Source organism: Pezoporus flaviventris, unplaced genomic scaffold (assembly GCF_033815535.1).
Source record: "Pezoporus flaviventris isolate CSIRO_AGI_PZ_B2104156 unplaced genomic scaffold, CSIRO_AGI_Pfla_v1 ptg000377l, whole genome shotgun sequence".
In the NCBI taxonomy this organism is placed as follows: Eukaryota; Metazoa; Chordata; class Aves; order Psittaciformes; family Psittacidae; genus Pezoporus; species Pezoporus flaviventris.
Window position 1 is genome coordinate 23,884 of NW_026892924.1, and position 71,333 is coordinate 95,216.

Genomic DNA, 71,333 nt, shown 5'->3' on the forward strand with positions numbered 1-71,333 from the left:
CTTGTCCTGCTTCACCTGTGGGATGCATGGTCAGAGCCCTGAAACAGACCCAAAACAGGCCAACTACAACCCAAATCACCCCAAAACCTGCTCAAGAACCCCCAAACCAACCCAAAACCACCTTGTCCTCCTTCCCCTATGGAACACAGGTTCAGAGCCCAAAAACAGGCCAAAACCAGGACAAACCACCCCAAAACCAACTTGTCCTGCTTCTCCTATGGCATACAGGGTCAGAGCCTCAAAAAAGACAAAAAAACATGACAAAACTAAGACAAAACCACCCCAAAACTACCTTGTCCTGCTTCTCCTATGGCATACTGAGTCAGAGTCCCAAAAATGACCCAAAAAACCCCAAAGCAGGACAAAACCACCCCAAGGCCACCTTGTCCGGCTTCTCCTGTGAGATACATGGTCAGAGGCCTGAAACAAACCCAAAACAAGCCAAGTACAACCCAAATCACCCCAAAACCAGCTCCAAAGCCCCAAAACCACCCCAAACCCACCTTGTCCTGCTTCTCCTACGGAACACAGGGTCATAACCCCCAAAAAAGACACAAAACATGACAAAAATAGGACAAAACCAGCCCAAAATCTCCTTGTCCTTCTTCTCCTGTGGGATACAGGGTCAGAGCCCTAAAACAGACCCCAAACAAGGCAAAACTACTCCAAAAACCCCAAAACCAGCTCCAAAACCCCCAAACCAACCCAAAACCACCTTGTCCTGCTTCTTCTATAGGACACGGGGTCAGAGCCTCAAAACAGACCCAAAACAGGCCAAAAACACCCGAAAACACCCCAAAAAGCAGGACAAAACCTCCTTGTCCTCCTTCTGCTATGAGATACAGTGTCAGGGCCCCAAAACAGACCTAAAACAGAACAAAAAAGCCCCAAAACCATCTTCTCCTGCTTCTCCTATGAGATACAGGGTCAGAGCCTCACAAAAGACAAAAAACATGACAAAAATAGGACAAAACCAGCTCCTAAACCACCTTGTCCTTCTTCTCCTGTGGGATACAGGGTCAGAGGCCTGAAACAGACCCAAAACTGCCCAAGTACAACCCAAATCACCCCAAAAACACCTCCAAAACCCCAAAACCACCCCAAAACCACCTTGTCCTGCTTCTTCTATAGGACACAGGGTCAGAGCCGCAAAACAGACCCAAAACAGGCCAAAAACACCCCAAAAATACCCCCCAAAAAGCAGGACAAAACCTCCTTGTCCTCCTTCTGCTATGAGATACAGTGTCAGGGCCCCAAAACAGACTAAAACAGAGCAAAAAAGCCCCAAAACCATCTTCTCCTGCTTCTCCTATGGCATACAGGGTCAGAGTCCCAAAACTGACCCAAAAAGACACCAAAGCAGGACAAAACCACCCCAAGGCCACCTTGTCCTGCTTCTCCTGTGGCATACAGTGTCAGAGCCCCAAAACAGACCCCCAAGAAAACCAAAACAGGACAAAACCACCCCAAGGCCACCTTGTCCTGCTTCTCCTGTGAGATACTTGGTCAGAGGCCTGAAACAGACCGAAAACAGGCCAAGTACAACCCAAATCACCCCAAAACCACCTCCAAAACCTCCAAACCAACCCAAAACCTCCTTGTCCTGCTTCTCCTATGGAACACAGGGTCAGAGCCCCCAAAAAGACACAAAACATGACAAAAATAGGACAAAACCAGCCCAAAACATCCTTGTCCTACTTCTCCTGTGGGATACAGGGTGAGAGGCCTGAAACAGACCCAAAACAGGACAAAAACACTCCAAAAACCCCAAAACCAGCTCCAAAAGCCCCAAACCAACCCAAAAACACCTTGTCCTGCTTCTTCTAGAGGACACAGGTTCAGAGCCTCAAAACAGACCCAAAACAGGCCAAAAACACCCCAAAACACCCCAAAAAGCAGGACAAAACCTCCTTGTCCTCCTTGTGCTATGAGATACAGTGTCAGGGCCCCAAAACAGACCTAAAACAGAACAAAAAAGCCCCAAAACCATCTTCTCCTGCTTCTCCTATGGGATACAGGGTCAGAGCCTCAAAAAAGACAAAAAACATGACAAAAATAGGACAAAACCACCCCAAAACTACCTTGTCCTGCTTCTCCGGTGGGATGCATGGTCAGAGCCCCAAAACAGACCCCCAAAAAAACCAAAACAGGACAAAACCACGTCAAGGCCACCTTGTCCTGCTTCACCTGTGGGATGCATGGTCAGAGCCCTGAAACAGACCCAAAACAGGCCAACTACAACCCAAATCACCCCAAAACCTGCTCAAGAACCCCCAAACCAACCCAAAACCACCTTGTCCTCCTTCCCCTATGGAACACAGGTTCAGAGCCCAAAAACAGGCCAAAACCAGGACAAACCACCCCAAAACCAACTTGTCCTGCTTCTCCTATGGCATACAGGGTCAGAGCCTCAAAAAAGACAAAAAAACATGACAAAACTAAGACAAAACCACCCCAAAACTACCTTGTCCTGCTTCTCCTATGGCATACTGAGTCAGAGTCCCAAAAATGACCCAAAAAACCCCAAAGCAGGACAAAACCACCCCAAGGCCACCTTGTCCGGCTTCTCCTGTGAGATACATGGTCAGAGGCCTGAAACAAACCCAAAACAAGCCAAGTACAACCCAAATCACCCCAAAACCAGCTCCAAAGCCCCAAAACCACCCCAAACCCACCTTGTCCTGCTTCTCCTACGGAACACAGGGTCATAACCCCCAAAAAAGACACAAAACATGACAAAAATAGGACAAAACCAGCCCAAAATCTCCTTGTCCTTCTTCTCCTGTGGGATACAGGGTCAGAGCCCCAAAACAGACCCAAAACGGGCCAAGTACTGTTGCCTTCGCAAGGCCTGGCGACCTGGTTCAGGACCGGCACAGCGACCAACCCCAGGCCGCTCGGGCCATCAGTTCACAGACACCAGTGTGGTGGACGGCAAATGGCGTTTATTACTTCGCAACGCAGCGTTATATACTCTAGGTTTACAGCGTCACTTCCGTCTGCTTACATCACAAGCTACATACTATTGGCTATTAAACAGGGGGCTCTATCTTGGGGGCTCTATCTTTCCGTACAGCGCGATATCTTCCGTCCACCAGGCCCTAACTACCTACATTTCTTCCCTTCCCTATGCTTAATAAAACTAACTGGGTATAACAACAGTATATGGTTGATGCTTTCACACAACACTGAAAACAGTTTCTGCAAACACAATATATGCTTGAAATAGGGATGCAGAGCGCATCGGGCAAGGCACCTGAAACAAGTGATAGCAGAGAATGACAAGGTATAACTGGGGATAGACCAAAAATTCTGAAAAAGAACATTCCTAAAGCAACTGTTGGCATTCTATGAGCATGATGTTAACCTTTCCCAAACGGCTTTTGACAAATGACGTCAGCTTATTCAATATACAGGGTCCAAAAATCAATGCATCAGGATTGTTATAACCGGCCCTATCAGGGTAGATATTAAGGGGGTAAGCTACAGTGAATTGGTGAACCAGGATGTGAACCAATTCTGTTCCGCCTCCCGTTCCCTTTTTCGTTTTTCTAGTCTCTCCCGTAGTTTGGCCATAGTATCTCTCACTATGCCAGTGTGATCGGCATACAGACAACATTCTTCCTTCAGAGCTGTGCATACTCCCCCTTTATGTTTTATATATGGTTTGGGTGACCCTACTTGAGCAGGGGATCTGGGCTAGATTATATCCCCAACATATGCCAACTAGAGGCTGCCTGGGCCTGCCCCTTTTTTCTGCTGTATGGCTCTCTGATAACAGGCTGTATAGCTCTCTGATCCTTCACATCAAGGTCTGGCATGGCATGTGTCCCCACCGCTCCACGCCTGCTGGGTTGCAGCCAACAGCGGAGCTAAAGGTTCTTCTTGGTGGCAAACACAGAAGCCAACCCAGTTGATTGTGGTAGCAGGCATTTGGTCAGCCTCAGTCCTTGCACCTTGTTGTCAATGCAGAGTTTCACCTGCTTCATCCAGTAACAAGTCGCTACTACAGCAAGGCACACACAAATTCACATTAGCAGAGTAACTATTACAGGGTGCAGCAGCATGTTGAAGATGCTGATGGCAGTGAAGGACTAGCCAAAGAAATTTCTTACCACTGGAATTCTCCCACCCTCTTAAACTTGTTCCATCACCTGCTTTATAACACTACCATTGTATTAAAATCTTTCTAGCTTTTGCTTTAGCATTTTCTAGCAGCTACTGCAAATTTCCATACTCTAACATCTCTTTTACAAGTGACAAATCTATACAATACAAGGTGCAGTTTCTTATTAACAACTAGCTAGTAAATACAGGTGGTTTTATACACAAAATCACAACCTCTAATAATAGCTACTTTACAAGCACACATATTCAGGATGTTACTTTTCAGTTGCCCCCAAGTGATGTTTTGCAGTTATTTGTTCTTCCTCTATCTCATTCTGCTTGGGGTAATCACGGTCAGCTCCTGTAGCTGAGGCATCAGGTTTTTCCATTCGTCTGTCCAGCTCATGGCAAGGCTTGACAAACTTTGCAGGCAGTCACCATGGACCTGTAGGCAGGAGGACACAAATATACCCCCTCCCCCAGGTTATCAGTTCTTGAGAAGCAGACAGGTTAAACTGCACATTGTTAACCGGCAAGGAGTTTGCTGCGTCATTGCTCTTCCCCCCCACCTTGTGTTTCTTTTTTTTTTTTTTTTTTTTTTTTAATCCCTGCAAAAGCCAGCCTGCTCGGCAGCAGCTACAGCCGCCTGCCCGCTTCAGCAGCAACCATAAATACCTGCCGGCAGCCACACTTTTACATTAACTCTTTCATGCCCAAAATGTTAAACAGCTACCCATTAAAAACTTTTACAATAAACCCAACCATACACAAAACACCGATTGCCCTCAACACACACACACACACACACGTGTGGGATCCCACAAGCACACTCCACACAAGTTCAATATTTGAAACACAAAAAGACAATTATTATTCCCACTACACAGTCCCACGTACAGAAAGTGGCACAAGGACCCTGTGGAGACTAACAGCAAACCAGCTCCGAGAAGCATCATTGCAGTGAGAGGTGGCAGGCTCAACCTTAGTGGGCGTCCCCGCAGAGGCTCTGCCTCCCCCACATCGTATGAGGCTTGGGCTTTTAGACTGACCAAAATGCACACTCATTCCGACACAGGTGGCCAGCCTGTGCTGGAAGAAATGGCCAGCAGTATCTACACTGTAAAAAGTTCAGGGCTCAGTTCCCCACTTTTATAAAAAGCACTGTAATAAGTCCAGGGCTACCTCTCGGTCCATTTTCATGGCCAGCCTTTTCCGGATCGTCTTCTTCTGAGTTGTCCTGTAACCTCGGTCTCCGGATCGGCCTCCCGACGCAGCAGTGTCTGGTTCGCCCCAGCAGCGGACTCCTTTCGGTTAGTCCAAGCACCCGGGTCCGTCACGCCACCGCAGCAGCATTGACCGCGCTTCCCGGCCGCTGCCGCCAGCGCCGCTCACTCGCCGTTCCGGGTCCCCGTCGACCGGGGCCCTGTATCCCGGGTCCCCGATAGTCGGGGCCCTGTATCCGGTCCCCATCGACCTGGGCCCTGTATCCGCGTCCCCGCTAGTCGGGGCCCTGTATTCGGGTCCCCGTCGACCGGGGCCCTGTATCCCGGGTCCCCGCTAGTCGGGGCCCTGTATTCCGGGTCCCCGCTAGTCGGGGCCCTGTATTCGGGTCCCCATCGACCGTGGCCCTGTATCCTGGGTCCCCGCTAGTCGGGGCCCTGTATCCTGGGTCCCTGATAGTCGGGGCCCTGTAATCCGGGTCCCCAGCGACCAGGGCCCTGTAGTCCACATCCCTGTTCAGGCACCATTTGTAAGTGGCGAGGAGAAGCAGACAGGCCAACCCAATATGGGTGATAAGCAACTTCTAGTTTATTTGTGACGCTTGCACAGTCCTCCAGAACTCTATGGTTCTGCTCTTAGAGTCATTCTGCAACAGGGTTGTTGGAACTGGATGATCTTAAGGTCCTTTCCAACCCGAACCATTGTATGATTCTATGATTTTTCTATCACTATCACTCCTTATTGACTCCTCTATGACTCCACTATGATACTTCTATGACTCTATGACTTTATGACTCCTCTCCTGTATGAATCCTCTTAGACTCCTGTATGACTCCTCTATGACTCCTCTAAGACTCTATGACTCCTCTATGACAGTATGACTCCTCTCTGACTCCTCTATGTACCCTCTATGACCCCTCAGTGACCCCTCTTTGAATCCTCTATGACCCCTCTATGACTTCTCTATGAGTTCTCTATGACTCCCCTAAGACTCTTTTTGGACTCCTCTCTGACACATCTCAGACTCCTCTATGACTCCTCTATGACCCCTAATTGACTGCTCTTTAATCCTCTATGACTTCTCTATGATGCTATAACACCTCTATGACTCCTCTATGACTCTTCTTTGACTCCTCCATGACTCCTCGATGACTCCTCTATGACTACTCTATGACTCTTCTATGACTCCTCTATGACTCCTCTATGACTGCTCTGACTGATGTATGACTCCTCTATGACTCCTCTATGAGTTCTCTATGACTGCTGTTACTGCTCTATGACTCTGCTATGACTCCTCTGATGGCTCTGACTGCTCTGTGACTTCACCATGACTCCTCTATGACTCTGACTCCAATATGACTCGCCTATGACTCCTCTGTAACTCCTCTATGACACCTCTATGAGTTCTGTATGACTCCTCTTTGTCTCCACTATGTCTCCTCTGACTGCTCTATGACTTCTCTGACTCCTCTCTGACTCCTCTTTGACTCCTCTTTGACTCTTCTATGATGCCTCTAAGACTCCTCTATGATGCCTCTATGAAACCTCTATGATGCCTCTAAGACTCCTCTATGAGCCCTCTAGGATCCCTCTATGACTCCTCTATGACTCCTCCATGACTCCACTATGATACCTCTATGACGCATCTATGACGCTTCTATGATGACTCTATGCCCCGTCTATGACTCCAGTATGACTGCTGTATGTCCCCACTATGACTCATCTATGACTCCTCTATGACCTCACTATGAACCCTCTATGACTCCTCTAAGACTTTTCTATGACTCCTCTATGACACCTCTATGACTCCTCCATGACTCCTCTATGACTCCTCCATGACTCTTCTATGACTTCTCTATGACTCCTCTAGACTTTATGAAACAATTGCTCCTCTATGACTCCCCTATGACTTGCCTAGGACTCCTCTATGACTCCTCTATTACTCCTCTATGACTCAGCTATGACTCTTTTATGAATCCCCTATGACTGCTCCATGACTCCTCCATGACTCCTCTATGACCACTCTATGACCCCTCTATGACTGGTCTATGAACTCTATATGATTCCTCTATGACTTCTCTATGACTCCTCTAGGTCTCCACTATGATTCCTTTGACTACTCTATGACACCTTTGACTCCTCTAGGACTCCTCTAGGACTCCTCTATGACACCTCTATGAATCTATGACTCCTCTATGACTTTTCTATGACTCCTCTATGACTCCTCTAGGTCTCCACTATGATTCCTCTGACTACTCTATGACACCTTTGACTCCTCTATGACTCCTCTATGACTCCTCTATGATTCCTCTATGACTGTATGACACCACAGTAACTCGATGACTTCTATATGACTCCTCCATGACTCCACCATGACAGCTATACCACTCCTCTATGACTCCACTACGACTCCTCCATGAGTCCTCAATGAATCCTCCAGGACTCCTCCATGACTCCTGCATGACTCTTGTATGACACATCTATGACTCTCTGACTCCTTTCTGAGTCCACACTGACTCCACTATGACTCATCTCTGACTCCTCTCTGACTCCTTTATGATTCTTTTATGATTCCTCTATGACTCGTCTTTCAATATTCTATGACACCTCTATGACTCCAATATGACTCCTCTATGTCTCCACTATGACTCCAGTATGACTCCACTATGAATCCTCTATGACTCCTCTAAGAGGACTGATCATTTACTGCTCTGAGTCCTCTATGACACCTCTAAGTCTCTATGACATTATGACTGCTCTACAACTCTTCTAAGAGTTGTAGAGCCTAACCCTAACCCACTATGACTCCTCTATGACTCCTGTATCAATCCTCTATGACGTTATGAAACAATGACTCCTGTATGAATCCTCTATGACACATCTATGAATCTATGACTCCCCTATGACTCCTCTATGACTCTTCTCGCTCCACTCTGACTCCTCTAAGACTCCTCTGTGACTGCTCTATATGACTCCTCTCTGAGTTCTCTATGACTAAGATTCCTCTGTGACTGCTCTATGACTCCTCTCTGAGTTCTCAATGACTTCTCTAGGACTCCTCTAAGTCTCCACTATGACACCTCTGACTACTCTATGACTCCTCTGTCTCCACTATGACTCCTCCAAATACTCTATGACTGCTCTGACTCCTCTATAACTCCTCTGTCACTCTTCTATGACTCTCTTATGACTCCCCTATGACTCCCCTATGACTCCTCCATGACTCCTCTATGACACTTCTATGATGCCTTTGACCCCTCTTTGACACCCCTATGACGCCACTGTGACTTTTGTGACTTTTCTATGAGGCGTCTATGAGCCCTCTGGCACCTCTATGACCCCTCCATGACCCCTGTATGACTCTTCCATGACTCTTTTAAGACTCCCCTATGACTCCTCTGTGACTGCTCTCTGACTCTTCTATGACCCATCTATGATGTCTCTATGACACCTCTATTACCCCTCTATGACACCTCTATGACTCCACTATGTCTCCTGTGACTCATCTATGAGCCACCTATGAGCCCTCTGAATACTCTATGACCCCTCTATAACACTATGACTTCTCTATCACTCCTCTACAACTCCTCTATGAGTCTTCTATGACTACTCTATGACTCCTCAATGACTCCTCCATGAGTCTTCCTTAACTCCTCCATGAATCCTCTATGACTCTTCTATGACTCCTCTATGACTTCTCTATGACTCCACTTTGACTCCTCTATGACTTTTCTATGACTCTTTTTTGACTCCCCTACGTTTCCTTTATGACTCCTCTATGACTCCTCTATGACTCCTCTATGACACCTCTATGATTTCTCTATGATGCCTCTTTGACCTCTCTTTCACACCTCTGTGACTCCACTATGACCCCTATGAGTTTTCTATGAGGTGTCTATGATCCCTCTGACACCTCTATGACCCCTCTATAACACCTCTATGATGCCACCATGATGCCTCTATAACCCCTCCATGACCCCTCTATGACTAATCTATGACTCCTCTATTACTTGTCTGACTCCTCTGTGACTCCTCTATTACTTGTCTATGACTGACTCCTCTATGACTCCTCTGTGACTCCTCTATGACTACACTATGACTCCTCTATCTCTCCACTATGACTCCTTTGACTACTCTATGACTCCTCTGACTCCTCTATGACACCTCTATGAATCTATGACTCCTCTATGACTTCTCTATGACTCCTTTATGAGTCCTCCATGACTCCTCCATTACCCCACTATGACTCCTCTATGACCACTAAATGAAACTTCTATGCTTCCTCTAAAACCCCTCTATGACTCCTGTATGACTCCACTATGACTTTATGACACAATGGCTTCTCTATGACTTCTCTTTGACACATCTATGATGCTAAGAATTCTCTATGACTCCTCTATAACTCCTCCGTGACTCCTCTGTGACTCCTCTATGACTCCTCTATGACCCCTCTATGACCCCTCTATGACCCCTCTATGACTCCTCTATGACTCTATGACTTCTCTATGTCTCTATGACTCCTCTACAACTCCTGTATGACACTAGGACTCCTCTATCACTCGTCCATGACTCCTCTGTGATTACACTATAACTGCTCTATGACTCCTCTATGACACCTCTATGACTCTATGAAAGTAAGACTCCTCTCAGACTCCTGTATGACTCCTCCATGACTCCTATATGACTGCTGTATGACTTTACTATGACTCCACTATGACTCCTCAATGACTCCTCCATGACTTCTCTATGACACTCTGATTCCTCTCTGAGTCTTCTCTGATGCCTCTCTGACTCCTCTATGACTCCTGTCCGAAAACTCTAAGACTCCTCTAAGACTCCTCTATGAATCCTCTATGACCCCTCTAAGACCCCTCAGTGACCCTCTATGACTTCTCTATGACTCCTCTATGTCATGGTCCTGCTGGGACCTGAGTTTCTCCCCCCAGGAACCCTGTGGGCAGGGACTGGGGCTTTGTCACTCTCCTGGGTTCAGCAGTAGCCGGCATTTTTCTCCTTCTTAGTAGCTGGTGCAGTGCTGTGCTTTTTGACTTTCAGCCTGGGAACAACGCTGGTAACACCGGTGTTTTCAGTTGTTGCTCAGTAATGTTTACTCTGACCAAGGACTTTGTGAGTCTCACGCTTGGCAGGGAGGAGGGGAAGCCAGGGGGAAGAAGAGATGGGATACCTGACCCAAACTAGCCAAAGAGGTATTCCATAGCACAGCACGACATATGCACTATATAAACTGGGGTCAGTTACACGGAAGGGGTAGTTCACTGCTCGGTCAGGCTGGGTATCTATCGGCAGGCGGTAAGCGGTTGTATTCTGTTCCCTTGTTATTTCCTTTATCATTATTATTACTGGTGCTAGCAGCAGTGATTTGTGTTACACCTTAGTTCCTGGAGTGTTTTTATCTCAACCCGTGGGCGTTACGTTCTTTCCATTTTCCTCCCCATCCCTCCGGAAGCGGGAGGACGGGGTGGGGGGATTGAGCCAGTGGCTGCATGGTTCTGAGTTGCCGGCTTGGCTTAAACCACAAAAGTCACTGCTGTCATTGCACAGCAGGGCATCCCCTACCCAAGGAGGTTGTGTTGGTCTCTGCTTCCTTGCCATTTCTGCCTAGGACAGGCTTGAGCTGCAGCCCAGCAGCCCTGCTCTGCCTCCCTTTGGATGCATGGCCTCAGTCCAATGTTTCCTATATTCCAGACTGGGAAATGCTCTGGGTGCTCTGGGAAAGCCTGAGAGTCCCCTTTCAATACTCCCTTCAAGGGCATCCTCTCCTCAACATGCTATTGATTCCTGAATCCTGGAATTCCAGACTGGATTGGGCTGGAAGGGACATTAAAGCTCATCCAGTTCCAACCCCCAGCAACGGGCAAGGACACCTTCCATTAGAGCAGGTTGCTTCAAGCCCCTGTGTCCAACCTGGCCTTGCACACTGCCAGAGATGGTACCCTGTGCCAGTGTCCTACCACCACCACCCTCACACAGAAGAGCTTTGTCCTGAGATCTCATCTCACTCTCCCCTCTGTCAGCTTAAAGCCGTTCCTCCTTGTCCTGTCCCTACAGGCCCTTGCAAATAACCCCCTCCAGATTTCTTGTAGGCCCTGTTTAGGAATGGTTTTAGTAAGGTCTCCCTGGAGCCTTCTCCAGGCTGAACACCCCCAGCGCTCTCAGCTGTCATTACTGGAGACGTACTCCAGCCCTCAGAGCATCTTTGTGATAATTCATAAGCCCATCATTGTAGGATCAGAAGTGAACAGAGGTTGGAAGGGACCCCAGCAGGTCTCAAGTCGAAACTGTCAGGAGCAGAGTCAGAGCAAGTGGTTCAAGGCTTGATTTAAGCTGAGTTGGAAATCCTCAAGGCCAGAGACTGCACAGCCTCTCTGGGTGACCTGATGCAGCACTTGCCTGAGCCGATGGGAACAAGGTTTCCTTCTGTCCTGCCTGAACCTCTCCTCTGTCACTATCCCCCACTGCCTTTTGTCCTCCCAACAGGCACCACGGTGAGGAGCCTGGCTCTGTATTCTCCATGTCCTCCTTGCTGCTACAGGCAGCCAGTCCCCATCAGCCTTCCCTTCCCAAAATCTCAGGTCCCCATCAGCCTTCCCTTCTCCAGGCTGGAGAAGCCCAGCTCCCCCAGAGTCTCCCCACAGGCATCTTGCTCCAGTATCTCCTGACCTGAGGGCCCATTATTAAACCCACACCTGAACTGCAGATCTGAAGCCTGTATGGAGTATTCCAGATCATCCCTTCCCTTGTTCTCCTGCCGTGCTCCTGCTCATACAGCCCATGATGCTGCTCTCCTCCCTTGCTGCCAGGGCACATGCTGCCTGCTGTCCAGCTCCTGCCCACCCAGACCTTTCCCATGGGCTGTTCTCAGCCAGGCAGCCCCAGCCTGTGCCATTGCAGGGCAGTCCCCTGCAGGGACCTCTGTGTCCCCTGCTCTCCTGCCCAGGACACCCCCCCATGCCATCCCATCTCCCCACATCAGCACAACAGCCCTGGCCCTTGGGCACCCCGAGAGCTCTTCCTGCTGCAGGCACAGAGCAGCCATCCCAGAGCTGGAGCAGCCAGAAAGCTGCTTTCATTCCCCTTCATTCCTGCCATGTGAGGACATATCACAGAGAAGAACTTGCTGCAGGATCATTTATTTCCCTTAAATAAAGTGAGACACCTCCATTGACGCAAAGCCTGTGTGCCAGACAACACGAGTGGCTACTTAAGGAGGAGGAGATGAAAACTGACATTCCTATGAAGACATCACCACAAATCGAAACAGGAAAACAAATGTAAAGCAGGAAAGACAGACATGGCCTGTCATGACCTACACTGGAAGCCCTTTGCAGGGTAAAACAAGCAGCGTAGATTTGCTGAAACACATCTGGTCACCAGCTTCCTCACAGCATCCTTCAGCTCCTGGTTCCTCAGGCTGTAGATGAGGGGGTTCACTGCTGGAGGCACCACCGAGTACAGCACTGACACCACCAGATCCAGGGATGGGGAGGAGATGGAGGGGGATTTCAGGTAGGCAAATGCGCCGGTGCTGAGAAGCAGGGAAAGCACAGCCAGGTGAGGGAGGCACGTGGAAAAGGCTTTGTGGCGTCCCTGCTCAGAGGGCATCCTCAGCACAGCCCTGAAGATCTGCACATAGGACCCCACAATGAACAGAAAAGACCCACATGATAAACACACACCAACCACAAGAAGCCCAACTTCCCTGAGGTAGGAGTGTGAGCAGGAGAGCTTGAGGATCTGGGGGATTTCACAGAAGAACTGCTCCACAGCATTGCCTCGGCACAGGGGCAGTGAAAATGTATTGGCTGTGTGCAGCAGAGCAGTGAGAAAGCCACTGCCCCAGGCAGCTGCTGCCATGTGGACACAAGCTCTGCTGCCCAGGAGGGTCCCATAGTGCAGGGGCTTGCAGATGGCCACGTAGCGGTCGTAGGACATGGCAGTGAGGAGAAAATACTCTGCTGAAATGAAAAAGACAAAGAAAAAGAGCTGTGCAGCACAGCCTGTGTAGGAGATGGCCCTGGTGTCCCAGAAGGAATTGGCCATGGATTTGGGGACAGTGGTGGAGATGCAGCCCAGGTCCAGCAGGGAGAGGTTGAGGAGGAAGAAGTACATGGGGGTGTGGAGGCGCTGGTCACAGGCTGTGCTGGTGATGATGAAGCCATTGCCCAGGAGTGCAGCCAGGGAGATGCCCAGGAAGAGCCAGAAGTGGCAGAGCTGCAGCTCCCGCGTGTGTGCGAATGGCAGGAGGAGGAACTGGGTGATGGAGCTGCCGTTGGACATCTGCTGCCTCTGGGCATGGGGCACCGTCAGAGGAGAAAAAGGCGGTGACAGGTTAGGACAGGAGGGATGTCAGATACAGAAGTTCAGTTTACACATTCACAACTGAGCACATTTTAGAAGCAGAGGAGAGGTTCAGCGTCATCACCAGTCATGTCATTACACTGCTGAGGCGTCTTCCTAGGTACAATCAGAAGAGCATTGCTCAGAGCAAAAAGTCTCAGTTCCTTGCAGAACCAAGAGAGCTGCAGTTTCCATCAGTCGTCTCCCACTTGCCCTGTGCTCAAACTTGCACTGCCTGTAAGGTGCCTTCACACACAAATTGATCTTAAGAACTCCCACAAACACCTGTCCGGTGCTGAGACCAGGGGAGAACAGTTTTAAGGGACAGTCCACAGAGCTCTCACGCTGAGAAGCAAAGGGCTGTGGGCAGCAGAGCACAGCCAGCAGTCACCTCCAGTGGCAGACCCCAAGAGAGCTGCCTGAATGCACCCTCCCCAGGGCTGGGCTGCACTTTTCCCCCACTCCCTGCCCATCCATATCTCTGCTGCCAGGAGCTGTCCCTGCCAGGAGCTGCTGCTCTGTGCCCAGCTCTGCTCCCTCTCAGTGCTCCCAGAGCCCATGCCATGGGCTGTGTGCTCAGCTCTGCCCTGCCCACCCCCTCCAGCAGCAGGGCTCTGCCCAGGGGCATCTCTGCTTGTGCAGGGGCTCAGGAGCAGCTCACACAAGCCCTCTCAAGGCTCTCGGTGCCTCCCCCAAAGCAGAGAAGTAAATTCCCAGCTCCCACTGCCCAACCTGCCCACCAAGAGGGAAAACCATCAAAGCTCAGGATCCTTCCCTATCAGGTAAATGATGCCTCAGTGTCTTTCAGAAGGACCCTCTGAAGAAGTGCTCAGAGTGACGGCAGATTGGAGCAGCATCACCCACACAGCACTTCCCTTCCCCGTCAGGGGTTTCTCCTTTCCCCACAGCTCCCCCCGAGCTCCATGGGGAGCTCCCGGGCAGGCCGAGTGCTGACCCTGGCAGGCCGCAGTGTCCCTGCACCTGCACACAGCCTTTGGGCTGCAGGGACCCTGCTGCAAGGGCAGCGCTGGGCACCCCTGCCTGCACACCCACATTCACACCCTGCAGCCAGCCCTGGGACAAGGGACCTGCCTTGTCCTGTCCCTCCCATGGTGCAGGGGGAAGCCCTGCTCTGCAGCACATCCTCCTCCTTATCTACACAGAGAGAAACTGCAGCCGCATTGCCCTGCACCCAGTGCCTTACCACAAACAGGACTGGGAAGGTTTCTCCTTCAGAAGGTTCCTCCTCCTCCTCCTCAGCAACCTCCACTGCCAAGTGCCTTTAAGCTCCCTGTGTCTCACAGGTCTCCCCTCGGTCCCAGCTTAGCAGCAGAGGCCCAGCCCAAGGTGGCTCTGCCTCTGCCCCCTGGGCTCCTTCCAGGGCTCCCTGGGGCTCAAGGAAAATACCATGGGAAACAGCCTGATGATACAAAGATTTAAGGCTAAAAATCTTTGTTTCCTACAATCAATCAATTAATTTGAAAATGGCCCTTTGAGAACATCAAGTCCAACCATTAACCTATCTCTGGGAAGTCCACACACTGAGCATGAGAGCCTCTCTGACAGGATACCCTGGTGTGATGGTCAGCAACAGCAACGGGGGCTTTAAAGTTGAATTTTACATCCTACCTTAATTTCACTAATTTATATCCTATTCTGTTTGTTGTTAAACATTCTGCTATCCATTAGAGCATAGAAATCAGCTGAACAAGTTATGCTGATGCAGAAACCTGTCCATATATATAATTGTAATTAAACGACTCTCTGACGTCTCTATGATACCTCTATGAGTAAAGCAACACCTCTATGGGTAAAGCAACCAAACATCGCCCTCGATTTATAACTGGAATTCAGCACTACTCTGTTTGTTGGCACAGCGGCAAGAGGTGAGCACAGCACTCTGAGAATGATGGACTGACTTTAGTTACGGGGTGGAATGTGCTGATGCACTTCCCCCCCATTTCCTGGAGCCCTCTGCTTCCCCAGGAGTTCCTGTTAGGCCCCAGCCTTTGCACAGTGCAAGTAGTTGGATGCTGGCTGCTCCCTGGCTGCATCAGGAGCTCTGGTTGCCTGGCAAAGGTGGAAGCAGCACACAGAGATCAGGAAAGTTGGATACTCCCTGCTCATACAAGGAGCTCTTTCAGGTTGATCAGTCATTCCCTAAATCCTGAACAGTTTCACAAGAGGCATGGGGGACTTCTCTGGGAAACACATTCCAGTGTCTCACCACCCTCACCGGAAAGAATTTCTTCAGAGAATACAGTTTCTGTTTCACTGCAGACAAAGGAGGCAGGAGAGAAGGAGTGGGGAGCACGCACCCCAGCCCCGACTCCGCACAGGGCAGCGAGGGGTGCTGCTCTTCACTACAGCACAGCTGGGCTGAACTGAGTCAGTGCTTACACAGAAACCTGTCCTTGTCCCTGATGAAGCTCTGCATTCCACAGGCTTCTCCACAAGTACCAGCCCATCTGTTTTTCTTGTCACGTCTTGCACAGTGTCACAAGCTGTGGCACAAGGGGAGGCCCTTGTTGCTGTTTCTCCTGGAACACAGGGAAGTAGAAAATGAAATACTTTTTTAATAATGAAACCCCTTCCAGTGACCTTGGAAAATATGGAACAAGATGCTAGAGCCCTACAGGTTTTACCAGGAAGAGCAATAATTAACTAAAACTTCCCTCCTGTGCTGTTTCCTTTCCCAGCCCATGGATACTTTCCTCAGTAACTTTCAAGTGAACCTGGCACAGCAAGAGATCTGTGTGTCTGCTGCACATGAAGATGAACAGTTCCTTTTGGTGTTAGAGCTGTAGAGTCAGGTTTATCTCCAAAGCAACTCAATCATGGGCCAAGGAAAGAGTCAGGGAATTTTCAGCTGTACCTGCAGTGCCCTGCAAAGGCAAGGCAAGTCAGGGCCAGGATGCGCAAGGCAACGCAGGGCAAGGCGAGGCGAGGCAAGGCAGGGCAAAAGAAGTTATGGCAAGGCAAGGCAAGGTAAGGCAAGGCCAGGAAGGGCAGGGCAGGGTAAGGCAGGGCACGGATAGGTAGGGCAAGGCAGAGCAAGGAAGGGCAAGGCAGATCAATGCAAGGTAAGGCAAGGAAATGCCAGGAAAGGCAAGGCAAGGCAATGAAAGGCAAGTCAAGTCAAGGCACGGCAAGGCAAGGTAAGTTTAAGGCAGATCAAGGCAAGGCAAGGTAAGGCAAGGCAATGCCAGGCAAGGCAAGGCAAGGCAATGAAAGGCAAGGCAAGTCAAGGCATGCCAAAGCAGGGTAAGGCAGGGCAAGGAAGTTCAAGGCAGATCAAGACAAGGCAAGGCAAGGCAAGGCAAGGCAATGCAAGGGAGGCAAGGCCAGGCCAGGCTAGGGCAGGCCAGGCAAGGCCAGGCAAGGCAAGGCGATGCAAGACAAAGGAAGGCAAGGCAAGGGAAGGCAATGCAAGGCTAGGGAAGGCAAGGCAAGGCAAGGCAAGGCAAGGCAAGAAATGGCAAGGCAAGAAAAGGCAAGGAAAGGCCAGGCCAGGCAAGCCTATGACAGGCCAGGCCAGGCCAGGCAAGTCAAGGAAATGCAAGGAAAGGAAAGGCAATGCAAGGCCAGGCAAAGCAATGCTAGGCAAGGCAAGGCATATCCAGACCAGGCTAGGCCAGGAAAGGGCTGTCAAGTCAAGGCAAGGCAAGGCAAGGCAAGGCAAGGCAAGGGAAGGCAAGGCAAGGCCAGGAAAGGCAAGGCCAGGAAAGGCCAGGTCAGTCAAGGCCAGGCAAGGCAATGCAAGAAAAAGCAAGGGAAGGAAACCCAAGGCAAGGCAAAGCATGGCAAGGGAAGGAAAGGCATAGCAAGGCATGGCAAGGCAAGGGAAGACAGGGCAAGACAAGTCAAGGCATGGCAAAGGAAGGAATGGCATGGCGAGGCGAGGCAATGCGAGGCAATGGAAGGCAAGGCATGGTGACTCATGGTGAGTCGAGGTGAGGCAAGGCAGGGCAACAGAAATAAAGACATAGTGAGGCGAGGGAAGGGAAGGGAAGGGAAGGGAAGGGAAGGGAAGGGAAGGGAAGGGAAGGGAAGGGAAGGGAAGGGAAGGGAAGGGAAGGGAAGGGACGACGAGGCAAGGCAAGCAAAGGGAATTGAAGGCATGGCAAGGCGAGGGGAGGCAAGGCAAGGCAAAGTGAGGTGAGGCGAGGTGAGGCAACGCAATACAAGGCAAGGCAAGATAAGGCAAGGCAAAGCCATTAAAGGCCATGGCAAGGCAAGGTGATGCGAGGCGAGGCAAAGCAAGGGAAGGAAAGAGAAGGCAAGGCAAGGCATGGCAATGGAAGGCAAGGCAAGGGAAGGGAAGGCAAGGTGAGGCAAGGAAACCTGCAGATGAAGCACTCTATAGGCAGATAGGAAAAGCCTCACGCTCGCAGACCCTTGTTCTCATGGGGGACTTCAACCACCCTGACATCTGTTGGAAGGACGGTACGGCCCGGCACAAGCATTCCAGGAGGTTCCTCGATTGTGTAGAAGACAACTTCCTTCTGCAAGTAATAGAGGAGCCGACAAGGAGAGGTGCCATGCTTGACCTCGTGCTCACCAACAGGGAAGGGCTCATTGGAAATGTGACGCTCCAGGGCAGCCTTGGATGCAGCGATCATGAGATGGTCAAATTTGAGATCCTCAGGACAGTGAGAAGAGCGTGCAGCAAGCTCACTGCCCTGGACTTCAAAAGAGCAGGCTTTGGCCTCTTCAGGAACCTGCTTCGGAAGGTTCCATGGGATATAGCCCTAGAGGGCAGAGGGGCCCAAGACCGTTGGTTGATATTCAAGGATCACCTGCTACAAGCTCAGGAGTGTTGCATCCCAACCAGAAGGAAGTGCAGCCCGAGGGCCAGGAGACCTCTTTGGATCGAAAAGGAGCTGCTGAGGAAACACTGAAGGAAAAAAAAAGAGGCTTCTAAAACGTGGAAGCAAGGACAGGCGGCCTGGGAAGAGTACAGGGATGTTGTCTGAGAAGCTAGGGGCCAGGTTAGGAAAGCTAAGGCTCAGTTAGAATTAAACTTAGCTAGAGGTATTAAAGATAACAGGAAGGGATTCTACAGGTACATAGCAAATAAAAAACAGAGTAGGGATAATGTAGGCGCCCTCAGGAAGCTCTCAGGAGAACTGGCTACACAGGATTTGGAGAAGGCTGAGGTTCTGAATGACTTCTTTGCTTCAGGCTTCACTGTCCAAGGCTCTGACTGCACCACCCAAGTCTTGGAAGGCAGATACAGGGACTGTGAGAATGAAGACCTTGTGCCCACTGTAGGAGAGGAACTGGTTCGAGACCATCTTAAAAATCTGAACGTGCACAATTCCGTGGGTCCTGATGAGATCTATCCGCGGGTCCTGAAGGAGCTGGCAAATGAAGTTGCGAAGCCGCTGGCCATCATATTTGAAGAATTGTGGCATCAGGTGAAGTTCCCGATGACTGGAAAAAGGGAAATATAACCCCCATTTTCAAGAAGGGGAAAATGGATGACCCAGGGAATTACAGAGCAGTCAGTCTCACCTCTGTGCCCGGCAACATCTTGGAGCAGATTCTCCTGGAAGTCATGCTAAGGCACATGAAAATCAACAAGGTGCTTGGTGACAGCCAGCATGGCTTCACTGAGGGGAAATCCTGCCTGACCAATGTGGTGGCCTTCTATGATGGGGATACAGAACTGATGGACAGGGGTAGAGCAGTTGATGTCATCTACCTGAACTTGTGCAAAGCGTTCGACACTGTCCCACATGACATCCTTGTCTCTAAATTGGAGAGACATCAATTTGATGGATGGACCACTCGGTGGATAAAGAACTGGCTGGATGGCCACACGCAAAGAGTTGTGGTCAATGGCTCAATGTCCGGCTGGAGACCAGTAATGAGTGGTGTCCCTCAGGGATCGGTGTTGGGACCGGTCTTGTTTAATTTCTTTGTCACTGACATGGACTGTGGGATTGAGTGCGCCCTCAGCAAGTTTGCCGATGACACCAAGCTGTGTGGTTTGGTTGATATGCTGGAGGGAAGGAATGCCATCCAGGGGGACCTTGACACGCTTGTGAGGTGGGCTGATGCCAACCTCATGGAGTTTAACCATGCCAAGTGCAAGCTTCTACACCTGGGTCGGAGCAATCCCAGGCACAGCTACAGGTTGGGCAGAGAAGAGATTCAGAGCAGCCCAAGGAGAAGGACTTGGGGGTGCTGGTGGATCAGAAAATGAACATGAGCCAGTTTCAGTGTGCACTTGCAGCCCAGAAAGCAACCGTATCCTGGGCTGCATCAAAAGGAGCGTGACCAGCAGGTCGAAGGAGGTGATCCTGCCCCTCTACTCTGCTCTTGTGAGACCTCACCTGGAGTATTGTGTGCAGTTCTGGTGTCCTCAACATAAAAAGGACATGGAACTGTTGGAACAAGTCCAGAGGAGGGCCACGAGGATGATCAGGAGACTGGAGCACCTCCCGTATGAAGACAGGCGGAGGAAGTTGGGGCTGTTCAGCCTGGAGAAGAGAAGGCTGCGTGGAGACCTCATAGCAGCCTTCCAGTATCTGAAGGGGGCCTATAGGGATGCTGGGGAGGGACACTCCATTAGGGACTGTAGTGATAGGACAAGGGGTAATGGGTTAAAACTTAAACAGGGGAAGTTTAGGTTGGATGTAAGAAGGAAGTTCTTTCCTGTTAGGGTGGTGAGGCACTGGAATAGGTTGCCCAGGGAGGTTGTTAATGCTCCATCCCTGGCAGTGTTCAAGGCCAGGTTGGATGAGGCCTTGGGTGATATGATTTAGTGTAAGGTGTCCCTGCCCACGGCAGGGGGTTTGGAACTGGATGATCTTAAGGTCGTTTCAAACCCTAACGATTCTATGATTCTATGATTCTATGATTCTATGAAATGTAAGGCGAGGCTAGGCAAGGCAAGGCAAGGCAATGCAAGACATGGCAGTGCTAGGAATGGCAAAGCAAAGGAAGGAAGGTAATGGCGAGGTGAGGTGAGGCAAGGCAAGGCAAGGCCATTAAAGGCCAGGCAAGGCGAGGAGAGGTGAAGAGAGGCAAGGCAAGGCAAGGAATGGCAAAGGAAGGAAAGTAATGGCGAGGCGAGGCAAGACGAGGCGAGGTGAGGCAAGGCAATGCAAGGCAAGGAAAGGAAAGGAAAGGCAAGGCATGGCAAGGGAAGGAAAGACATGGCGAGGTGAGGCAACGCGAGGCGAGGCAAAGCAAGGAAAGGCAAAGCGAGGCAACGCAAGGCAATGCAAGGGAAGGTGAGGCAAGGCGAGGCAAGGCGAGGCGAAGCGAGGTAACGGGAGGCGAGGCAAGGAAAGGCCATTCCAGACCAGGCAGGGCAAGGCTAGACGAGGCAAGGTGAGGCAATGTGAGGCAATTCCAGGCAAAGCAAGGCAAGGCAAGGCGAGGCAAGGCAAGACAAGGGAAGGGAAAGAATGGCATGGCAAGGCACGGCAAGGCAAGGAAAAGCAAGGCAAGGCAAGGGAAGGGAAAACAAGGCAAGGCAAAGGAAGGCGAAGCAAGGCAAGGCAAGGGAAGGGAAAGCAAGGCAAGGCAAAGGAAGGCGAAGCGAGGCGAGGCAAAGCCAGGCAAGGCAAGGGAAGGAAAGACCTGGCGAGGCAAAGCGAGGCAACGCAAGGCAAGGTCAAGCAAGAAAAAGCAAGGCAAGGCCATTTAAGGCCAGGCAAGGCGAGGTGAGATGAGGTGAGGCAAGGCAAGGCGACGCAAGTCGAGGCAAGGCAAGGAAAGGCAAGGCAAGTCAAGAAAAAGCAAGGGAAGGAAAGGCATGGCAAGGCTAAGCAAGGCGAGGCAATGTGAAGGCAAGGCTAAGCAAGGCGAGGCAATATGAAGGCAAGGCAAGGCGAGACAAGGCATGGCAATGGAAGGAAAGTCCTGGCGAAGCCAGGCAAGGTGAGGCAAGGCAAGGGAAGGCAAGGCATGGCATGGCAAGGGAAGGAAAGTCATTGCAAGACATATCAAGGTGAGGGAAGGCAAGGCGAGGAAAGGCAAGGCAAGGGAAGGCCATGCAAGGCAAGGGAAGGGAAGGCCAGGCATGGCATGGCAATGGAATTAAAGGCATGGCAAGGCATGGTAAGGCAAGGGAAGGTAAGGCAAGGGAAGTCAATTCAAGGGAAGGCAAGACAAGGCAAGGCAAGGCAAGGCAAAGCAAGACAAGGAATGGCAAGGGAAGGAAAATCATAGAAAGGCATGGTAAGACAAGGGAAGGTAAGGCAAGGGAAGTCAATTCAAGGGAAGGCAAGGCAAGGCAAGGGAAGGAAATGCATGGCGAGGAGACGCAAGGCAAGGTAAGGCGAGGCAAGACAAGGCGAGGCAAGGCAAGGCATGGCAAGGGAAGGAAATGCATGGTGAGGAGACGAAAGGCTAGGTAAGGCGAGGCAAGACAAGGCGAGGCAAGGCAAGGCATGGCAAGGGAAGGAAATGCATGGTGAGGAGATGCAAGGCAAGGTAAGGCGAGGCAAGACAAGGTGAGGCAAGGCTAGGCATGGCAAGGGAAAGAAAGGCATGGCAAGGGAAAGAAAAGCATGGCAAGGCAGGCGAATGCAAGGCAAGGCAAGGCAAGGGCAAGGAAAGGCAAGGCCATTCCAGGCCAGGCAAGTCAATGAGAGGCGATGCAAGGCGATGCGAGGCAAGGCAAGGGAACGCAAGGCAATGCAAGGCAAGAACAGGTAGGCAAGGCAATTCTAGGCAAAGCCAGACCAGGGCAGGCAACACCAGGCCAGGCATGGTAAGGCAATGTAAGGCAAGGGAAGGCAAGGCAAGGCAAGGCCAAGCAAGGTAAGGCAAAGAAAATCCAGGCAAGGCATGGCAAGGCAGGGCAAGGCAAGGCAGGGCTAGGCAAGGCAAGGCAAGGCAGGGCAAGGCAGGGCAAGGCAAGGCAATGCAAGGCAAGGCAAGGCAGGGCAAGGCAGGGCAAGGCAGGGCAAGGCAAGGCAAAGCAATGCAAGGATGGGCAATGCAATGCAAGGCAAGGCAAGGCAAGCCCTGCATGGCCAGGACAGGCCATGTCAAGCAGGGCAAGACCAGGCTAGGCCAGGACATTCAAGGCAATGTAAGGTACGGCAAGGCAATTCAATGCAAGGCAAGTCAAGGGCAGGCCAAGCCATGCCAGGAAAAAACAGGCAAGGTAAGTCAATGCAAGGTAAGACCAGGATATGGAAGGCAAGGAAAGACAAGGCAAGGACAGGTAAGGCCAGGCAAGGCCAGGCTAGGGGAGTCCAGGCCAGGCAAGGCAAGGAAATGCAAGGCAAGGCAAAGCAAGGCAAGGGCAGGCAAGGCAAGGGCAGGCAAGGCAAGGCAAGGCAGTGCCAGGCAATGCAAGGCAAGGCAAGACAAGGCCAGGAAAGGCAAGGAAAGGCCAGGGAAGGGAAGACAAGGCCAGGCAAGACAAGGCAAGGCAAGGCCAAGCCAGGCAAGGCCAGGCAAGTCAACTCAATGAGCGGCAAGGCAATACAAGGCAAGTCATTACAAGGCAAGGCAATGGAAGGAAGGCACGTCAAGGCAAGGCCAGGCCAGGCCAAGTCAGGCAAGGCTAGGCAAGGCAAGTGTCGTGGTTTAAAACTAGTCAGGCAGCTCAATCACTCACTGCCCCCTTCTTGCCCCGCCCCACTCCCAGAGGGACGGAGAGGACAATCGAAAAGGATTCAACTCCCACGGGTTGCGATAAGAACAGTTTAGTAACTCAGCTATAACACAAATCACTACTGCTACCACCAAGAATAATAATGATAAAGGAAGTAACAAGGGAAGAGAATACAACACCTCAGCACCAGCTGACTGATAACTTGCCCCGCAGCCTGACCAAGCAGCGACCAATACCTCCTTTAACCTGGAGACCTAGCCCTTCCAGGTAACTCTCAGTTACATCCTGGGATTGATGTGTGGTGGTATGGAATACCTCTTTGGTCAGTTTGGGTCAGGTATCCTGTCTCTGCTACCTCCCGGCTTCCTCTCCTCCCTGGCAGAGCATGAGGCTCACAAAGTCCTTCGTTAGGCCAAAACATTTGAGCAGAAACTAAAAATATTGGTGTTACCAGCTCTGTTCCCAGGCCGAAAGTCAAAACCAGAGCACTGCACCAGCTACTAAGAAGGAGAAAAATGACTGCTACTGCTAAACCCAGGACACTCGCCAATGACCTTTCTAAGAGTCCCCTAAGACCCCCCTAAGACCCCTCAAGGAGTCCTCTATGACTCCTCTAAGACTCCTCAATGATGCCCCTATGACTCCTCTATGATGCCCCTATGACGCCTCTATGATTCCTCTATGACTCCACTATGACTCTAAGACACCTCTATGACTGTAAGACTCTTCTATGTCTAACTTCTCCATGACTCACTCCCCTAGGATTCCTCTAAGACTCCCCTATGACTCCTAGATGACTCTACTATGACTCCTTTATGACTCCTCTACAACTCCTCTATGACTCCTCTATGAATCAATGACACTATTACTCTCGAAGACTCCTCTAAGACTCCTCTATGACTCCTCTATGACTCCTCTATGTCTCCTCTATGACAACTCTATGACCCCTCTATGACCCCTCTTAGATTCTTCTATGAGCCCCTATGACTCCACTATGACCCCATTACAACCCCTCTATGACCTCTCTATGACTCTACTATGAATCCTCTATGAACCCTCCATGACACTTCTATGACTCCACTATGACCCCTCTATGACCCATCTGTGACTCTTCTATGAATCCTCTATGACTCCACTATGACTCATCTATGACTCCTCTATGACTCTTCCATGTCTCCTCTACGACACCTCTACGACCCCTCTACAACTCCTCTACAATTCTTCTATGACTTCTCTATGACACTATGACTCCTCTTTGACACCACTATGATTCCACTATAACTCCTTTATGTCTTCTGTATGAGTCCTTGATGACTCCTCTATGGCTTCTCTATCAATCTATGACACTGTGACTCCTCTATGACACCTCTATTAATCCTCTATGACTCCTCTCTCATTCCTCTATGACACCTCTATCACTCCTCTATGACTCCTATATGACTCCTGTATGACTCCTCTATGACTCTATGACTCCTCAAGGACTCCACTATGACTCTTCTGTGACTCCAACATGACTACTCTACGTCTCTTCTGTGAATCCTCTATGACTCCTCTATGACTGCTGCATGACTCTTCTATGACTCCTCTATGACTCCTCCATGACTCCACTATGACTGATCTATGATTCCACTATGACTCCTCTATGACACCTCTAAGAATATATGACACTATGTCTCCTATATGACTTCACTATGACTCCTCTATGACTCCACTATGACGTCTGTATGACTCCTCTGTGACTCCTCTATGACTCCTCTGTGACTCCTCTATGATTCCACTATGACTCCTCTTTTACTCCACTATGACTTGTCTAAGACTCCACTATGACTCCTCTATGACACCACTATGACACCTCTAAGAATATATGACACTATGTCTCCTATATGACTCCACTATGACTCTTCTATGACTTCTCTATTACTCCACTATGACACCTCTTTGGCTCTATGAAACTATGACTCCTCTATGACCCCTACATGACTTCACTATGACTTCTATATGACTCCTCTATGACTCCTACATGACTTCACTGTGACTTCTCTATGACTCCTCTATGCCTCCTCTATGACTCCACTATGACTCCTGCATGACTCCTCAATGACACCTCTGTGACTCCACTATGACTCCTCTATGACTCCATTATGATTCCACTGACTCCTCTATGACTCTTCTATGAATCTGACACTATGTCTCCTCTATGACTCCTCTATGACTCCACTGTGACTCTATTATGACTTCTCTATTACTCCTCTATGACTTCACTATGACTCCTCTATGACTGTTTTTGACTCTTCTATGACTCCTCTATGATTCCTGCATGATTCCTCTATGACTCTATGACTCCACTGTGACTCTATTATCACTTCTCTATGACTCCTCTATGATCCCTCAAAGGCAGCCAGAAGCGATGAAGATTGTTGGAAGAAGTAAACGACCCTCAGACATCACAATTCTGTACGCAGGCGGGGAACTTTCTGGAAAATGATGTAGTCCATATGTAGCCTAATGAATATGTATGTATGCCCAGGGACTATGAAAGGACGGCTTGTGTGGCAATTGAGAGACACACGTTAGGAGGAGCCATCCCCCGTGTCTGCCGGCGCCGCAAGAAAGAAAACTTTGTCAGCTTGAAAACTTTGGTGGTGAGTTTGTTCCTGGAGTTTTCTCTGAGATCACCTTGCACACGCAGAGCCGTGCACTGCAGCAGCAGCGTCTCTCTGGCCTCCTGCTGCCACTGTCAGAGGCTAGAGGCACCTCAGCCCTGCGGTGTTGTCGACCTGGTCTGCCCTCACGTGAGGGCCCAGCGCCCAACATTCCTGACTCATGGTGGCACTGCTGGCTCTGTGGGTACTGGTGCAGGAGAAGGGCCCTGGCTGGTGCTGCTCCTTGTGGTGTCGTGGTGGCTGCGGAGGTGACAGCCCAGGAACAGGCACCTGCATCTCCTGGTGCCTGGGATGTCCCTGGTGGCTCCTCAACTGTTGGAGCTGGCTCTGCTGACACAAGCGCTTCACCCTCCTCTTTGTCCACCCACCCAGGCTGCAATGGCTTCCTTTGGGTAGAGCAGCCTTGAGGGAGACCATGCCAAGAGCTGTGCTGGAGCTGAGGGAAACCACATCCACTCTTTGTCTCATGCACAACTGCAGGCTCTCAGCTTGGCCAGGCAGCAGTTACCCTTCGGACGGCGTTTAGGTGCCCAGAGGTGTCACCCAAGAGGACTCTGATGCTGGCACATGCCTCACCAAAGGCTCCCCTGGGTTGCCCTTGGCACCTTTATCAAAGGTAACTGCAACATGGCCTTGTCCTCCCTCCCAAAAGACCTCTGCCAATCCAATGGCCAATCCAATGCTGATCTTCCCCTGTAACTGCACTGCCACTGCCCTGCCTGTTACACCACATCCTTCATTCCTCACATCTTTCATAGATTTTCCTTTCAAATAACCCTTTCAAATAACTTCTATCAGATGCCCTTTGTAATCTTCCTGCACTCCGAAACCTCCCCAGTTCCCTGGAAGACAACTGGGAGGCCTTGACAAAAACTACACTGTGAGATATGGCTCATCAGGGTTTAATGATTCCCACGGTGTATTTGGGCTGAGTCCTTGAACATCAGGTGCTGACAGGAGACAGAGGAAACCTCTCAAGAAGTCCAAGTCAGAAACAAAGCCCCAAGTCCCTTCAGCATGAATGGGCCCCACTAAGGGCTCTTACTGACAAAGCCTCCCCAGGGACTCGTTAAAGCAAGTAACTGGAGGCTGTGATTACAGGGAGACAAAGGCGAAGTGCAGTTGTCTGATGGTGCGAAAGCCCTTCGTTTGTTTGATGATGCAGAAAGGCCAAGCCCTGACCACAGCCCTTGGAGAAGCAGAGCCTGAAATCCTGAGAATGAAAGTTCTCCTCATAGGCCTTGATGAAAAAGGCAACTGCCATAGCCCAGGGCACAGAGGCCTTTTGTTCTTTTGGGCCTTTCAGCCATGCCAGAACCCTGCCATCTCTGCTGCAGGCTGTCCTACACTGGCCCATGCCTGCACCTCTTTCCCTTCAGGCTGTTGACCCCCATCTTGCTTTCCCACCCAGCTGTCACCTGGCATTTCTGTACCTTCAGTCCCATCTCTGCAACCATCGCTGTCTGTTCCTTGAAACACAAAGCCATGGGCTGAGCCAGACTTCCTGAGTGACCTCTTGCACCACAAGTCCACCTTTTGAGAGACATTTCTCTTTCCTAACTTTGAGTCTGAACCTTCCAAGCTGCACTTTGCAGAGGTTTCCTTCTCTTCCTGCTAGCGAGAAAAACTACATCATCTCTGAAGTCACATTTCACCTAGTTGTAGGCTGCTACTATAGTGTCAATTCAGCAGGTGGAGTGAATATCCCTCAGCAAGCTGATGTAAAGGAGGTTTCTAGAGGAATGGGTGATGCCATCAGTATAGAGAACTAAGCACCATGGGAGATCAGTGGGAAAAGGCAATGGTCTGGATTGAGAACTTCTTAGCAAGAGCCAAAAAGAAAGGTGGTGTCCTTGGGTGCAAGGTACCCCATGCTCTGGGGACAGGGCACCTCATATGGGACAGCTTCCTGCCTGCAGCACCCTCTCCGCTGCACAAACCCCACACTCTGCCCACACTCACAAGTGTCTCACAGAAGCTTTGCACACCTCACTGCAGCAGGTTCCTGCATTCCCCAGGCTCAGGGATGGATCCTGCATTCCAGTCAAGTTTGGGTAGGGCAGGAGAGGGAGACAGGAAGGTGGGCTCATGGGGCATGATGAGCAGCATTCAGGCACCCCCAGCAGTGGGCATTCCCCATGTGCCATGTGGAGGCATGTTCCCATGAGGGAAAGTTCTCAGATAGCCTGGGCAGGGAGTGGGGGGAAAGTGCAGCCCAGCCCTGGAGAGGGTGCGTTCAGGCAGCTCTCTTGGGGTCTGGCACTGGAGGTGGCTGCTGGCCATGCTCTGCTGCCTACAGCCCTTTGCTTCTCCCCGTGAGAGCTCTCTGATCTGCCCTTTGAAACCATGCTCCCCTGCTTTCAGCACAGGACAGGTGTTTGTGGGGGTTCTTAAGATCACTTTGTGTGTGAAGGCATCATACACAAGTGTTGTAAGCACAGGGCAAATGGGATAGGACTGATGGACACTGCAGCCCTCCTTGCTCTGCACTAAGCTACAAGGAGCTGAGAACTTCTCCCTGTTTCAATATTGTTCTGACTTTCTGTCATACAAAGAATGTTTTATAGCACCCCCCTCCCAAAAAAAAATCAAACAAAAACCACCTCAGCAGTGTTATGCCAGTAAATAAATAACACAGTCCAAATGACTCTAAGGCCGTGCTGATCCTCTCTTGTGCAGCCCAGACTCACTTGAGTCATGAGTACAAGTAGTGAAATTTACAATGAAGTTGGATTTCATCTGAAATCCCTTGTGAACATCACAGGTGGACAAAGCACTGCTTCAGAGCAAAGCTGACTCCCATCCAACCTGGCCTTGAACACTGCCAGGGATGGGGCAGACACAGCTTCTCTGGGTACCCTGTGCCAGTGTCCCACCACTCTCAAAAGGAACAACATCATCTGAATGTCCAAGCTGAATCTCCTTTTTTTCAGCTTAAAGCCATTCCCCCTTGTCCTGTCACTGCACAGCCTCATAAAAAGCCCCTCTCCAGATTTTTTGTAGGCCCTGCTTAGACACGGGAAGATTGCTAAGATGTCTCCCTGGAGCCTTCTCTTCTCCAGGCTGAACACCCCCAGCTCTCAGCCTGTTTCCATTGGAGACGTGCTCCAGCCCTTAGAGCATCTTTGTGACCCTTCATAAGCCCATCAGTGTAGGATCAGAGTTGGAAGGGACCCCAGGATGTCTCAAGTCAAACCCACCAGGAACAGGGTCAGAGCAAGTGGTTCAGGGCTTGATTCAGTGTAAGCTGAAATCCCCAAGGCCAGAGAGTGCACAGCCTCTCTGGGTGACCTGATGCAGCACTTGCTTGAGCCGATGGGAACATGGTTTCCTTCTCTCCTGGCTGAACCTCTCCTCTGTCACTATCCCCCACTGCCTTTTGTCCTCCCACCAGGCACCATGGTGAGGAGCCTGGCTCTGTATTCTCCATGACCTCCTTGCTGCTACAGGCAGCCAGTCCCCAACAGCCTTCCCTTCCCAAGATCTCAGGTCCCCATCAGCTTTCCCTTCTCCAGGCTGGACAAGCCCAGCTTCCTCAGCCTCTCCCCACAGGCACCCTGATCCAGTCCCTGCTTGTCCTGAGGGCCCATTGATAAACCCACACCTGCTTGCCAATAGCATTCCTGAGCTGGGGATGTGAAACCTGGATGGAGGATTCCAGATCATCCCTTCCCTTGTTCTCCTGCCGTGCTCCTGCTCATACAGCCCACGATGCTGCTGTCCTCCCTTGCTGCCAGGGCACACGCTGCCTCCTGTCCAGCTCCTGCCCACCCAGACCTTTCCCATGGGCTGTTCTCAGCCAGGCAGCCCCAGCCTGTGCCATTGCAGGGCAGTCCCCTGCAGGGATGCCTGTGTCCCCTGCTCCCCTTCCCAAAACATCCTGAGAGCTCTGCAGCCCCCCCATGCCTTCCCATCGCCCCACACCAGCACAACAGCCCCATTCAATGGGCTCCCCAAGAGCTCTTCCTGCTGCAGGCACAGAGCAGCCATCCCAGAGCTGGAGCAGCCAGAAAGATTCTTTCATTCCCCTTCATTCCTGCCATGTGAGGACATATCACAGAGAAGAACTTGCTGCAGGATCATTTATTTCCCTTAAATACAATCAGAGACCAGAGTGACACAAAGTCTGTGGGTCACACAACACGAGTGGCAACTTATTTAGGAGATGAAAACTGGCATTTCTATGAAGACAACATCATCACAAATTGAAATAGGAAAACAAATACAAAGCAGGAAAGACAGACATGGCCTGTCATGACCTACACTGGAAGCCCTTTGCAGGGTAAAGCAAGCAGCGTATATCTGCTGAAACACATCTGGTCACCAGCTTCCTCACAGCATCCTTCAGCTCCTGGTTCCTCAGGCTGTAGATGAGGGGGTTCACTGCTGGAGGCACCACCGAGTACAGCACTGACACCACCAGATCCAGGGATGGGGAGGAGATGGAGGGGGGTTTCAGGTAGGCAAATGTGCCACTGCTGAGAAGCAGGGAAAGCACAGCCAGGTGAGGGAGGCACGTGGAAAAGGCTTTGTGGCGTCCCTGCTCAGAGGGCATCCTCAGCACAGCCCTGAAGATCTGCACATAGGACCCCACAATGAAAACAAAACAGCCAACAGCAATCAGGATGCCAACCACAAGAAGCCCAACTTCCCTGAGGTAGGAGTGTGAGCAGGAGAGCTTGAGGATCTGGGGGATTTCACAGAAGAACTGCTCCACAGCATTGCCTCGGCAGAGGGGCAGTGAAAATGTATTGGCTGTGTGCAGCAGAGCAGTGAGAAAGCCACTGCCCCAGGCAGCTGCTGCCATGTGGACACAAGCTCTGCTGCCCAGGAGGGTCCCATAGTGCAGGGGCTTGCAGATGGCCACGTAGCGGTCATAGGACATGGCAGTGAGGAGAGAATACTCTGCTGAAAGGAATAAGAGAAAGAAAAAGAGCTGTGCAGCACAACCTGTGTAGGAGATGGTCCTGCTGTCCCAAAGGGAATTGGCCATGGATTTGGGGACAGTGGTGGTGATGCAGCCCAGGTCCAGCAGGGAGAGGTTGAGGAGGAAGAAGTACATGGGGGTGTGGAGGCGCTGGTCACAGGCTGTGCTGGTGATGATGAGGCCGTTGCCCAGGAGTGCAGCCAGGGAGATGCCCAGGAAGAGCCAGAAGTGGCAGAGCTGCAGCTCCCGCGTGTGTGCGAATGGCAGGAGGAGGAACTGGGTGATGGAGCTGCCGTTGGACATCTGCTGCCTCTGGGCATGGGGCACCGTCAGAGGAGAAAAAGGCAGTGACAGGTTAGGACAGGAGGGATGTCAGATACAGAAGTTCAGTTTACACATTCACAACTGAGCACATTTTAGAAGCAGAGGAGAGGTTCTGTGTCATCACCAGTCATGTCATTACACTGCTGAGGCTTCTTCCTAGGTTCAATCAGAAGAGCATTGCTCAGAGCAAAAAGTCTCAGTTCTTTGCAGAACCAAGAGAGCTGCAGTGTCCACCAGTCCTCTCCCACTTGCCCTGTGCTCAAACTTGCACTGCCTGTAAGGTGCCTTCACACACAAATTGATCTTAAGAACTCCAACAAACATCTGTCCTGAGCTGAGACCAGGGGAGAACGGTTTCAAAGGACAGTCCACAGAGCTCTCACGCTGAGAAGCAAAGGGCTGTTGGGGGGCAGAGCACGGGCAGCAGCCACCTCCAGTGCCAGACCCCAAGAGAGCTGCCTGAACGCACCCTCCCCAGGGCTGGGCTGCACTTTCCCCCCACTCCCTGCCCTTCCATATCTCTGCTGCCTGGAGCTGTTCCTGCCAGGAGCTGCTGCTCTGTGCCCAGCTCTGCTCCCTCTCAGTGCTCCCAGAGCCCATGCCATGGGCTGTGTGCTCAGCTCTGCCCTGCACACCCCTGCCTGTGCAGGGGCTCAGGAGCAGCTCACACAAGCCCTCTCAAGGCTCTCGGTGCCTCCCCCAAAGCAGAGAAGTAAATTCCCAGCTCCCACTGCCCACCCTGCCCATCAAGAGGAAAAACCATCAAAGCTCAGGATCCTTCCCTATCAGGTAAATGATGCCTCAGTGTCTTTCAGAGGGACCCTCTGAAGAAGTGCTCAGAGTGACGGCAGATTGGAGCAGCATCACCCACCCAGCACTTCCCTTCCCTGACAGGGGCTGTTCCCTTCCCCTCAGCTCCCCCCAAGCTCTATGGGGAGCTCCAGGGCAGGCCGGGTGCTGACCCTGGCAGGCAGCAGAGTCCCTGCCCCTGCACAAAGCCTTTGGGCTGCAGGGACCCTGCTGCAAGGGCAGCGCTGGGCACCCCTGGCTGCACACCCACATTCACACCCTGCAGCCAGCCCCGGCACAAGGTACCTGCCTTGTCCTGTCCCTGCATGGTGCAGAGGGAAGCCCTGCTCTGCAGCACATCCTCCTCCTTATCTACACAGAGAGAAACTGCAGCTGCATTGCCCTGCACCCAGTGCCTTACCACAAACAGGGCTGGGAAGGTTTCTCCTTCAGAAGGTTCCTCCTCCTCCTCAGCATCCTCCACTGCCAAGTGCCTTTAAGCGCCCTGTGTCTCGCAGGTCTCCAATCAGTCCCAGCTTAGCAGCAGAGGCCCAGCCCAAGGTGGCTCTGCCTCTGCCCCCTGGGCTCCTTCCAGGCCTCCCTGGGGCTCCAGGGAAACACCATGGGAAACAGCTTGAAGCAAGCAATGATCTTCCCTCCCTCAGCTGGGAGGCACACTGCCTTCCTGCAGTGCCATTTCTCTGATGATACAAAGATTTACGGATAAAAATCTTCGTTTCTTACAATCAATCAATTATTTTCAAAAATGGCCCTTTGAGAACATCAAGTCCAACCATTAACCTATCTCTGGGAAGTCCACACACTGAGCATGAGAACATCTCTGGTGGGATACCCTGTTTGGATGGTCAGCAACAGCAACTGGGGCTTTAAAGTTGAATTTTACATCCTACCTTAATTTCACTAATTTATATCCTATTCTGTTTGTTGTTAAACATTCTTCTATACATTAGAGCATAGAAATCAGTTATGTTCATGCAGAAACCTGTCCATATATATAATTGTATTTAAACCCATTTAAGAAATTCTTAACGACTAAGCAACCAAGTGTCAGGTTGGATATTTAATTGCAAGTGGGTGTATATCAGCTTCAATATCAAGTGCTGTTAGAAATCCTGTGATTGAGTTTACAAATGCAAACTGCTGCTAGCTGGCATTTGTGATCCTTCAGATGAATACCAGGCTGATGGAATTCAGGTGCACGCAGACTGCTCTCAGAGAGGGAGCATAGAAAGCAAAGAGATCCAATCTGAACCTTGTGACTCAACAAGAGGGTCTCCCTTATTCCTTTCTGTTTGCAGTTTCTATACACATGATTTCAGTTCAGTGCTGTGTAGATCACTTGAATCCAGTCTTGGATAAATCCTTGCCAAGTCTGACACAATCTCTTTTTGTAGATGGTGGAGTGGGGCCTCGCCACCAAATCCTGAGGAATCCTGCTTTTAGAAATTCACATTAAAATCACTTTTGCTGGTATCTGTGGAAGTGATTCTTTCAGCATTCTTTCTAAACAGTTTCATAAGGGGCATGAGGAACATCTCTGGGAAACACATTCCAGTGTTTCACCACCCTCCCCGGAAAGAATTTCTTCAGGGAACATAGTTTCTGTTTCACTGCAGAGAAAGGAGGCAGGAGAGAAGGGGTGGGGAGCACGCACCCCAGCCCCGACTCCGCACAGGGCAGCGAGGGGTGCTGCTCTACACTACAGCACAGCTGGGCTGAACTGAGTCAGTGCTTACACAGAAACCTGTCCTTGTCCCTGATGAAGCTCTACAGCCCACAGGCTTCTCCACAAGTACCAGCCCAGCTGTTTTTCTGGTCACGTCTTGCACAGTGTCACAAGCTGTGGCACAAGGGGAGGCCCTTGTTGCTGTTTCTCCTGGAACACAGGGAAGTAGAAAATGAAATACTTTTTTTAATAATGAAACCCATTCCAGTGACCACGGAAAATATGGAACAAGATGCTAGAGCCCTACAGGTTTTACCAGGAAGAGCAACAATTAGCTAAAAATTCCCTCCTGAGCTGTTTCCTTTCCCAGCCCATGGATACTTTCCTCAGTAACTTTCAAGTGCACATGGCACAGCAAGAGATCTGTGTGTCTGCTGCACGTGAAGGTGAACAGTTCCTTTTGGTGGTAGAGCTGTAAAGTCAGATTTATCTCCAAAGCAACTCAACCATGGACCAAGGATGAGTCAGGGAATTTTCAGCTGTACCTGCAGTGCCCTGCAAAAGCAAGGCAAGACAGGGGCAGGATGTGCAAGGCAACGCAGGGCAAGGCGAGGCGAGGCAAGGCAAGGCAAGGCAGGGCAAAACAAGTTATGGCAAGGCAAGGCAAGGTAAGGCAAGGCCAGGAAGGGCAGGGCAGGGCAGGGTAAGGCAGGGCACAGAGAGGTAGGGCAAGGCAGGACAAGGAAGTTCAAGGCAGGACAAGGAAGTTCAAGGCAGATCAAGGCAAGGCGAGGTAAGGCAAGGCAATGCCAGGAAAGGCAAGGCAAGACAACGAAAGGCAAGGCGAGTCAAGGTATGGCAAGGCAGGGTAAGTCAGGGCAAGTAAGTTCAAGGCAGATCAAGAAAAGGCAAGGCAAGGCAGGGCAAGGCAAGGCAATGAAAGGCAGGGCAATGCAAGGCAAGGCAAGTCAAGGCTAGGGAATGCCAGGCAAGGCAAGGCAAGGCAATGCCAGACAAGGCCAGGCATGGTAAGGCAAGGGAAGGCAAGTGAAGGCAAGGCTAGGCCAGCCCAGGAAAGGCAAGGCAAGGCAAGGGAAGGCAAGGCTAGGTCAGCCCTGAAAGGCCAAAGCAAGGCAAGGCAAGGCAAGCCCTGCAAGGCCAGGACAGGCCACATCAAGCAGGGCAAGACCAGGCTAGGCCAGGACAGTCAAGGCAATGCAAGGTACGGCAAGGCAATTCAATGCAAGGCAAAGCAAGGCCAGGCCAAGCCATGCCAGGAAAGGCCAGGCAACATAAGTCAATGCAATACAAGACCAGGCAATGCAAGGCAAGGAAAGACAAGGCAAGGACAGGTAAGCCCATGCAAGGGCAAGCTAGGCCAGTCTAGGCAAAGCAAGGCAAGGAAATGCAAGGCAAGTAAAAGCAAGGCAACGCAAGGCCAGGGAAGGCAAGGCAATGAGAGGCAAGGCCAGGCAAGGCAAGACAAGGCCAGGCAAGGAAATGTCAGGCAAGGCCAAGCCAGGCAAGACCAGGCAAGTCCAGGCAATGCACAGCAAGGCAATACAAGGCAAGGCATTACAAGGCAAGGCAATAGAAGGAAGGCACGTCAAGGCAAGGCCAGGCCAGGCCAAGTCAGGCAAGGCTAGGCAAGGCAAGTGTCATGGTTTAAAACTAGTCAGGCAGCTCATTCACTCACTCACTCCCCCAGTTCTTGCCCTCCCCCTACTCCCAGAGGGACGGAGAGGAGAATTTAAAAGAATGCAACTCCCACGGGTTGCAATAAGAACAGTTTAGTAACGCAGGTATAACACAAATCACTACTGCTACCACCAAGAATAATAATGATAAAGGAAGTAACAAGGGAAGAGAATACAACACCTCAGCCCCAGCCGACCGATAACTCGCCCCGCAGCATGACCAAGCACCGACCAATACCTCCTCTAACCTGGAGTCCTAGCCCTTCCAGGTAACTCTCAGTTACATCCTGGGAATGACGTGTAGTGGTATGGAATACCTCTTTGGTCAGTTTGGGTCAGGTGTCCTGTCTCTGCTTCCTCCCAGCTTCCCCTCCTCCCTGGCAGAGCATGAGGCTCACAAAGTCCTTGGTCAGAGGAAACATTGGTGTTATCAGCTCTGTTCCCAGGCCGAAAGTCAAAACACAACGCTGAACCAGCTACTAAGAAGGAGAAATAAGACTGCTACTGCTAAACCAGTTGCATACCATTCACGTCATGCTCAGATCCTACATTTTCAATGTGCCGTTGCTCTTACATATATTCATCCATGTATACACACAGTGAGAAAGAGATCATTTCTTAGTGCATGGACCAATCCCTATAAAGCTGCTGAGTCCATCCGGTCCATGATACCGGGTTTCATCTCTTATAACAGTCTTTCAGAACAGGAGAGGCTGTGTGCAGTGTTCACACACATGAATCAATTAGCGTCCATTGTTAAGTCCACCCCTCCATCATGAGTCCATCTCTATGTTGCATCTCTACCCTGATGGCCTGAAGTGCCATGGGCCCACGGGGCTTAAAATAATTCACTGTCCCCTTCAGCAGTTTCTGCCCCTTGTTGCTGGGGACTCCATACAGCTGCCTTCCATCTCCGATGCTTCCAAAGCACTGGAGGGGCCAAGTGGACTAGATACTTGCCCATACTGTCCCACACACCCTGCCACTCATGACTGTACAGCTTTGAGGAAAATCTCTTGGTGCTCCTATATTGTCGTCTAACTGTAGACAAGACCCAAACCCGACTCTGCTTAACTTTTGAGATGAGACAAAATGGTGGTGGGTAAAACACACTCTGTGTGTGTGCCAACATGCTGATCCCCACCACAATCAGCAGGCAGGTCCCAAGGGTACCCAAACGCCATTCAAAACCTTCAGACCTCTCAAAGGATGCTACTGTACTTGTCACTGGGGCTGGGGTAGCTGCTGTGCTTGCCGGCACTCCCACCACCAGCTTCCTTTTTCCTGAGTACAGCTCTTCCTCCTCTGCCTTGCTGTGAAATGCTGCGTGCTCTCCTGCATCCTCCTGGGGCTCGGCTGGCAGCTTCCAGGGAATGCTCTCAGCCGTCATGGGGCTGGGCTTGGTCACGGGTCTCGGCTCCTCCACCGCCTTCTCCCGCAGCTCTGCAGCCACCTCCTTCTGCCCCTCGACAGCCCTGACATCCCCCACCAGCAGCCGCTGCCTGCCGGCCTCCAGCCCCGCTCACACCGCCGCTTGGTCCCGGGGCCGCTCTCCCAGGCCAGTTCGGCAGCTGGTGGCTCCCACGGCTGCTCCCCCTCGGCTCCCCGCAGCCTCTCAAAGATGGATTCGAGGACTAGGGCCAGGGCGGGGAAGAGCAGCGTACAGGTACAGGTACAAGTCCACAGCCACGTCCATCCCGCCCTGCTGCTGGAGCCTCCCCGTATTACAAGTTATTGCCATGACAGGATAAGGGGGAATGGCTTTAAGCTGAAAAAAAGGGGGATTTAGCTTGACTTTAGGAGGAAGTTGTTCCCTTTGAGGGTGGCGGGACACTGGCACAGGGTGCCCAGAGAAGCTGTGGCTGCCCCATCCCTGGCAGTGTTCAAGGCTGGATTGGATGGGAGTCAGCTTTGCTCTGAAGAAGAGATTTGTCCAGCTCTGGTTTTCACAACGCATGTCAGATGAAATCCAACTTGGTTGTAAAGTTTTCTACATGTACTCATGATTCGGATGCATGTGGGCTGCACAACTGAAGCTCAGCATGGGTTTGGTGTCATTTTGTCTGTGTTATTTATTTACAGGCATAACATTCCTGAGGTTGTTTTGGGGGGTATAAAATATTATTTCTTTGAAAGAAAATCAGAAGAGTATTGAATCAGGGAGAAGTTCTCATCTCTTTGAAACTTAGTGCAGAGGCAGGGGAGCTGCAGCACCCATCAGTCCTTTCCCATTTCCCCTGTGCTCAAACTTGCACTGCCTGTAAGATGCCTTCACACACAAACTGATCTTAAGAACCCCCACAGAAATCTGTCCTGTGCGGAGAGCAGGGCAGCACGGTCTCAAAGGGCTGGTCACAGAGCTCCCATGACCAGAAGCAGAGGACTGCATGCAGAAGAGCATGGCCAGCAGCCACCTCCAGTGCCAGACCGCAAGAGAGCTGCCTGAATGCACCCTCCCCTTTAGATCCGCTTGCTGAGAGATATTCAATGCATCTCTTAAATTGACACTATAGTAGCAGCCTACAACTAGGTGAAATGTGGCTTCAGAGATGATGTAGTTTTTCTTGCTAGCAGGAAGAGAAGGAAACCTCTGCAAAAAGCAGCCTGGAAGGTTCAGACTCAAAGTTAGGAAAGAGAAATGTCTCTCAAAAGGTGGACTTGTGGTGCAAGAGGTCACCCAGAGGGAGTCTGGCTCAGCCCATGGCTTTGTGTTTCAAGGGTGCAGAGATGGGACTGAAGGTACAGAAATGCCAGGTGAGAGATAGGTGGGAAAGCAAGATGGGGGTCAACAGCCTGAAGGGAAAGATGTGCAGGCATAGGCCAGTGTAGGACAGCCTGCAGCAGAGATGACAGGGTTCTGGCATGGCTGAAAGGCCCGAAAGAACAAAAGGCCTCTGTGCCCTGGGCTATGGCAGTTGCCTCTTTCATCAAGGCCTATGAGGAGAACTGTCTTGCTCAGAATTTCAGGCTCTGCTTCTCCAAGGGCTGTGGTCAGGGCTTGGCCTTTCTGCATCATCAAACAAACCAAGGGTTTTCTCACCATCAGACACCTGCACTTTGCCTTTGTCTCCCTGTAATCACAGCCTGCAGTTACTTGCTTTAACAAGTCCCTGGGGAGGCTTTGTCAGCATCAGCCCTCAGTGGGGCTCATTAATGCTGAAGGGACTTGGGGCTTTGTTTCTGACTTGGACTTCTTGAGAGGTTTCCTCAGTCTCCTCTCAGCCCCTGAGGTTCACAGACTCAGCCCAAATACACCATGGGACTCATTAAACCCTGTTGAGCCATGTCTCCCCGTGTAGTTTTTGTCAAGTCTTCCAGATTGTCTTCCAGGGTACTGGGGAGGTTTCCGAGTGCAGAAAGATTACAAAGGGCATCTGATAGAAGTTATTTGACAGGGTTACTTGAAAGGAAAATCTACGAAAGATGAGAGGAATGAAGGATGTTGTGTAACAGGCAGGACAGTGGCAGTGCAGTTACAGGGGAATATCGGCATTCCTTTGGGATCCCCCTTGTGAAAGGCCATTGGATTGGCAGAGGTCTCTTGGGAGAGAGGACAAGGACATGTTGCAGTTACCTTTGATAAAGGTGCCAAGGGCAACCCAGGGGAGCCCAGGCTGTACAAGCTGCCTTTGGTGAGGCATGTGCCAGCATCAGAGTCCTCTTGGGTGACACCTCTGGACACCTAAAAGCCGTCCGAAGGGTAACTCCTGCCTGGCCAAGCTGAGAGCCTGCAGTTGTGCATGAGGAGGCAAAGAGTGGATGTGGTTTCCCTCAGCTTCAGCACGGCTCTTGGGTGGACAAAGAGGAGGGTGAAGCACTTGTGTCAGCAGAGGCAGCTCCAACAGTTGAGGAGCCACCAGGGACATCCCAGGCACCAGGAGATGCAGGTGCCTGCTCCCGGGCTGTCACCTCCGCAGCCACCACGACACCACAAGGAACAGCACCAGCCAGGGCCCTTCTCCTGCCCCAGTACCCACAGAGCCAGCAGTGCCACCATGAGTCAGGAATGTTGGGCGCTGGGCCCCCAGGTGAAGGCAGACCAGGTCGACAACACCACAGGGCTGAGGTGCCTCTAGCCTCTGACAGTGGCAGCAGGAGGCCAGAGAGACGCTGCTGCTGCAGTGCACGGCTCTGTGTGTGCAAGGTGATCTCAGAGAAAACTCCAGGAACAAACTCACCACCAAAGTTTTCAAGCTGACAAGCAGGTATTCTTTCTTGCGGCGCCGGGATGCACGGGGCATAGCTCCTCCTAATGTGTGTCTCTCAACTGCCACACAAGCCGTCCCTCCATAGTCCCTGGGCATACATACACATTCATAAGGCTACATATGGACTACATCATTTTCCAGAAAGTTCCCTGCCTGCGTACAGAATTGTGGTGGTGGTGTCTGAGGGTCATTTACTTCTTCCAACAATCTTCATCACTTTGAGGGATCATAGAGAAGTCATAGAGGAGTCTTAGAGGAGTCATAGAGAAGTGATAGAGGAGTCTTAGTGTCATAGAATCATAGAATCATAGAATAATTAGGGCTGGAAGGGACCTGAAGATCATCCAGTTCCAACCCCCCTGCTGTGGGCAGGGACACCTCACACTAAACCATATCACCCAAGGCCTCGTCCAACCTGGTCTTGAACACTGCCAGGGATGGAGCATTCACAACCTCCCTGGGCAACCCATTCCCGTGCCTCACCACCCTCACAGGAAAGAATTTCCTCCTTACATCCAATCTAAACTTCCCCTGTTTAACTCGTTACCCCTTGTCATAGAGGAATCATTCAGGAATCATAGAGGAGTCATAGAAGAGTCAAAAACAGTCATAGAGGAGTCATAAAGGAGTCATAGAGGAGTCATAGAGGGGTCATAGAGGAGACATAGAAAAGTCGTAGAGGAGTAATAGAGAAGTCATAATAGAGTCATAGTGGAGTCATATAGGAGACATAGTGTCATATTCTTAGATGTGTCACAGAGGAGTCATAGTGCAATCATAGATCAGTCATAGTGGAGTCATAGAGGAGTCATAGAGGAGGCATATTGGAGGCATAGAGGAGTCATAGAGGAGTCACACAGGAGTCATAGAGGAGTCATAAAAGAGTCATATAGGAGTCATAGAGGAGTAATAGAGTCATAGAGGATTCATGGAAGAGACTTAGAGTAGTCATGTTGGAGTCACAGAAGAGTCATAGTGGAGTCCTTGAGGAGTCATAGAGTCGTAGAGGAGTCACACAGGAGTCATAGGAGTCATAGAGAAGTGGTAGAGGTGTCCTAGAGGAGTGAGAGAGGAGTCATAGAGGATTAATAGAGGTGTCATAGAGGAGTCACAGTGTCATAGATTGATAGAGGATCCATACAGGAGTCATCAAGGACTCATATGGAAGTCATAAAGGAGTTTATAGTGGAATCATTGTGGTATCAAAGAGGAGTCATAGTGTCATAGAGAAGTCATAGAAGAATTGTAGATGACTTGTAGAGGAGTCGTACAGGAATCAACGAGGTTTTATAGAGGTGTTATAGAGGAGACATGTGTCGTGGTTTAAACCCAGTCAGGTAACTTGTTCACTCACTCCCAGTGAGTGGTGCCGAGCTGACAACAATCGAGGTCCGTGTCCCCCTCCCCCCCCCCCCGCCGGGATTGTCCCCCACTCCCGGAGGAACGGGGAGGAGGATCGAAAAAAAGTGCAACTCCCACGGGTTGAGACAAGAACAGTCCAGCAACCAATGTACACAAATCACCACCGCTACTATCAACTACAACAATGATAAGGGAAAATAACAAGGGAAGAGAATACGATACCACCGGCCAAGAAAACCAGTTCCACCCGGAAGCCCCTGTCCTTCCGGGTAACTCCCAGTCACCCCCCACCCCGGCCATGACGTGCTGTGGTATGGAATACCTCCCTGGCTAGCCCAGGTCAGGCGCCCCGTCTCTGCTTCCTCCCGGCTTCCCCTCCTCCCTGGCAGAGCATGAGCCTCACAAAGTCCTTGGTCAGGGTAAACATCACTTAACAACAACTGAAAACATTGACTTCACCAACACTGTTCTCAGGCTGGAAGTCAAAACACAGCACTGCACCAGCTAGCACAAAGGAAAAAAAAAAAAAAATGACTGCTACTGCTGAACCCAGGACAACATGGAAGAATCGTAGAGGATTCATAGATGAGTCCTAGTGGAGTCATAGAGGATTCATAGAAGAGTCACAGATGGGTCATAGAGGGGTCATAGAGGATTCATAGTAGAGTCATAGACAGGTCTTAGAGGCAGCATAATAGGTTCATAGTGGAGTTGTAGGGGGTCATAGAAGCATCTTAAAGGGGTCATAGAGGGGTCATAGTGTAGTCATAGAGGGGTCATAGAGGTGTCTTAGAGTTGTCATAGAGGAGACATAGAAGAGTCATAGAGGAGTCATAGTGTAGTCATAGAGGTGTCTTAGAGGAGTCAAGTGTCATAGATTCCTAGAGGAGCCGTAGAGGAGTCATAGAGGAGTCATACAGGAGTCATACACGAGTCATAGTGGAGTCAAAGAAGAGTCATAGGAGAGTCATATTGGAATAATAGAAGAGTCCTAGTGTCATAGATTCATAGAGCAGTCATCGAGGTGTCATACAGATGTCATAGAGTCGTTATAGAGGAGTCATAGAGGCGCCATAGAGGAGTCTTAGAGGAGTCATAGAGGAATCATAGAGGCATCTTAGAGTTGTCATAGAGGAGACATAGAAGAGTCATAGAGGAGTCATAGAGAGTAATAGTGGAGTCTTAGAGGAGTCATAGTGTCATTGATTCATAGAGGAGTCATAGAGGAGTCGTAGAGGAGTCATAGATGAGTCATAGTAGAGTCATCTAGGAGTCATAGAGGAGTCTTAGAGGAATTGTAGGGGAGTGAGTCATGGAGAAGTTAGACACAGAAGAGTCTTACAGTCATAGAGGTGCCTTAGCGGAATTGTAGGGGAGTGAGTCATGGAGAAGTTAGACACAGAAGAGTCTTACAGTCATAGAGGTGCCTTAGCATCGTAGTGGAGTCATAGAGGAATCATAGAGGCGTCATAGGGGCATCATAGAGGAGTCATAGGGGCGTCACTGAGGAGTCTTAGAGGAGTCATAGAGGACTCCTCGAGGTGTCACATAGAGGGGTCTTAGGGGACTCTTAGAAAGGTCATTGGCGAGTGTCCTGGGTTTAGCAGTAGCAGTCATTTTTCTCCTTCTTAGTAGCTGGTGCAGTGCTGTGGTTTTGACTTTCGGCCTGGGAACAGAGCTGGTAACACCAATGTTTTTAGTTTCTGCTCAGATGTTTTGGTCTGACGAAGGACTTTGTGAGCCTCATGCTCTGCGAGGGAGGAGGGGAATCCGGGAGGAATCTGAGCCAGGACACCTGACACAAAGTGGCCAAAGAAGTATTCCAAGCCACATCATGTCATGCCCAGGATGTAACAGGGAGTTAGCCGGAACGGCTAGATGACTGCTGGGTTGGACTAGGTTGGTGCTTGATCGGGCTGGGGGGGTGAGTTATCAGTCGGCTGGTGGTGAGATGTTGTATTGTCTTCCCTTGTTATTTCCTTTATCATTATTATTATTGTTGGTTGCAGTAGTGATGTGTGTTAGACCTTAGTTACTAAACTGTTCTTATCTCAACCCAGGGGAGTTGCATTCTTTTTGATTCTCCTCTCCGTCCCTCTGGGAGTAGGGAGCAGGAAAGAAGGGCAGGAGTGAGTGAACAAGTTGCCTGACTGGTTTTAAACCACAGCAGTTCTTTTTGGCGCCTAACGTGGGGCACAAGGGTTGAGATAACGACAGATCTGACCCGATTAATAGTCACTCATCACAATGCCGATTTATTGGCTCTCAGAATTATTCCTTTTCATCTCACATTTTCAGACTGTTGTAACTTACTTAGAGCCAGTATTTGTGTCTTAGTGTTTATCAAGTGTGGGGTTTGGGCTAGGGTTCTTGTCTGGCCTTGCTTTATGGCAATCACTTGTAATATGGGTGGGCTCCAGCAGCAGGGTGGGACGGACGTGGCAGTGGACTTGTACCTGTACGCTGCTCTTCCCTGTCCTGGCCCTCGTCCTCGCCTCCATCTTCGAGAGGCTGTGTGGAGCCGATGGGGGAGTGGCCCAGTTAGCTGGCAGCTGCCAAACTGGCCCGGGAGAGGGGCCCCGCGGACCAAGCAGCGGTGGGAGCGGTGCTGGAGGCCGGCAGGCAGCAGCTGCTGGTGGGGGATGTCAGGGCTGTCGAGGGGCAGAAGGAGGTGGCTGCATAGCAGCTGGAGAAGGTGGTGGAGGAGCCTAGATGGCTGTATATATGTAAGAGCAATGGCATATTGAAAATGTAGAATCTGAGCACGACGTGAATGGTATGCAATAAGGGCTGGATACTGGTTTAGCAGTAGCAGTCATATTTCTCCTTCTTAGTAGCTGGTTCAGCGTTGTGTTTTGACTTTCGGCCTGGGAACAGAGCTGATAACACCAATGTTTTTAGTTTTTGCAAAGTCATGTTTCCTCTGACCAAGGACTTTGTGAGCCTCATGCTCTGCCAGGGAGGAGGGGAAGCCATGAGGAAGCAGAGACAGGATACCTGACCCAAACTGACCAAAGAGTTATACCTATGTTATTAAACTGTTCTTATCTCAGCCCATGGGAGTTGCATTCTTTTCGGTTCTCCTCTCCGTCCCTCTGGGAGTAGGGGGAGGGCAAGAAGGGGGGAAGTGAGTGAATGAGCTGCCTGACTGGTTTTAAATCACGACACTTGCCTTGCCTAGCCTTGCCTGACTTGGCCTGGACTGGCCTTGCTTTGACGTGCCTTACATTCACTGCCTTGCCTTGTAATGCCTTGCCTTGTATTGCCATGCTGTCTATTGCCTGGACTTGCCTGGCCTTGCCTTGCCTGGCCTTGCCTTGTCTTGTCTGGCCTTGCCTTGCATTGCCTTGCCTTGCCTGGCCTGGACTGGCCTAGCCTGGCCTTGCCTGGCCTTGCCTTGTCTTTCCTTGCCTCTCATTGACTGGTCTTGCCTTGCATTATCTTGCCTGGCCTTTCCTGGCATGGCTTGGCCTGCCCTTGCTTTGCCTTGCATTGAATTGCCTTGCCGTACCTTGCATTGCCTTGACTGTCCTGGCCTAGCCTGGCCTTGCCCTGCTTGACGTGGCCTGTCCTGGCCTTGCAGGGCATTCCTTGCCTTGTTTTCCCTTGACCTTCCTGTTCTGGCCTGGCCTTGCCTTGCCTTGCCTTGCCTTACCATGCCTGGCCTTGCCTGGCATTGCCTTGCCTTGCCTTGCTTTGCCTTGCCTTGCCTTGTCTTGCCTTGCCTTGCCTTGCCTCGCCTTGCCTTGCGTCTCCTAGCCATGCCTTTCCTTCCCTTACCATGCCTTGCCTTACCTTGCCTTTTCTTGCCTTCCCTTGAATTGACTTCCCTTGCCTTACCTTCCCTTGCCATGCCTTGCTATGATTTTCCTTCCCTTGCCATTCCTTGTCTTGCTCTGCCTTGCTATGCCTTGCTTTGCTTTGTCTTGCCTGGCCTTCACTTGCCTTGCCTTGCCTGGCCTTCCCTTGCCTTGCCATGCCTTGCCGTGCCTTTAATTCTCTTGCCATGCCATGTCTTGCCTTCCCTTGTCTTACCTTGCCTTCCCTCACATTGCCATCTCTTGCAATGACTTTCCTTCCCTTGCCATGCCATGCCTTGCCTTGCCTTCACATTGCCTTGCCTTGCCTAGCCTTGCCATGCCTTTCCTTCCCTTGCTTTTTCTTGACTTGCCTCGCCTTGACTCGATTTGCCCTGACTTGCCTAGCCTCGCCTTGCCTCGCCTTGCCTTGCCTTGTCTTGCCTCGCCTTGCCTCGACTCACAATGAATTTCCTTCCCTTGCCTTGCCATGCCTTGCCTTGCATTGCCTCGCCTCGCGTCGCCTCATGTCGCCTGACCTCTCCTCACCTGGCGATGACTTTCCGTCCCTTGCCATGCTTTGCCTTGCCTTGCCTTCCATTGCCTCGCATCGCATCGCCTCGCCATGCCATTCCTTCCTTTGCCATGCCTGCCTTTCCTGGCCTTGACTTGTCTTGCCATGTATTCCCTTGCCTTGCCATGCCTTGCCATGCCTTTCCTTCCCTTGCCATGCTTTTCCTTCCCTTGCCATGCCTTGCCTTGCCTCAGCTTGCCTGGCCTTGCCTGGCTTTGCCTTGCCTTGCCTTGCCTGGCCTGGCCTGGCCTCTCATGGCCTTGCCTGTCCTTGCCCTGCCTTGCCTAACCTAGAGTTGCATTGCCTTGACTTGCCTTGCCTTACCTTCAGTTTCCTTGCCTTGTCTTGCCTTGCCATTTCTTTCCTTGCTTGACTTGCCTTCCCTGGCCTTGCATTGCCTTCCCTTGATTTGCCTTCCTTTATCTTGCATTGCCTTGCCTTGCCTGGCCTTGCTTGACACAGATCCCTTGCTGTGCCATGTGCACTTGCCAGTTACTGAGGAAAGTATCCATGGGCTGGGAAAGGAAACAGCGCAGGAGGGAATTTTTAGTTAGTTGCTGATCTTCCTGGTAAAACCTGTAGGGCTCTAGCATCTTGTTCCATATTTTCCGTGGTCACTGGAATGGGTTTCATTGTTAAAAAAAGTATTTCATTTTCTACTTCCCTGTGTTCCAGGAGAAACAGCAACAAGGGCCTCCCCTTGTGCCACAGCTTGTGACACTGTGCAAGACGTGACCAGAAAAACAGATGAGCTGGTACTTGTGGAGAAGCCTGTGGGCTGTAGAGCTTCATCAGGGACAAGGACAGGTTTCTGTGTAAGCACTGACTCAGTTCAGCCCAGCTGTGCTGTAGTGAAGAGCAGCACCCCTCGCTGCCCTGTGCGGAGTCGGGGCTGGAGTGCGTGCTCCCCACCCCTTCTCTCCTGCCTCCTTTCTCTGCAGTGAAACAGAAACTATGTTCTCTGAAGAAATTCTTTCCGGTGAGGGTGGTGAGACACTGGAAAGTGTCTCCCAGAGAAATCCCGCATGCCTCTTGTGAAACTGTTTAGGATTGCTGAAAGAATCACTTCCACAGATACCAGCAAAAGTGATTTTAATGTGAATTTCTAAAAGCAGGATTCCTCAGGATTTGGTGGTGAGGCCCCACTCCACCATCTACAAAAAGAGATTGTGTCAGACTTGGCAAGGATTTATCCAGGATTGGATTCAAGTGATTTATACAGCATTGAACTGAAATCATGTGTATAGAAACTGCAGACAGAAAGGAATAAGGGAGACCCTCTTGTTGAGTCACGAGGTTCAGATTGGATCTCTTTGCTTTCTATGCTCCCTCTCTGAGAGCAGTCTGAATGCATCTGGATTCCATCTTAGTCTCAGGCCTGGTATTCACCTAAAGGATCACAAATGCCAGCTAGCACCAGTTTGCATTTGTAAACTCAATCACAAGAATTCTAGCGGCACTTGATCACTGAAGCTAATATACACGCACTTGCAATTCAATATCCAACCTAACACAACACACTGAGATGGAGCTAGAGGGCTGTGCACAGACCTAGATGCACCCCTATGCTAAAGCTGCCCTTGGTGCAGTGAAAAGTAAAAGCAGAGCACAATACTCACAGCAGCTCTGGAAGCACTCCTCAGCGGGCGAAGGGCTGAGTGTCAGTGAGCAGCAGGATCGGCCCAGCCAGATGATCGCCCTATTAGCTAAACTGGAGAGTTTAGGGGGCTCTCAGAGATGCCTCACTATGAGGGAGATGCTGCTCACAGGACACTGTGGTCCAGGAGCGCTCAAAGGATCTCTCTCTTGGCACCACCAGTTGTAGGGTCATCAGGTGACGGGCTTTAGTTGGACATGTGCTCCCCAAACTTGCCTGGAATGCAGGATCCATCCCTGAGCCTGGGGAATGCAGGAACCTCCTGCAGTGGAGGTGTCGCTGCTGCAGGGCAGGTGCAAAGCTTCTGTGAGACACTTGTGAGTGCATGCAGAGAGCGGGGTGTGCGCAGCAGAGAGGGTGCTACAGGCAGGAAGCTGTCCCAGATGAGGTGCCTGGCCCCAGAGCATGGGGTACCTTGCACCCAAGGACACCACCTTTCTTTTTGGCTCTTGCCAAGAAGTTCTCAATCCAGACCATTGGCTTTTCCCACTGCTCTCCCATGGTGCTTAGTTCTCTATATTGATGGCATCACTCATTCTTCTAGAAGCCTCCTTTAAGTCAGCTTGCTAAGGGATATTCAATGCATCTCTTGAATTGACACTACAGTAGCAGCCTACAACTAGGTGAAATGTGGCTTCAGAGATGATGTAGTTTTTCTTGCTAGCAGGAAGAGAAGGAAACCTCTGCAAAAAGCAGCCTGGAAGGTTCAGACTCAAAGTTAGGAAGGAGAAATGTCTCTCAAAAGGTGGACTTGTGGTGCAAGAGGTCACCCGGAGGGAGTCTGGCTCAGCCCATGGCTTTGTGTTTCAAGGAACAGACAGCGATGGTTGCAGAGATGGGACTGAAGGTACAGAAATGCCAGGTGAGAGATAGGTGGGAAAGCAAGATGGGGGTCAACAGCCTGAAGGGAAAGAGGTGCAGGCATGGGCCAGTGTAGGACAGCCTGCAGCAGAGATGACAGGGTTCTGGCATGGCTGAAAGGCCCGAAAGAACAAAAGGCCTTTATGCCCTGGGCTATGGCAGTTGCCTCTTTCATCAAGGCCTATGAGGAGAACTGTCTTGCTCAGAATTTCAGGCTCTGCTTCTCCAAGGGCTGTGGTCAGGGCTTGGCCTTTCTGCATCATCAAACAAACCAAGGGTTTTCTCACCATCAGACACCTGCACTTTGTCTTTCTCTCCCTCTAATCACAGCTTCCAGTTACTTGCTTTAACGAGTCCCTGGGGAGGCTTTGTCAGTTACAGCCCTCAGTGGGTTCCATTAATGCTGAAGGGACTTGGGGCTTTGTTTCTGACTTGGACTTCCTGAGAGGTTTCCTCAGTCTCCTCTCAGGCCCTGAGGTTCATGGACTCAGCCCAAATACACCGTGGGACTCATTAAACCCTGATGAGCCATGTCTCACCGTGAAGTTTATGTCAAGTCTTCCAGATTGTCTTCCAGGGAACTGGGGAGGTTTCGGAGTGCAGGAAGATTACAAAGGGCATCTGATAGAAGTTATTTGAAAGGGTTATTTGAAAGGAAAATCTACAAAAGATGGGAGGAATGAAGGACGTGGTGTAACAGGCAGGACAGTGGCAGTGCAGTTACAGGGGAAGATCAGCATTGGATTGGCCATTGGATTGGCAGAGGTCTCTTGGGAGAGAGGACAAGGCCATGTTGCAGTTACCTTTGATAAAGGTGCCAAGGGCAACCCAGGGGAGCCCAGGCTGTACAAGCTGCCTTTGGTGAGGCGTGTGCCAGCATCAGAGTCCTCTTGGGTGACACCTCTGGGCACCTAAAAGCCGTCCGAAGGGTAACTCCTGCCTGGCCAAGCTGAGAGCCTGCAGTTGTGCGTGAGGAGGCAAAGAGTGGATGTGGTTTCCCTCAGCTTCAGCACAGCTCTTGGCATGGTCACCCTCAATGCTGCTCTACTCAAGGGAAGCCATTGCAGCCTGGGTTGGTGGACAAAGAGGAGGGTGAAGCGCTTGTGTCAGCTGAGCCAGCTCCAACAGTTGAGGAGCCACCAGGGACATCCCAGGCACCAGGAGATGCAGGTGCCTGCTCCGGGGCTGTCACCTCCGCAGCCACCACGACACTACAAGGAGCAGCATCAGCCAGGGCCCTTCTCCTGCCCCAGTACCCACAGAGCCAGCAGTGCCACCATGAGTCAGGAATGTTGGGCACTGGGCCCCCACGTGAGGGCAGACCAGGTCGACAGCAGCACAGGGCTGAGGTGCCTCTAGCCTCTGACAGTGGCAGCAGGAGGCCAGAGAGACGCTGCTGCTGCAGTGCACGGCTCTGTGTGTGCAAGGTGATCTCAGAGAAAACTCCAGGAACAAACTCACCACCAAAGTTTTCAAGCTGACAAGCAGGTATTTTTTCTTGTGGCGCCGGCAGACACAGGGGATAGCTCCTCCTAGCGTGTGTCTCTCAATTGCCACACAAGCCGTCCTTTCATAGTCCCTGGGCATACATACATATTTATAAGGCTACATATGGACTACACCATTTTCCAGAAAATTCCCCGCCTGCGTACATAATTGTGGAGGTGGTGTCTGAGGGTCATTTACTTCTTCCAACAATCTTCATCACTTCTGGCCACCTTGGAGGGATCATAGAGGAGTCATAGAGGAGTCATAGAGAAGTGATAGAGGAGTCTTAGTATCATAGTCATAGAGGGATCATGCAGGAATCATAGAGGAGTCATAGAAGAGTCAAAAACAGTCCTAGAGGAGGCATGGAGGAGTCAAAGAGGAGTCATAGAGGAATCCTAGTGGAGTCATAGAAGAGTCATATAGAAGTCATAGAGGAGTCATGTCGGAGTCAGAGAGGAGTCATAGAGGAGTAATAGGGAAGTCATAAAGAGTCATATGTGTCATATATTCTTAGAGATTTCAGAGGAGTCATAGTGGAATCATAGAGGAGTCACACAGGAGTCATAGAGGAGTCATAGAAGATTAATAGAGGTGTCATAGAAGAGACAGTGTAGTCATGTTGGCGTCACAGAAGAGTCATAGTGGAGTCCTTGAGGAGTCATAGGGTCGTAGAGGGGTCATCAAGAACCCATGCAGAAGACATAAAGGAGTTATAGTGGAGTCATAGTGGTGTCAAAGAGGAGTCATAGTGTCATAGAGAAGTCATAGAAGAATTGTAGAGGACTTGTAGAGGAGTCATAGAGGAATCGTAGAGGATTCATAGAGGTGTAGTAGAGGAGACATGGAAGAGTCATAGTGGAGTCATAGAGGATTCATAGAAGAGTCACAGATGGGTCATCAAGGGGTCATAGTGGAGTCATAGAAGTGTCATAGAGGGGTCATAGAGGATTCATAGTGGAGTCATAGACAGGTCATAGAGGGGTCTTAATGGGGTCATTGTCTAGTCACAGGGGGTCATAGAAGCATCTTAGAGGGGTCATAGAGGGGTCATAGAAGCGTCTTAGAGTTGTCATAGAGGAGTCATAGAGAGTAATAGTGTCAATGATTCATAGAGGAATTCACAGAGGAGTCATTGAGGAGTCATACAGGGGTCATAGTGGAGTCAGAGGAGGCATAGAGGAGTCATAGAGGGGTCATAGAGGAGTCATAGTGGAGTAATAGAAAAGTCATAAAAGAGTCATAGTGGAGTCATATAGGAGACATAGTGTCATATATTCTTAGAGGTGTCATACAGGTGTCATAGAGGAGTCATAGTGGAGTCTTAGACAAGTCATAGTGGAGTAAAAGAGGAGTCATAGTGGAATCATAGAGGAGTCACAGAGGAGTCATAGAGGAGTCACAGAGGAGTCATAGAGGAGTCATACAGACGTCATAGTGGAGTCATGTAGGAGTCATGTAGGAGTCATAGAGGAGTCATAGTGGAGTCATATAGGAGACATAGTGTCATATATTCTTAGAGGTGTCATACAGCAGTCATAGTGGAATCATAGATCAGTTGTAGGGGAGTCATAGAGGAGTCATAGAGGACTCATAGAGGATTCATAGAAGAGATGTAGAGTAGTTATGTTGGAGTCACAGAAGAGTCACAGTGGAGTCCTTGAGGAGTCATAGAGTCGTAGAGGAGACATAGAGGAGTCATATAGGAGTCATAGAGGAGTGATAGAGGTGTCATAGAGGAGTCAGAGAGGAGTCAGAGAGGATTAATAGAGGTGTCATAGAGGAGTCACAGTGTCACAGATTGATAGAGGAGCCATAGAGGAGTCATACAGAAGTCATAAAGGAGTTACAGTGGAGTCATAGTGGTATCAAAGAGGAGTCATAGTGTCATAGAGAAGTCATAGAAGAATTGTAGAGGAGTTGTAGAGGAGTCGTAGAGGAATCGTAGAGGATTCATGGAGGTGTCGTAGAGGAGACATGGAAGAGTCATAGAGGATTCATAGATGAGTCATAGTGGAGTCAGAGGATTCATAGAAGAGTCACAGATGGGTCATAGAGGGGTTATAGTGGAGTCATAGAAGTGTCATGGAGGGTTCATAGAGGATTCATAGTGGAGTCATAGAGAGGTCATAGAGGGGTTGTCATGGGGCCATAGTGGAGTCATAGGGGTTCATAGTAACGTCTCAGAGGGGTCGTAAAGGGCTCATAGAGGCGTCTTAGAGCTGTCATAGAGGAGTCATAGAGGAGTCATAGAGAGTAATAGTGGAGTCTTAGAGGAGTCTTAGAGAGTAATAGTGTCATTGATTCATAGAGGAGTGTCCTGGGTTCAGCAGTAGCAGTCATGTTTTTTTTTTTTTCCTTTGTTCTAGCTGGTGCAGTGCTGTGTTTTGACTTCCAGCCTGAGAACAGTGTTGGTGAAGTCGATGTTTTCAGTTGTTGTTAAGTGATGTTTATCCTGACCAAGGACTTTGTGAGGCTCATGCTCTGCCAGGGAGGAGGGGAAGCCGGGAGGAAGCAGAGACGGGGCGCCTGACCCGGGCTAGCCAGGGAGGTATTCCATACCACAGCACGTCATGGCCGGGGTGGGGGGCGACTGGGAGTTACCTGGAAGGACACAGGCTTCTGGGTGGAACTGGTTTTCTTGGCCGGTGGTATCGTATTCTCTTCCCTTATTATTTTCCCTTATCATTGTTGTAGTTGATAGTAGCGGTGGTGATTTGTGTACATTGGTTGCTGGGCTGTTCTTGTCTCAACCCGTGGGAGTTGCACTTTTCTTCGATCCTCCTCCCCGTTCCTCCGGGAGTGGGGGAGAACCCTGGGGGGGGGGGGACACGGACCTCGATTGTTGTCAGCTCGGCACCACTCACTGGGAGTGAGTGAACAAGTTACCTGACTGGGTTTAAACCACGACAGATATTTTTGGCGCCCAACGTGGGGCACGAGGGGTTGAGATAAGAACAGATCTGACTGGATTGATAGTCACTCATCACAATGCTGATTTATTGGCTCTCAAGGTTGTTCCTCTTGATCTCACAGTTTCAGTATATCGTATCTTACGTCCATCCGGTATTTGCTGTATTAGTGTTTTGCAAGTGTGGGGCTTGGGCTAAGTTTTTTGTCCCATTGTACTTTATGGTAATGACTTGTAATACAATAGAATCATTAATCATGAAACTGATCTGGCTTATGTTCCTAGTGTGGTCACCACCTTTATACTTCGGGAGGTATATGATGGAGGTGCTTAGCAATTACACATCTTTTTTCTCCTTCTCAGGTGCTCAACCTTTGAAGGAGACATCCTTTTACCCTCCCAGTCGTCCCCCCAGACCATTTACATTTGAGAGTTTTGAATTTTTTGAATGGCCTTTTAATGCTGTTGAGACTTGTTTGCTGATGGTGATTGGAATCACCATGCTAACACATATACAGAGTGTGTTTTGCCCACTACTGATTTCAAGAGTTAAGCAGAGTCAGGTTTGGGTCTTGTCTGGGGTCAAACGACGATGTAGGAGGACCGAGAGATTTTCCCAGAGGCTGGACAGCCATGAGTGGCAGGGTGTGTGGGATAGTATGGGCAAGTATCTAGGTCAGTGGGCCCCTCCAGTACTTTGTAATTTCACTACCGAACACCTGCAAAATCCAGAAGAATTAGTAAACACTTAAATGAGGTGTGTGGTCATTCTGGCCATACCAGAGATGGACAAATCACGGCAACGTGCTGGGTCTTGGCCTATGCTTACAGGGCCTTGTTCAACACTATCCAGCACCTTCAAAAGGAAAAGAATGTTGGCGGATCTGAGGGCAAAGCAACAGTCGCTACTCAAACTTTGGCTGCAATGAACTGCGCAGCTACCCCAGCAGCAAGTACAGCAGCTGCTCAAACTTCAACTGCAACAGACAGCGCGGTTACCCCAGCTCCAAGCACAGCAGCTGCACCACCCCCAGCAACAAGTACAGTCGCTACTCAAACTTTGGCCGCAATGAACAGAGCAGCTACCCCAGTGGCATTTACAGCAGCTGCTCAAACTTCAACTGCAACAGACAGCGCGGTTACCCCAGCTCCAAGCACAGCAGCTGCACCACCCCCAGCAACAAGTACAGTTGCTACTCAAACCACAGTGATAATCACTGCAGCCAAACCAGAGGACCAATTCATACCAATATAGGTTGCCCCTGTACGCAAGAGAACAAGCAAAAAGGAGGCAAAAAGGGTGAAGTGAGATGAAGAACCAATGAATTCACCACCCGGTCCAGAATCTGATCAGGAGTCATCATCACATGACGAAGAAGAAGAAGAGGTAACTTCTCGACCTCGGACCTCAACCGAGCTGCGGAATATGCGAAAAGATTTTACCCGTCAACCAGGGGAGCACATCATCACCTGGTTACTCCGATGCTGGGACAATGGGGCCGATGGTCACGAACTAGAAGGTACAGAAGCCAAGCAGCTGGGATCACTTGCTAGAGAAGGGGAAATTGACAAAGCAATCGCAAGAGAGAAAACGTCCCTCAGCCTTTGGAGGCGGCTCTTGGCAGCTGTGAAAGAAAGGTTTCCGTACAAGGACGATGTTACGAGTCGTTCGGCCAAGTGGACTACTATAGACAAAGGCATCCAGTCTCTGAGGGAATCGGCCATCGTAGAGATGATCTATCACATCAAGCTGAATAACGGGGATACACCTATAGATCCAGATGAAGTTGAATGTACACGACCCATGTGGCGAAAACTTACCCGGAATGCACCGTCATCATATGCCCATTCATTGGCAACAGTAACCTGGAATGACATAGTACCACTAACAGTGGATAAAATGGTTCATAAACTCCGAGAGTTCGAAGACAACCTCACCCCTTCCATCATCTCAGCTGTGGAAAAACTGTCCCAGGATCTCAAACAATTGAGGGACGATCTATCTGAATTATCCAGCTCCTCACGTGTACCAACACACGTCTCAGCTATTAACAAAAGGCGTCCTATTGCTCAAGAGAGGAGATACAGGAGGTATACGCCACGGGGTACCCTATGGTTTTACCTGCTGGATCACGGAGAAGACATGACAAAGTGGGATGGAAAACCTACTTCAGCTTTGGAGGAACGGGTGAGTGAACTGAAGAGGGGAGCAAGGGCCAAGACTGATCGTCCCATGAGAGCTACGGCTTCAGTCTCTGGTGAGCAGTTTCCCAGATGGAACGGAAGAGCTGATTTTACTCCAGCTCCTGTGATAACAAAGAATAATCCCTTTCACCACGACTTAAGTGTCCAAAGCTGTGACGACCATTAGAGGGGCCCTGCCTCCAGCCAGGTGGAGGTAGGGGACGATTGGATTTACTGGACTGTGTGGATCAGATGGCCTGGCACATCAGTCCCACAGAAGTATAAGGCTCTAGTAGATACCGGTGCACAGTGTACCCTGATGCCATCAAGCTGTCAAGGGGTGGAACCCATCTATATTTCTGGAGTAACAGGAGAATCCCAAGAGTTGACTGTGCTGGAGGCTGAAATCAGCCTGACTGGGAGGGAGTGGCAAAAGCACCCTATTGTGACTGGTCCAGAGGCTCCATGCATCCTCGGCATAGACTACCTCAAGAGAGGGTACTTCAAAGACCCAAAAGGGTACCGGTGGGCTTTTGGTATTGCTGCTTTGGAGACTGAGGAAATTGAGCAGCTGTCCACCTTGCCTGGTCTCTCAGAAGATCCCTCTGCTGTGGGGTTGCTGAAAGTTGAAGAACAACAAGTGCCAATTGCGACCACAACAGTGCACCGGCGGCAATATCGCACCAACCGAGACTCCCTGATTCCCATCCATCAGTTGATCCGTAGACTGGAGAGTCAGGGGGTGATCAGCAGGACCCTCTCACACTTCAATAGCCCCATATGGCCAGTGCGAAAGTCTAATGGAGAATGGAGACTAACAGTAGACTATCGTGGCCTGAATGAAGTCACACCGCCATTGAGTGCTGCCGTACCGGACATGCTAGAACTTCAGTATGAACTAGAGTCAAAGGCAGCCAAGTGGTATGCCACGATTGATATGGCCAATGCATTTTTCTCCATTCCTTTGGCAGCAGAGTGCAGGCCACAGTTTGCTTTTACTTGGAGGGGTGTCCAGTTCACTTGGAACCGACTGCCCCAGGGGTGGAAACACAGCCCTACCATTTGCCATAGACTGATCCAGACTGCACTGGAACAGGGGCAAGCTCCAGAACACCTGCAATACATTGATGACATTATTGTGTGGGGCGATACAGCGGAAGAAGTCTTTGAGAAAGGGAGGAAAATAATCCAAATCCTGCTGAAAGCCGGTTTTGCCATAAAACGGAGTAAGGTCAAGGGACCTGCACAGGAGATTCAATTTTTGGGAATAAAATGGCAAGATGGACGTAGACAGATCCCCACAGATGTGATCAACAAGATAACAGCAATGTCTCCACCAACTAATAAGAAAGAAACGCAAGCTTTCTTGGGTGCAGTGGGGTTCTGGAGAATGCACATCCCGAATTACAGTTCGATTGTAAGCCCTCTCTATCATGTGACCCGGAAGAAGAATGATTTTAAATGGGGCCCTGAGCAGCAACAAGCCTTTGAGCAAATTAAACGCGAGATAGTTCATGCAGTAGCCCTTGGGCCAGTCCGGACCGGGCCAGATGTAAAAAATGTGCTGTACACTGCAGCTGGGGAGAACAGTCCTACCTGGAGCCTCTGGCAGAAAGCTCCAGGGGAGACTCGAGGTCGACCCCTCGGCTTTTGGAGTCGGGGATATAAAGGATCTGAGGCCAGCTATACCCCAACTGAGAAAGAGATACTGGCAGCCTATGAAGGGGTTCGAGCTGCTTCGGAAGTGATTGGCACTGAAGCACAGCTCCTCCTGGCACCCCGGCTGCCCGTGCTGGGCTGGATGTTCAAAGGCAGGGTCTCCTCTACACATCATGCAACTGATGCTACATGGAGTAAATGGGCTGCACTAATTACACAACGAACTCGAATAGGAAATCCCAGTCGTCCAGGCATTCTAGAAGTCATCATGGACTGGCCAGAGGGCAAAGATTTCGGAATGTCACCAGAGGAGGAGGTGGTACGTGCTGAAGAGGCCCCACCATATAATAAACTGTCAGAAAGTGAAAAGCAGTATGCCTTGTTTACTGATGGCTCTTGCCGTATTGTGGGAAAGCATCGGAGATGGAAGGCAGCTGTATGGAGTCCTGGACGACAAGTTGCAGAAACTGCTGAAGGAGAGGGTGAATCGAGTCAATTTGCCGAGGTGAAAGCCATCCAGCTGGCCCTGGACATTGCTGAACGAGAAAAGTGGCCAGTACTTTATCTCTATACTGACTCATGGATGGTGGCAAATGCCCTGTGGGGGTGGTTGAAGCAATGGAAGCAGAGCAACTGGCAACGCAGAGGTAAACCCATCTGGGCTGCTGCACTGTGGAAAGATATTGCTGCCCGGGTGCAGAACCTGGTGGTGAAGGTACGTCATGTAGATGCCCATGTACCCAAGAGTCGGGCCACTGAGGAACACCAGAACAACCAACAAGTGGATAAAGCGGCTAAGATTGAAGTGGCTCAGATGGACTTAGATTGGCAACATAAAGGTGAATTATTTTTGGCCCGGTGGGCCCATGACACTTCAGGCCATCAGGGCAGAGATGCAACATATAGATGGGCCCGTGACCGAGGGGTGGACTTAACAACGGACACTATTGCCCAGGTTATTCATGAGTGTGAAACATGTGCTGCAATTAAACAAGCCAAGCGGTTAAAGCCTCTTTGGTATGGAGGACGATGGTTGAAGTATAAATATGGGGAGGCCTGGCAGATTGACTATATCACACTGCCACCAACCCGCCAAGGCAAGCGCCATGTGCTTACCATGGTGGAAGCAACCACCGGGTGGCTGGAAACATACGCTGTGCCCCATGCCACTGCCCGGAACACCATCCTGGGCCTTGAGAAACAGATTTTGTGGCGACACGGCACCCCAGAGAGAATTGAGTCAGACAATGGGACTCATTTCCGGAATAACCTTATAGATATTTGGGCCAAAGAGCATGGCATTGAGTGGGTATATCACATCCCCTACCATGCACCAGCCTCTGGGAAAATCGAACGGTACAATGGGCTGTTAAAAACTACACTGAGAGCGATGGGTGGGGGAACTTTCAAGCATTGGGATACACATTTACCAAAGGCCACCTGGTTGGTCAACACCAGAGGATCTGCCAACAGGGCTGGCCCAGCCCAGTCAGAACTTTTACATATTGTAGAAGGGGACAAAGTTCCCGTGGTGCATATGAAGAATTTGCTGGGGAAGACAGTCTGGGTTATTCCTGCTTCAGGTAAAGGCAAACCCACTCGTGGGATTGCTTTTGCTCAGGGACCTGGATATACTTGGTGGGTAATGCGGGAAGATGGGGAAGTCCAATGTATACCTCAAGGGGATTTGATTTTAGGGGAAAACAGCCAGTGAACTCAATTGTATGCCGTTGCCTGCTGTGTAATGCTTTTATAGCCCATCAACTAGATGTCTCCAGGTCACCAGCGACTGGCCCTGACTTCCCTCCAGCCATCATCCCAACAGAGAATGAACTTGGAACATCATGGACCGAATGGACTCGGCAGCATTATAGGGATTGGTCCATGCACTAAGAAAATGATTTTTTCCTCTTGGTCTGTATGTATATGGATGTATATATGTGGGAGAGCGATGGTGTATTGAAAATGTGGGATCTGAGCACGACGTGAATGGTATGGAATAAGGGGTGGATAATGTCCCGGGTTCAGCAGTAGCAGTCATGTTTTTTCCTTTGTGTTAACGGGTGCAGTGCTGTGTTTTGACTTCTAGTTTGAGAACAGCATTGGTGAAGCCGATGTTGTCGGTTGTTGCTAAGTGATGTTTACCCTGACCAAGGACTCTGTGAGGCTCATGCTCTGCCAGGGAGGAGGGGAAGCTGTGAGGAAGCAGAGACAAGGCGCCTGACCCGGGCTAGCCGGGGAGGTATTCCATACCACAGCACGTCATGCCCGGGGTGGGGGGTAACTGGGAGTTACCCGGAAGGACAGGAGCTTCCGGGTGGAACTCGTTTTCTTGGCCGGTGGTATCGTATTCTCTTCCCTTGTTATTTTCCCTTATCATTGTTTTAGCTGATAGTAGCGGTGGTGATTTGTTGCTGGACTGTTCTTGTCTCAACCCGTAGGAGTTGCACTCTCTCGATCCTCCTCCCCGTTCCTCCGGGAGCGGGGAAGGGGAGAGCCCCGGTGCAGGGCGGGGGGAGACGGACACGGACCTTGATTGTTGTCAGCTCGGCACCACTCACTGGGAGTGAGTGAACAAGTTACCTGACTGGGTTTAAACCACGACAGTCACCCACACAGCACTTCCCTTCCCCGTCAGGGGTTTCTCCTTTCCCCACAGCTCCCCACGAGCTCCATGGGGAGCTCCTGCGCAGGCCGAGTGCTGACCCTGGCAGGCCGCAGAGTCCCTGCACCTGCACACAGCCTTTGGGCTGCAGGGACCCTGCTGCAAGGGCAGCGCTGGGCACCCCTGCCTGCAAACCCACATACACACCCTGCAGCCAGCCCCGGGACAAGGGACCTGCCTTGTCCTGTCCCTCCCATGGTGCAGGGGGAAGTCCTGCTCTGCAGCACATCCTCCTCCTTATCTACACAGAGAGAAACTGCAGCTGCATTGCCCTGCACCCAGTGCCTTACCACAAACAGGGCTGGGAAGGTTTCTCCTTCAGAAGGTTCCTCCTCCTCCTCCTCAGCATCCTCCACTGCCAAGTGCCTTTAAGCTCCCTGTGTCTCACAGGTCTCCCCTCGGTCCCAGCTTAGCAGCAGAGGCCCAGCCCAAGGTGGCTCTGCCTCTGCCCCCTGGGCTCCTTCCAGGGCTCCCTGGGGCTCAAGGGAAATACCATGGGAAACAGCCTGATGATACAAAGATTTAAGGCTAAAAATCTTTGTTTCCTACAATCAATAAATTAATTTGAAAATGGCCCTTTGAGAACATCAAGTCCAACCATTAACCTATCTCTGGGAAGTCCACACACTGGGCATGAGAACATCTCTGACAGGATACCCTGGTTGGATGGTCAGCAACAGCAACTGGGGCTTTAAAGTTGAATTTTACATCCTACCTTAATTTCACTAATTTATATCCTATTCTGTTTGTTGTTAAACATTCTGCTATCCATTAGAGCATAGAAATCAGCTGAACAAGTTATGCTGATGCAGAAACCTGTCCATATATATAATTGTAATTAAACGACTCTCTGACGTCTCTATGATACCTCTATGAGTAAAGCAACACCTCTATGGGTAAAGCAACCAAACATCACCCTCGATTTATAACTGGAATTCAGCACTACTCTGTTTGTTGGCACAGCGGCAAGAGGTGAGCACAGCACTCTGAGAAAGATGGACTGACTTGAGTTACTGGGTGGAATGTGCTGATGCACTTCCCCCCCATTTCCTGGAGCCCTCTGCTTCCCCAGGAGTTCCTATTAGGCCCCAGCCTTTGCACAGTGCAAGGAGTTGGATGCTGGCTGCTCCCTGGCTGCATCAGGAGCTCTGGTTGCCTGGCAAAGGTGGAAGCAGCACACAGAGATCAGGAAAGTTGGATACTCCCTCCTCATACAAGGAGCTCTTTCAGGTTGATCAGTCATTCCCTAAATCCTGAACAGTTTCACAAGAGGCATGGGGGACTTCTCTGGGAAACACATTCCAGTGTCTCACCACCCTCACCGGAAAGAATTTCTTCAGAGAACATAGTTTCTGTTTCACTGCAGACAAAGGAGGCAGGAGAGAAGGACTGGGGAGCACGCACCCCAGCCCCGACTCCGCACAGGGCAGCGAGGGGTGCTGCTCTTCACTACAGCACAGCTGGGCTGAACTGAGTCAGTGCTTACACAGAAACCTGTCCATGTCCCTGATGAAGCTCTACAGGCCACAGGCTTCTCCACAAGTACCAGCCCAGCTGTTTTTCTTGTCACGTCTTGCACAGTGTCACAAGCTGTGGCACAAGGGGAGGCCCTTGTTGCTGTTTCTCCTGGAACACAGGGAAGTAGAAAATGAAGTACATTTTTTAATAATGAAAGCCATTGCAGTGACCATGGAAAATATGGAACAAGATGCTAGAGCCCTACAGTTTTTACCAGGAAGAGCAACAATGAGCTAAAAATTCCCTCCTGTGCTGTTTCCTTTCCCAGCCCATGGATACTTTCCTCAGTAACTTTCAAGTGAACCTGGCACAGCAAGAGATCTGTGTGTCTGCTGCACATGAAGATGAATAGTTCCTTTTGGTGTTAGAGCTGTAGAGTCAGATTTATCTCCAAAGCAACTCAATCATGGGCCAAGGAAAGAGTCAGGGAATTTTCAGCTGTACCTGCAGTGCCCTGCAAAGGCAAGGCAAGTCAGGGCCAGGATGCGCAAGCCAACGCAGGGCAAGGCGAGGCGAGGCAAGGCAGGGCAAAAGAAGTTATGGCAAGGCAAGGCAAGGTAAGGCAAGGCCAGGAAGGGCAGGGCAGGGTAAGGCAGGGCACGGATAGGTAGGGCAAGGCAGAGCAAGGAAGGGCAAGGCAGATCAATGCAAGGTAAGGCAAGGGAAGGCAAGGAAAGGCAAGTCAAGGCACGGCAAGGCAAGGCAAGGTAAGTTTAAGGCAGATCAAGGCAAGGCAAGGCAAGGTAAGGTAAGGCAAGGCAATGGCAGGCAAGGCAAGGCAAGGCAATGAAAGGCAAGGCAAGTCAAGGCATGCCAAAGCAGGGTAAGGCAGGGCAAGGAAGTTCAAGGCAGATCAAGACAAGGCAAGGCAATGCAAGGGAGGCAAGGCCAGGCCAGGCTAGGGCAGGCCAGGCAAGGCCAGGCAAGGCAAGGCGATGCAAGACAAAGGAAGGCAAGGCAAGGGAAGGCAATGCAAGGCTAGGGAAGGCAAGGCAAGGCAAGGCAAGGCAAGGCAAGAAATGGCAAGGCAAGAAAAGGCAAGGAAAGGCCAGGCCAGGCAAGCCTATGACAGGCCAGGCCAGGCCAGACAAGTCAAGGAAATGCAAGGAAAGGAAAGGCAATGCAAGGCCAGGCAAAGCAATGCTAGGCAAGGCAAGGCATATCCAGACCAGGCTAGGCCAGGAAAGGGCTGTCAAGTCAAGGCAAGGCAAGGCAAGGCAAGGCAAGGGAAGGCAAGGCAAGGCCAGGAAAGGCAAGGCCAGGAAAGGCAATGCCAGGAAAGGCCAGGTCAGTCAAGGCCAGGCAAGGCAATGCAAGAAAAAGCAAGGGAAGGAAACCCAAGGCAAGGCAAAGCATGGCAAGGGAAGGAAAGGCATAGCAAGGCATGGCAAGGCAAGGGAAGACAGGGCAAGACAAGTCAAGGCATGGCAAAGGAAGGAATGGCATGGCGAGGCGAGGCAATGCGAGGCAATGGAAGGCAAGGCATGGTGACTCATGGTGAGTCGAGGTGAGGCAAGGCAGGGCAACAGAAATAAAAACATAGTGAGGCGAGGGAAGGGAAGGGAAGGGAAGGGAAGGGAAGGGAAGGGAAGGGAAGGGAAGGGAAGGGAAGGGAAGGGAAGGGAAGGGAAGGGAAGGGAAGGGAAGGGAAGGGAAGGGAAAGGAAGGGAAGGGAAGGGAAGGGAAGGGAAGGGAAGGGAAGGGACGACGAGGCAAGGCAAGCAAAGGGAATTGAAGGCATGGCAAGGCGAGGGGAGGCAAGGCAAGGCAAAGTGAGGTGAGGCGAGGTGAGACAATGCAATACAAGGCAAGGCAAGATAAGGCAAGGCAAAGCCATTAAAGGCCATGGCAAGGCAAGGTGATGCGAGGCGAGGCAAAGCAAGGGAAGGAAAGAGAAGGCAAGGCAAGGCATGGCAATGGAAGGCAAGGCAAGGGAAGGGAAGGCAAGGTGAGGCAAGGAAACCTGCAGATGAAGCACTCTATAGGCAGATAGAAAAAGCCTCACGCTCGCAGACCTTTGTTCTCATGGGGGACTTCAACCACCCTGACATCTGTTGGAAGGACGGTACGGCCCGGCACAAGCATTCCAGGAGGTTCCTCGATTGTGTAGAAGACAACTTCCTTCTGCAAGTAACAGAGAAGCCGACAAGGAGAGGTGCCATGCTTGACCTCGTGCTCACCAACAGGGAAGGGCTCATTGGAAATGTGACGCTCCAGGGCAGCCTTGGATGCAGCGATCATGAGATGGTCAAATTTGAGATCCTCAGGACAGTGAGAAGAGCGTGCAGCAAGCTCACTGCCCTGGACTTCAAAAGAGCAGGCTTTGGCCTCTTCAGGAACCTGCTTCGGAAGGTTCCATGGGATATAGCCCTAGAGGGCAGAGGGACCCAAGACTGTTGGTTGATATTCAAGGATCACCTGCTACAAGCTCAGGAGTGTTGCATCCCAACCAGAAGGAAGTGCAGCCGGAGGGCCAGGAGACCTCTTTGGATCGAAAAGGAGCTGCTGAGGAAACACTGAAGGAAAAAAAAAAGAGGCTTCTAAAACGTGGAAGCAAGGACAGGCGGCCTGGGAAGAGTACAGGGATGTTGTCTGAGAAGCTAGGGGCCACGTTAGGAAAGCTAAGGCTCAGTTAGAATTAAACTTAGCTAGAGGTATTAAAGATAACAGGAAGGGATTCTACAGGTACATAGCAAATAAAAAACAGAGTAGGGAGAATGTAGGCCCCCTCAGGAAGCTCTCAGGAGAACTGGCTACACAGGATTTGGAGAAGGCTGAGGTTCTGAATGACTTCTTTGCTTCAGGCTTCACTGTCCAAGGCTCTGACTGCACCACCCAAGTCCTGGAAGGCAGATACAGGGACTGTGAGAATGAAGACCTTGTGCCCACTGTAGGAGAGGATCTGGTTCGAGACCATCTTAAAAATCTGAACGTGCATAAGTCCATGGGTCCTGATGAGATCTATCCGCGGGTCCTGAAGGAGCTGGAGAATGAAGTTGCGAAGCCGCTGGCCCTCATATTTGAAGAATTGTGGCATCAGGTGAAGTTCCCGATGACTGGAAAAGGGAAATATAACCCCCATTTTCAAGAAGGGGAAAATGGATGACCCAGGGAATTACAGAGCAGTCAGTCTCACCTCTGTGCCTGGCAACATCTTGGAGCAGATTCTCCTGGAAGTCATGCTACGGCACATGAAAATCAACAAGGTGCTTGGTGACATCCAGCATGGCTTCACTGAGGGGAAATCCTGCCTGACCAATGTGGTGGCCTTCTATGATGGGGATACAGAACTGATGGACAGGGGTAGAGCAGTTGATGTCATCTACCTGGACTCGTGCAAAGCGTTCGACACTGTCCCACATGACATCCTTGTCTCTAAATTGGAGAGACATCAATTTGATGGATGGACCGCTTGGTGGATAAAGAACTGGCTGGATGGCCACACGCAAAGAGTTGTGGTCAATGGCTCAATGTCCGGCTGGAGACCAGTAATGAGTGGGGTCCCTCAGGGATCGATGTTGGGACCGGTCTTGTTTAATTTCTTTGTCACTGACATGGACTGTGGGATTGAGTGCGCCCTCAGCAAGTTTGCCGATGACACCGAGCTGTGTGGTTCGGTTGATACCCTGGAGGGAAGGAATGCCACCCAGAGGGACCTCGACACGCTTGTGAGGTGGGCTGATGCCAACCTCATGGAGTTTAACCATGCCAAGTGCAAGGTTCTACACCTGGGTCGGAGCAATCCCAGGCACAGCTACAGGTTGGGCAGAGAAGAGATTCAGAGCAGCCCAAGGAGAAGGACTTGGGGGTGCTGGTGGATCAGAAAATGAACATGAGCCGGCTTCAGTGTGCACTTGCAGCCCAGAAAGCCAACCGTATCCTGGGCTGCATCAAAAGGAGCGTGACCAGCAAGGCGAGGCGAAGCGAGGTAACGCGAGGCAAGGCAAGGCAAGGCCATTCCAGGCCAGGCAGCGCAAGGCTAGACGAGGCAAGGTGAGGCAATGTGAGGCAATTCCAGGCAAAGCAAGGCAAGGCAAGGCGAGGCAAGGCAAGAGAAGGGAAGGGAAGGAATGGCATGGCAAGGCACGGCAAGGCAAGGGAAAGTAAGGCAAGGCAAGGGAAGGGAAAGCAAGGCAAGGCAAAGGAAGGCGAAGCAAGGCGAGGCAAAGCCAGGCAAGGCAAGGGAAGGAAAGACCTGGCGAGGCAAAGCGAGGCAACGCAAGGCAAGGTCAAGCAAGAAAAAGCAAGGCAAGGCCATTTAAGGCCAGGCAAGGCGAGGTGAGATGAGGTGAGGCAAGGCAAGGCGACGCAAGTCGAGGCAAGGCAAGGCAAGTCAAGAAAAAGCAAGGGAAGGAAAGGCATGGCAAGGCTAGGCAAGGCGAGGCAATGTGAAGGCAAGGCAAGGCGAGACAAGGCGAGACAAGGCATGGCAATGGAAGGAAAGTCCTGGGGAAGCCAAGCGAGGTGAGGCAAGGCAAGGGAAGGCAAGGCATGGCATGGCAAGGGAAGGAAAGTCATTGCAAGGCATGGCAAGGTGAGGGAAAGCAAGGCGAGGGAAGGCCAGGCAAGGCAAGGGAAGGGAAGGCCAGGCATGGCATGGCAAGGGAATTAAAGGCATGGCAAGGCATGGTAAGGCAAGGGAAGGTAAGGCAAAGGAAGTCAATTCAAGGGAAGGCAAGACAATGCAAGGCAAGGCAAGGCAAAGCAAGACAAGGAATGGCAAGGGAAGGAAAATCATAGAAAGGCATAGTGAGACAAGGGAAGGTAAGGCAAGGGAAGTCAATTCAAGGGAAGGCAAGGCAAGGCAAGGCAAGGCATGGCAAGGGAAGGAAATGCATGGCGAGGAGACGCAAGGCAAGGTAAGGCGAGGCAAGACAAGGCGAGGCAAGGCAAGGCATGGCAAGGGAAGGAAATGCATGGTGAGGAGACGAAAGGCAAGGTAAGGCGAGGCAAGACAAGGCGAGGCAAGGCAAGGCATGGCAAGGGAAGGAAATGCATGGTGAGGAGACGCAAGGCAAGGTAAGGCGAGGCAAGACAAGGTGAGGCAAGGCAAGGCATGGCAAGGGAAAGAAAAGCATGGCAAGGGAAAGAAAAGCATGGCAAGGCAGGCGAATGCAAGGCAAGGCAAGGCAAGGGCAAGGTGAGGGAGGGCAAGGAAAGGCAAGGCCATTCCAGGCCAGGCAAGTCAATGAGAGGCGATGCAAGGCGATGCGAGGCAAGGCAAGGGAACGCAAGGCAATGCAAGGCAAGGACAGGCAGGCAAGGCAATGCCAGGCAAAGCCAGACCAGGGCAGGCAACACCAGGCCAGGCATGGTAAGGCAATGTAAGGCAAGGGAAGGCAAGGCAAGGCAAGGCCAAGCAAGGTAAGGGAAAGAAAGGCCAGGCAAGGCATGGCAAGGCAGGGCAAGGCAAGGCAGGGCAAGGCAAGGCAAGGCAAGGCAGGGCAAGGCAGGGCAAGGCAAGGCAAGGCAAGGCAATGCCAGGCAGGGCAAGGCAGGGCAAGGCAGGGCAAGGCAAGGCAAGGCAATGCAAGGATAGGCAAGGCAAGGCAATGCAAGGATGGGCAATGCAATGCAAGGCAAGGCAAGGCAAGGCAAGCCCTGCATGGCCAGGACAGTCCATGTCAAGCAGGGCAAGACCAGGCTAGGCCAGGACAGTCAAGGCAATGTAAGGTACGGCAAGGCAATTCAATGCAAGGCAAGTCAAGGGCAGGCCAAGCCATGCCAGGAAAAAACAGGCAAGGTAAGTCAATGCAAGGCAAGACCAGGATATGCAAGGCAAGGAAAGACAAGGCAAGGACAGGTAAGGCCAGGCAAGGCCAGGCCAGGGGAGTCCAGGCCAGGCAAGGCAAGGAAATGCAAGGCAAGGCAAAGCAAGGCAAGGGCAGGCAAGGCAAGGCAAGGCAGTGCCAGGCAATGCAAGGCAAGGCAAGACAAGGCCAGGAAAGGCAAGGAAAGGCCAGGGAAGGCAAGACAAGGCCAGGCAAGACAAGGCAAGGCAAGGCCAAGCCAGGCAAGGCCAGGCAAGTCAAGTCAATGAACGGCAAGGCAATACAAGGCAAGGCATTACAAGGAAAGGCAATGGAAGGAAGGCACGTCAAGGCAAGGCCAGGCCAGGCCAAGTCAGGCAAGGCTAGGCAAGGCAAGTGTCGTGGTTTAAAACTAGTCAGGCAGCTCAATCACTCACTCACTGCCCCCTTCTTGCCCCGCCCCACTCAGAGAGGGACAGAGAGGACAATCGAAAAGAATGCAACTCCCACGGGTTGCGATAAGAACAGTTTAGTAACTCAGGTATAACACAAATCACTACTGCTACCACCAAGAATAATAATGATAAAGGAAGTAACAAGGGAAGAGAATACAACACCTCAGCACCAGCCGACCAATAACTTGCCCCGCAGCCTGACCAAGCACCGACCAATACCTCCTTTAACCTGGAGTCAGAGGAGAAAAAGGCGGGGACAGGTTAGGACAGGAGGGATGTCAGATACAGAAGTTCAGTTTACACATTCACAACTGAGCACATTTTAGCAGGAGAGGAGAGGTTCAGCGTCATCGCCAGTCATGTCATTACACTGCTGAGGCTTCTTCCTAGGTACAATCAGAAGAGCATTGCTCAGAGCAAAAAGTCTCAGTTCTTTGCAGAACCAAGACAGCTGCAGTGTCCACCAGTCCGCTCCCACTTGCCCTGTGTTCAAACTTGCACTGCCTGTAAGGTGCCTTCACACACAAATTGATCTTAAGAACTCCAACAAACATGTGTCCTGTGCTGAGACCAGGGGAGAACGGTTTCAAAGGACAGTCCACAGAGCTCTCATGCTGAGAAGCAAAGGGCTGTGGGCAGCAGAGCACGGGCAGCAGCCACCTCCAGTGCCAGACCCCAAGAGAGCTGCCTGAACGCACCCTCCCCAGGGCTGGGCTGCACTTTCACCCACTCCCTGCCCATCCATATCTCTGCTGCCTGGAGCTGTCCCTGCCAGGAGCTGCTGCTCTGTGCCCAGCTCTGCTCCCTCTCAGTGCTCCCAGAGCCCATGCCATGGGCTGTGTGCTCAGCTCTGCCCTGCACACCCCTGCCTGTGCAGGGGCTCAGGAGCAGCTCACACAAGCCCTCACAAGACTCTCAGTGCCTCCCCCAAAGCAGAGAAGTAAATTCCCAGCTCCCACTGCCTAACCTGCCCACCAAGAGGGAAAAACATCAAAGCTCAGGATCCTTCCCTATCAGGTAAATGATGCCTCAGTGTCTTTCAGAGGGACCCTCTGAAGAAGTGCTCAGAGTGATGGCAGATTGGAGCAGCGTCACCCACCCAGCACTTCCCTTCTCTGTCAGGGGTTTCTCCTTTCCCCACAGCTCCCCCCGAGCTCCACGGGGAGCTCCCGGGCAGGCCGAGTGCTGACCCTGGCAGGCAGCAGAGTCCCTGCACCTGCACAAAGCCTTTGGGCTGCAGGGACCCTGCTGCAAGGGCAGCGCTGGGCACCCCTGGCTGCACACCCACATTCACACCCTGCAGCCAGCCCCGGGACAAGGGACCTGCCTTGTCCTGTCCCTCCCATGGTGCAGGGGGAAGCCCTGCTCTGCAGCACATCCTCCTCCTTATCTACACAGAGAAACTGCAGCTGCATTGCCCTGCACCCAGTGCCTTACCACAAACAGGGCTGGGAAGGTTTCTCCTTCAGAAGTTTTCTCCTCCTCCTCAGCATCCTCCACTGCCAAGTGCCTTTAAGCTCCCTGTGTCTCGCAGGTCTCCCCTCGATCCCAGCTCAGCAGCAGAGGCCCAGCCCAAGGTGGCTCTGCCTCTGCCCCACTGGGCTCCTTCCAGGGCTCCTTGGGGCTCCAGGGAAACACCATGGGAAACAGCCTGAAGCAAGTACTGATCTTCCCTCCCTCAGCTGGGAGGCTGTCCTGGGTTCAGCAGTAGCAGTCATGTTTTTTTTTTTCCTTTGTGCTAGCTGGTGCAGTGCTGTGTTTTGACTTCCAGCCTGAGAACAGTGTTGGTGAAGTTGATGTTTTCAGTTGTTGCTAAGTGATGTTTACCCTGACCAAGGACTTTGTGAGGCTCATGGTCTGCCAGGGAGGAGGGGAAGCCGGGAGGAAGCAGAGATGGGGCGCCTGACTCGGGCTAGCCAGGGAGGTATTCCATACCACAGCACGTCATGGCCGGGGTGGGGGGTGACTGGGAGTTACCCGGAAGGACACGGGCTTCCGGGTGGAACTCGTCTTCCCTGCCAGTGGTATCGTATTCTCTTCCCTTGTTATTTTCCCTTATCATTGTTGTAGTTGATAGTAGCGGTGGTGATTTGTGTACATTGGTTGCTGGACTGTTCTTGTCTCAACCCGTGGGAGTTGCACTCTTTCGATCCTCCTGCCCGTTCCTCCGGGAGTGGGGGAGAACCCCGGTGGGGGGGGGGACACGGACCTCGATTGTTGTCAGCTCGGCACCACTCACTGGGAGTGAGTGAACAAGTTACCTGACTGGGTTTAAACCACGACAGAGGCACACTGCCTTCCTGCAGTGCCATTTCTCTGATGATACAAAAATTTAAGGATAAAATTCTTTGTTTCCTACAATCAATCAATTAATTTGAAAATGGCCCTTTGAGAACATCAAGTCCAACCATCAACCTATCTCTGGGAAGTCCACACACTGGGCATGAGAACATCTCTGGTGGGATACCCTGTTTGGATGGTCAGCAACAGCAACTGGGGCTTTAAAGTTGAATTTTACATCCTACCTTAATTTCACTAATTTATATCCTATTCTGTTTGTTGTTAAACATTCTGCTATACATTAGAGCATAGAAATCAGCTGAACAAGTTATGTTGATGCAGAAACCTGTCCATATATATAATTGTACTTAAACCCATTTAAGAAATTCTTAACAACTAAGCAACTAAGTGTTAGGTTGGATATTTAATTGCAAGGGGGTGTATATCAGCTTCAATATCAAGTGCTGTTAGAAATCCTGTGATTGAGTTTACAAATGCAAACTGCTGCTAGCTGGCATTTGTGATCCTTTAGATGAATACCAGGCTGATGGAATTCAGGTGCACGCAGGCTGCTCTCAGAGAGGGAGCATAGAAAGCAAAGAGATCCAATCTGAACCTTGTGACTCAACAAGAGGGTCTCCCTTATTCCTTTCTGTTTGCAGTTTCTATACACATGATTTCAGTTCAATGCTGTATAAATCACTTGAATCCAGTCCTGGATAAATCCTTGCCAAGTCTGACACAATCTCTTTTTGTAGATGGTGGAGTGGGGCCTCGCCACCAAATCCTGAGGAATCCTGCTTTTAGAAATTCACATTAAAATCACTTTTGCTGGTGTCTGTGGAAGTGATTCTTTCAGCATTCTTTCTAAACAGTTTCATAAGAGGCATGAGGAACATCTCTGGGAAACATATTCCAGTGTTTCACCACCCTCCCCGGAAAGAATTTCTTCAGAGAACACAGTTTCTGTTTCACTGCAGAGAAAGGAGGCTGGAGAGAAGGGGTGGGGAGCACGCACCCCAGCCCCGACTCCGCACAGGGCAGCGAGGGGTGCTGCTCTTCACTACAGCACAGCTGGGCTGAACTGAGTCAGTGCTTACACAGAAACCTGTCCATGTCCCTGATGAAGCTCTACAGGCCACAGGCTTCTCCACAAGTACCAGCCCAGCTGTTTTTCTTGTCACGTCTTGCACAGTGTCACAAGCTGTGGCACAAGGGGAGGCCCTTGTTGCTGTTTCTCCTGGAACACAGGGAAGTAGAAAATGAAGTACATTTTTTAATAATGAAAGCCATTGCAGTGACCATGGAAAATATGGAACAAGATGCTAGAGCCCTACAGGTTTTACCAGGAAGAGCAACAATTAACTAAAAATTCCCTCCTGCGCTTTTTCCTTTCCCAGCCCATGGATACATTCCTGTCGTGGTTTAAACCCAGTCAGGTTATTCGTTCGCTCACTTCCCCCCCTTTCTTGCCCTCCCCCTGCTCTCGGAGGGACGGAGAGGAGAATCAAAAGAATGCAACTCCCACGGGTTGAGATAAGAACAGTTTAGTAACTAAGGTATAACACAAATCACTACTGCTACCACCAATGATAATAATGATAAAGGAAATAACAAGGGAACAGAACACAACACCTCACCACCTGCTGACCGATAACTTGCCCCCCCTCAGCCCAACCAAGCACCGACCGATACCTCCTCCAACCCTGCAGTCTCTCAGCCCTTCCGGCTAACTCTCAGTTACATCCTGGGCATGACGTGCTGTGGTATGGAATACCTCTTTGGTCAGTTTTGGTCAGGTGTCCTGTCTCTGCTTCCTCACAGCTTCCCCTCCTCCCTGGCAGAACATGAGGCTCACAAAGTCCTTGGCCAAACCAAAACATCTCTATCAGCTCTGTTCCCGAGCTGAAAGTCAAAACACTGCACTGCACCAGCTACCAAGGAGGAGAAACATGACTGCTACTGCTGAACCCAGGACAATTCCTCAGTAACTTTCAAGTGCACATGGCACAGCAAGAGATCTGTGTGTCGGCTGCACGTGAAGGTGAACAGTTCCTTTTGGTGTTAGAGCTGTAAAGTCAGATTTATCTCCAAAGCAACTCAACCATGGACCAAGGAAGAGTCAGGGAATTTTCAGCTGTACCTGCAGTGCCCTGCAAAAGCAAGGCAAGACAGGGGCAGGATGCGCAAGGCAAGGCAGGGCAAGGCTAGGCGAGGCAAGGCAAGGCAAGGCAGGGCAAAACAAGTTATGGCAAGGTGTCCTGGGTTCAGCAGTAGCAGTCATGTTTCTCCTCCTTGGTAGCTGGTGCAGTGCAGTGTTTTGACTTTCGGCTCGGGAACAGAGCTGATAGAGATGTTTTGGTTTGGCCAAGGGCTTTGTGAGCCTCATGCTCTGCCAGGGAGGAGGGGAAGCTGGGAGGAAGCAGAGACAGGACACCTGACCCAAACTGACCAAAGAGCTATTCCATACCACAGCACATCATGCCCAGGATGTAACTGGGAGTTAGCCGGAAGGGCTGGGAGACTGCAGGGTTGGAGGAGGTATCGGTCGGAGCTTGGTCGGGCTTGGGGGGCGAGTTATCGGTCAGCGGGTGGTGAGGTGTTG

The 71,333-nt window shown here is 51.0% G+C and overlaps 1 protein-coding gene across 1 annotated transcript; it reads right to left on the reverse strand.

The window, feature by feature from the left end:
- Positions 1-30,101: 30,101 nt before the first annotated feature.
- Positions 30,102-31,230, reverse strand: LOC133263619 (olfactory receptor 14C36-like). Its single transcript, XM_061443462.1, has one exon. The coding sequence runs from the start codon at positions 31,163-31,165 to the stop codon at positions 30,188-30,190; it is 978 nt and encodes a 325-aa protein (XP_061299446.1). The 5' UTR covers positions 31,166-31,230; the 3' UTR covers positions 30,102-30,187.
- Positions 31,231-71,333: the final 40,103 nt, after the last annotated feature.

Coding starts and splice junctions, on each gene's coding strand:
- LOC133263619 (XM_061443462.1), bottom strand. CDS start 31,165: ATGTCCAACGGCAGCTCCATCACCCAGTTCCTCCTCCTGCCATTCGCA.